This window comes from Bufo bufo, chromosome 5, assembly GCF_905171765.1.
Source record: "Bufo bufo chromosome 5, aBufBuf1.1, whole genome shotgun sequence".
NCBI lineage: Eukaryota > Metazoa > Chordata > Amphibia > Anura > Bufonidae > Bufo > Bufo bufo.
In genome coordinates, this window is record NC_053393.1 from 318397400 (window position 1) to 318469488 (window position 72089).

The 72089-nt window shown below is 40.5% G+C and overlaps 2 protein-coding genes across 2 annotated transcripts in view; both read right to left on the bottom strand.

Moving 5' to 3' along the window:
* Window positions 1-21026: 21026 nt before the first annotated feature.
* LOC121001136 (cadherin-20) lies at window positions 21027-49689 on the bottom strand. The gene is made up of 8 exons (XM_040432072.1): window positions 49527-49689; window positions 45710-45897; window positions 36574-36827; window positions 31989-32125; window positions 31326-31447; window positions 24336-24453; window positions 22932-23183; window positions 21027-21520 (listed from the first exon to the last, which is right to left on the bottom strand). The coding sequence occupies exons 1-8, from the start codon at window positions 49666-49668 to the stop codon at window positions 21027-21029; spliced, it is 1707 nt and encodes a 568-aa protein (XP_040288006.1). The 5' UTR covers window positions 49669-49689.
* A 14785-nt stretch (window positions 49690-64474) lies between these two features.
* The window catches only part of LOC121002505 (cadherin-20-like), an 87432-nt gene continuing 79817 nt past the window's right edge, over window positions 64475-72089 (bottom strand). Inside the window, 1 exon segment of the mRNA XM_040433957.1 lies at window positions 64475-64735. Coding sequence (XP_040289891.1) covers window positions 64475-64735 — 261 coding nt within the window.

The window sequence follows — 72089 nt, forward strand, 5'->3', positions numbered from 1 at the left end:
TTTTTGGCATTAGCAATACTGATGGATTATTGAGCAAATACTGACCGAGTGAAGGCGTATGCTTCACAGGCAGGATCCGTTTTTTGTGGGTTATTGTTCTGACAGATCAGAGGAAGGGCAAATTAATCAGTGACGTTAACACAAACTTACTGCTGACACCCTCTCTATTCTGTGGGGGGGCTCTACTTGTATAAGTGTTTAATAGAACAGGTTCTGTTTACATCTATGTGGAATCAGCTGGCGACGGTATAAAAGGAGTGTGCTTCTTCTTGACGCTAACATCGACCTGTAAGGCTGAGTTCATACTTGAGTTATTTTGGCAGTTTTGGCCCCGTGACTGCCCAAATAAGTGAAGTGTTCAGTGATTCTAAGAGCGACGCCTGTCATCTGCATGTCATACTCATTCACAGTATTATTTCACTACCACAGCAGACTCCCTATGCGTGTTACTGCAAGGCACAGTGTTCTACACCCCTATAAAGGCTCTCTGCAGCCCGGAAATAAAAGTTTTTTTTTAACACGATTCGCCGCAAATAAATTTGTTTCGCAGCAAATCTTTTCGGAAAATTGGGCGAACCGGCCGAATCGAATTTTTGAGAAATTTGCTCATCTCTAATCATTTCAGATAATTTTCATGTTACTTAAGTCTGGTTTTGCATTGTGTGGTTGCCCCAAATATATCAAATGGTGCACAGTTTTCATCTATTTAGTGCAACTGCATTGTGTGAATGAACCTCATGGGTGATCTGCAACCTTGTCTGCTTCTTGTCTCTTGTGAATCTCATTTGTCCCATACACCTGATGATGTAGCGGTAACGTGAAGCATGTTGGGAGAACACTAGAAGCCTAGCCTAATTTTTTAATACAGTTTTACCAGTAATGTGAAAGCTGTGTCCAGCACTGGAAACCCAAATACCAGTTTACTGGTCCAAAGATACAGCATGTATAGTGCTAGTGATATGAATTGAATATTGTTCACTGATATCCTGGCATACAGTAGGTTATAATACACTATTTTAGAAACCCATGCATACTTAATCCAGAATAGCATGAAATCCTATGCTGCTCCAACTGTGATGGTTTGGAAAAAGGATGACACCCTCCGCTTTTGAGTAGACTATCAGAAACTGTACACCTGCACACTAAGGGACGCATATACATTGTGAAGAATGAAGGATACTTTTAACAGCCCTATACAAGGCAAAGCTTTTTAACTCTCTTGATTTGGCCAGTGGAAAAAAAACTAAAAGTGGCCCCATGTTGTAGGTGGGTCCAAATTGACAGAAGGAAGGGCAACACAAGTAGGCAGGAGCCAACACATGTAGAAATAGACAACAGAAGTAGGTGAAGCTAGCAATACCGTAGTAAAGAATAAAATACTGCCCCAGAAGAACCAAATATCACAGTGTAAAACAAAATACTACTGCCCATGTCACAGTATGAAACTGTATGATCGTCCTGAGGACAGCAATACAGTTTAATTCAGGTGAGCACCTGGGGCCGCTGGCTAGGTGCATAAGTGTCTGATGCTCCTACATGAATTAATGCTTAGTGCATCAGATCTTTATGTACCTGGCTGGTGGCCATGAGGAGGGGCCACCTGGACATCGACCCATCGGGAAATTTCCCTGTTGTCACTACTGGCAGATCCTGCTTAGGGAGGACTGAAAAAAATAGCATTCAAAAGCACATGGATTTATTCAAATTTGACTGCATGCCTTTTGGGTCGATTAATGCCCCAAGCACCTTTTAGAACCTGATGGAAAAGTCTGGGGAGCCTAAGTTTTGAGTCAACTATGATGTTGATGATATTGGATAATATCCTTATTAGTGTTGAGCAAATCGAAGCATCGGAATTAGAATCCGATTTGTTGCGAAGCCGAATTTCCTCATGCTTTGTGGTAACAAATCAGATTTTTTTCCTAAAATGGCTGCTGCACATGTTACAAAGTGAAAGTAAGAAGCCTGGGAACGGAATATGACCCATAATGCTGTGCAGCTAGCCAATCAGCAGATAGCCATCCCCTGTGATGTCACAGCCCTATAAAAAGCCTCATCACATGCGGTCTCAGCCATTTCACTGTGAGCTGAGCTTAGGGAAGACGTGACAAGTGCCTATGCGCTAGGGACAGTGTAGAATATTGGTTAGGGAGAGTGCAAGGACAGTGCAGCAACAGTATAGGGAGAGTTTTTAGACATAGGGAGACTGCAGGGACAGTGAAGATTGAGTGTAATTGCTGTGTGCATCTTGTTGAACTGCTGCCACAATCTCATTTAATCTGTTAGTTTATATATAGAATAGAATTACTGCGCCTCAGTGTTAAAGGGCAGTCTAATATATCACTGTCAGCATCCTGTGGAATTTCTGGCACATTTGCAGTAAATGTCTTAGTTTATATATAGAATTACTGTGCTTCAGTATTAAAGGGTGGTCTAATATATCACCATCTACATCTTGTTGAACTGCTGGCACATGTCTGAGATGGTACAAGCCCTTTAATGTGTATTCTCTCACTACAGAATATGGACATTGGCTATGTTTGTGTCAATACGTTAACATATATTGCTTTGGTATTGTACTTTGCCTCCTTTCTAGAGTGGACTAATTGGGAGGGAGGGTACATTTTGTCAATCTATTCTTTCAATATTTGTATCATAGGTTGTGTCTGTGTCTTTAAACAAAATATGCATTATAATGCTGTTGTGGATGAGCTGGGGGTTTTTCATGAACAACACATGATGTGCAGTATCCCACCAGTACACCAGTTACCATGTTATGTGTTACACCCAGTATGGTGTGTATGGATGACAAATCCAGGGTTAATAACCCTGGTTCAGCTCTCAAAGGAGATTAGATGTTGACTGGCTCCACCCCCAACCTATAGTATTGTGAGACTTCAGAGAGGGATGAAGCAAGTCCATGTGCTCCTTCTTTTTGGGCCTCAGGCTCCAGAGACTAACTGATCTCTATGAAAGTTACTGCTTCTGCTACAGCAAGGAAAAAGAGAAAGAAAGAACTTAGAGACCTTAGCCAGGTAGAGAGGAAAGAGGGCCATATCCTTGCTGAAATCCATACATTGCTATCTGGGAGAGAAATACACTGTGTACAATTGGAACTGTGTTCTAGCTCCTATTTTGTACTGTGCCCCAAGAGAAGAAAGGGTACTTCCAACTTGCACTGGCCCTAGGGAGCAATGGTGAGAGGACAGACACTGTGTTATATCAGGAGCCACTACCACTCCCATCCTCTGCTCAGGATCCTCCAGGGCTGACTGCAGATCGAGGTTTAGTTGCCAGTAGCGCTGACTAAAAGGGATGTTTCCCACCTGAGGCGTTAGTGTGCAGAGGATAGGAGTAGTAGTGGCCCAGATGAGATGATGTATCATGGTGTACTCCTTCAGGCTGTTGCTCTCTGGGGATTGGTGCAGTGAGAAGGTGGTATGAAGTACTCCCTCAGGCCATTGCTCCCTGGGGATCAGTGCAGTGAAAAGGTAGTATAAGGAATCGGGCCAGAAGTAGAACAATAAAAGTCTATTTTTACTAATAGCAAAAAGAAGTACATCCAGCAATAGTTTGTACTCAGTGCAATTTCTCTTCTCAGGTGATGAGGTATGGTGGCTGGCAAAGTGACAGATAATGGCACCTTTGATATGCTATCTTCCTGATGTCTCTCTCCTGAACTCCGTTTTTGGCTATAGGTGTCCACTGTGTAATGCAGGAATTTTTAAATTGCCCTGGTCTAGATGTGATTTAGGAATGGGTGTCTGAGTGGTATTCCCTCACCTGCAGCAAGGTTTGTATACCTATGGTTGCTGGTCTCTCTGCTGGCTGTAAACCCTGTAGTGTGAAGATATCTGTAGTTCTGTATTCTTGCAGTCTCTCTGGTCTTACTGATGAGTTGCTTCTCTGGTCACTAAGGCCCTGGGAGCATGAGCAATACAACATTTCTTCTCACTCCTCACAGTCCTAGCTAATACTCCCCTCTCCTGACAGGAAGTACGGCCATCCCATTCCTACCAAGAGGGGAGGAATGGGTTGGTTAACCCCATCCTTATGCCAACCATACCTCACCTGCTGGTATACAGTTCAAACATTGCAAAGCATGGCAAAACATAACATTGCATTACAACCCAAACATTACACATACCCTCAGGTCAGGGATACTGCAAGTGTTTAGTACAGCTACTTTCAACTGGATATTGGTCATAGACCACAGAGTAAAGGGGCAATTTAAACCCAGGAGGAAGCACTAGAGTACTTGGACTACAGTACTGCAGCCAAAGGGATTGGCCATAGTTAGTGAAGGTGTCAAGATACACCTCTGACAACCAGACAAGGAAAAGACATTCTGGACCACTACTTCTGAGAGTGAGTAAATCTAAATCATCTCATGTAAAAAGCTTTGTCTCACTGTATGAATTGTGTCTTGCTGTGTGCACAATTCTGATAAAGACTCTTGTTACACAAGCCGAGTATTTATGAACATTGCTACTGAGACAGAAACAAGTGTCCCTCACTGGTCACCACACCACTCATCACCTATCTGCACTGCAATATGATCCACTGGGACACGCAAGTACTTTTGTTATGTCTAACAATATCCTATGCACCTGAGATCTCAAAAATGGTGTTCTAACTGGCGGTGTCTTCATTTTTTTATGTCACACAGATTAATGTGGGAGGTAAGTGCATAGGTGTAATTATGTAAGGAACTTACCTTGCCACAGTCCTTTGCTGTGCTGTAACCTGGCATTGGTCTGGTGTTATGCTCCAGGGTTTCCTGACAAAGTCTGACAAAGTTTATTTAGTATATGTGGCCCCTGGTCCACAAAGAAAGAGCCCACACAATGTGAACTCATTACCAGCACCTCTCTGGTGCCAGTTAAAATGGTTCTTGCATTTTACTGTATGCAATGTTTTGTGTTTGTTGTAATTACTTTGATCAAATTTGGATTGACCAGCCCTTGCAGTCTAGTATGAACCTTTTTACTGCATTAGACATTCCTCAGTCTGTCTGGCTCAGATTGATGTCTTTAATTCTGATATGCTATAATGACTACTTTGATGACCAGGTCACTAGTGACTAAGCCTGAGAGGGAACATTATGTCTAATGGATATTACCTGTATTTGTGCCTGCATCAATAAAAATATCACTTTCCCGTCAGTTTAGATGTGATGGCTGATTTCTTCTTTTAAACTGACGACTAGTGTGTTAAATTTAACCCATACCCCTCATATAGCCAGATTAAAGAGTTCTCCCAGAGTTAGAAAAGTGCAGCAAATGTATATATTTTTTTTAAAGTACTCACCTTTGCAACTCCTAGATTCATTGGAGATCCCTTTCTTTATAGGGTGCCAGTCATGATGTGCCGTACTGCTGCATGAGTGGCCTCAGCAGTCTTGTGCCATTCTTACTGGTATCACTGCTGAAGCAGTGGGGGATTGAAGTGGTTAATACTGTTAGGTTTTTATTTTAGTACATTTACTGCTTCTCCATTTTTTTTTTTACTCAACAGCTTAAAATACATGGTGATAATTTAAAGGGCTTCTGTCACCCCACTAAACAGATTTTTTATTTTTTTTTGTGTACTGCGATATTGCTATACCTTATGTTATTAATAATTTTCGTTCAGTAGATTTTGCAAAAAACGTACTTTTATGATATGCTAATTACCTTTCTACCAGCAAGTAGGGCGTCTACTTGCTGGTAGCAGCCGCAGAAAACCGCCCCCTCCTTCTGTTGATTGACAGGGCCAGCCGCGATCTCCTCCTCCGGCCAGCCCTGTCAGCATTTCAAAAATCGCGCGCCTGTGTTGATTCGGCGCAGGCGCTCTGAGATAAGGAGGCTCGGCTCCTCAGCACTCCTTCAGTGCGCCTGCGCCGATGACGTCACCGAAAGAGAAGTGGGGTGACAGAAGCCCTTTAAAGAGAACCTGCGACATTGAACTTGGTGTTTGGCCTGCAGGCAGCAGGTTATAGAGCAGAAGAGGCTGAGCAGATTGAGATATACAGGTGAAACTCGAAAAATTTGAATATTGTGCAAAAGTCGATTTATTTCAGTAATGCAAGGTGAAACTAACATATGAGATAGACTCATTACATGCAAAGCGAGATATTTCAAGCCTTTATTTGTAATAATTTGGATGATTATGACTTACAGCTTACGAAAACCCCAAAGTCTCAGGTACCCTTTGCTCAGGTGTTATGGATTAATTGGTGACTAATACATTTGGTCCTTCTGATCTAGATACGTCTTTTTTTTATATGTGCTGTTTCTTTTAAAACTTCACTTTTATTTATTTAGTTATTACTAAAAAATACATCTATTTTTAACACTATAGGCTCATTAAAGATCTCAGTGGTGTTCAGGTTGGTTAATTTTCTGCTCAAACAACGTCTGCTGTTTATATTTCTTTACAGCAGGATTCTAATGATTGATATGTTGTAGTGACCTCCGCCGCTCCAGCGCTCTCACTGGCAGTCCTACAGACTAATTGATTTACTACTCAGATGGCTCTGCTGTTCATGTTTCCTCACAGCAGGATTCTAAGGGTTAATGTATTATAGATCGAGCGGTTTTGATATGTGTACTAAGATGATCACCAATTAAATATCAAAATCATGTACATTTTTTTATTATATGTTATATATGTGTACCTTTTTTAAAACTGGATATATATTCAAAAATATTTAATATATTCTGGTAATTGCGTTTTCAATTTTTAATATAATATTTTTCTTTTGTGAATTTTTTTAAAATTTTTCTTCCAAAAATACATACACTCTCCCACTAGTCCTTTTTCCTACTATATTATTTATTAGGCATGTTTCAAAAACATGATTTTTACCATATGGACATGTATCCATCAGAGATGGCCTTGCTGTTCGCCCGGCGGTCGTTTCGTGGCGAACATATGGCGATATTCGCGCCTGCCATATTATTTTACATTGTGAAAAACTTTGACCCATGACACATCATAATACTGCTGCCACCTCCACACTGTCATTGTGCCACTCTGTGGCCTTCTGATGCTGCCGCCACCTCCAGACTTTGTCATTGGGCCACTGTGTGGTCTCCTCATGCTGCTTCCACCTCACCACTCTGTGATAGGGACACTCTGTGGACTTCACATGCTGTTCACACCCTCCCCACTTCATGACTGGGACACTATTTTGGCTTTCGGCCTGGCTGACATCACCATTTATTTCACCTTTCTTCTGATCTGTCAGAAGGAAGGAAAAATGAGACGCACAACAGATCCTGTCTGTGTAGCAGCTGTAAGGCCTGTATGGTCCCATCAGAATTGGCTTATGATGTGGTTGACAAAAGCAGGAGTGGGTACAAAACACAGAAGACATGCAAATATTCCGTTCACGTGTTTTAGATCTACTCTTGTTTTTATTGGCATTAGCAATACTGAGCAAATGATGACCGAGTGAAGGTTTATGCTCCAAAGACAGGACCTGTTTTTTGTGGGTTATTGTTCTGGCGGATCAGAGGAAGGACAAACTAATCAGTGACGTCAACACAAACTTACTGCTGACATCCTCTCCACTCTGTCAGGGGGGCTCTACTTGTATAAGCGTGTAATAGAACAGGTTCTGTAGACATCTATGTGGAATCAGCTGACAAGGGTGTAAAAGGAGTGCACTTCTTCTTGACACTAACATCGACCTATAAGGCAGAGTTCATAATTGAGTTATTAGGCCAGGTTTGTCAAATTTAAGTATACTTTCTTATAATTTTAATAAAGTTTTGGTTTAATAAAATAATGTTTAAATATTTAATAAATTGAAAAAAAAAAATTAAATGTTGCGTAAGACAGGAGAGAATCGGCCAGTCTTCTGTTTATTCAATGAAGTGGTGTTGCGATGGAGAAAGCATTCCAACAAAAAAATTACTCTCCACCTGGAGCCGAATCCTGTCAAGATCGATGCAAGTGCGATATTGGCTGCTCATCCAGCAAGATACTTCTGGGGGAAACTGCCTGGCATGCTTAGGCCTCTACTAGCGACAGACAATGAGAAAAAGACAAAGCTTCAAGATTGCTTGGAGCCCGGAAGAGTTGCGAATTTAATCAAGATTCAAACCAACCAGGTCCCAGTCTCTTCGTCCGGGGTTCCCAGTCATCATGGAATGGAAAGTAGGGCATCTTTATTATATTTAATAAATGTAATAATAAAATGTTTAATACATTTTATAATAAAAATTACATTTTTCCTAACACGGGAGGAGGAGGACATCCTGTGGTGCACGGAGATGGAGATGGTCTTCGGATTCCCAAAAGCAGCTCCTGGGAAGATCATCCGTCATCTATTCGCCCCACTTTATTTTGAAAGTGTGTAGAACCCGTGTGGGACCCCCACGCTGCAGATTGATCATGGAGACACTGAATTTTATAATATATATGGAATACATTTATGGAATATATATGGATTGTTTAAAAAAAATTATAATACCTTTTAATTTTTTTTATTAGGAGAGAATCGGCCAGTCTTCAGTTTATTCAATGACGTGGATGGTGCTGCGATGGAGAAAGCATTCCAAAAAAACTATTGCTCTACACCTGGAGCGGAATCCTGTCAAGACTGATGCAAGTGCGGTATTGGCTGCTCATCCAGCAAGATACTTCTGGGGAAACCTGCCTGCCAGGCTTAGGCCTCTACTAGCGAGAGACAATGAGAAGAAGACAAAGCTTGGTATTTTCTGTACATTGAATGAATAACTTTTGGGGCCTGTACTCCACTGGCCTGCAGTAAAATGTATATCTAAAGACCATCTAATATACCTCCAGCCACATAATCACTTGATGTTTTCTGTCCGGTGAATGACTAATGTTTGGGGCCTGTACTCCCATGGCCTAAAATAACATTTTTCAAGGCTCCAGCATGGCACATTTTTGAGAGTTTCAATTTAAGACGCATAAAAATGGCCCCTGATTAAAATACATCTTTTTTGTGGGAATTTTTGCCAATGACCCCCCTCTGGTATGTCACTATCCATGTTGTGGGACGATTTGTGCACTTCTTGTAATTATTTGGTGGCTGCAAATATGAGCTGATAATTTTAAAGGTTCGCCTGCCATTAAAGTGAATGGGGCCCGCTGCGAAATTGAAATTCGCGAACATTTGTTTGCGTTCGTGCGATCACATTCGCCAACCGTCCCGGCCGATGTTCGTCCATCACTAGTGTCCATGACAGAGCACCAGCAAAACTACTGTGTCACAACTACTCAACTACTGGTAAGTATACATTTTTACATTATGTTACTCTTTTTTTATATCTACTATTCTTCTTGCTTTTATTTTATTTATATAACAGCATATCTTTTATTTTTTGTTTTATACATCCTTCAAGAACCGGATATGATCAGCAAGGAACCACACATCACTTTCCCAGAAATGTAAGTTAATTTTAATGTAGGGAAATCATCATTTTATATGTTTCCCATATTTATTTCATATTTTTTATCTTTTACATGTAGGTCCCCTAATTTTCAAAAAAAATTGTCTATTTTGATTATATCTTTTATAATTTTTATCTCATTTCAAGCTTAATTTTTTTCCCCCTTTTTTTGTGTGCTGGTCAGTTTATAGGATTATAGAAATTAGGAGAATGTAAATCCCTCATTTATTCCTCCTGGTGAAAGAGACTTGAGGTGGTAGATCCACTTAGTCTCTTCTTGTTGCAGCCTCTTATCTATGTCTCCCTGTCTAGGGCCTCTCCTAACTTTTTGTATCCCCCATATCTTTAGGCCCGAGGGGTTCCCTATATGCAGATTTTTTATATGTATGGACAGTGGCATTTCTTCATTTGTGCTCAGGCTGCTCAGGTGTTTTGATATTCTTCTCCTCAATTCTTGAGTGGTCTTCCCAATGTAGAACTTGGGGCACTCACACTGAATCACATATATCACTCCTGTTGTCCTACAATTGATGTAATCCTTTATGATGTATGTTTTTCCATCCATCGGATTTGTAAATTCTTTCTTTGAAGCCATATATCTACAGAAGGTACAGCCCCCACATGGATATGATCGCTTTGTTGTTTCTGTGTATTTTTGTTGTCACTGGAAATGGCTATGTACTAGCATCTCTTTTAAATTTTTCCCTCTCCTATATCTTACTGATGGATTCCTTGGGATTACTTCTCTCAGATCTTGATCTGCCTGCAATATGTGCCAATGCTTTCTTAGGATTTTGTACACTGTTTGATGTTCTATATCATAGGTGTCTATACAGCGTATTGCTTTTTCATCATTATTTGTTCTTTTTTATGAAAGAGACTATATCTATTTATATTTTTGGCTCTGTTATAGGCTCGATGGAGTGTCTTTTTTGGATAGCCTCTTGCCAAAAATCAATTATATAGAAGGCTACTTTCTTCTTCGAAGGCTTGTTCATTCATGCTATTTTGTTTAGCTTTCCAATATTGGCCCACTGGAATGCCCGCTTTGGTGGAAAACTCTCTTATACCTCCGTCGTGACACTGCCTTTAGAAATATAAACAACAGACGTTGTTCGAGCAGAAAATTAACCAGCCTACACACCACCGAGATTTTTAATGAGTCTATAGTGTTAAAAAATATGACTAAAAAATGTAAATATCGTCTATATATCTCCCCCAAAAAGAAATGTGATCCGTGTATTGTGAATTGTGCTCAGTGAACACATATTTGTCCTCCCACCACTCTAGAAATAAATTTGTGAAACTTGGTGCACAAACTGTGCCCATAGCGGTGCCATTTATCTGCAGATAAAATTTTCTATTAAATGTGAATTTTTTTTAAAAGTGTAGTGACAAATTTATCGTGTTCGTAAAATTGCATACCCTTTGTGTACAAATAGTATTCTACTGCTTTAATGCCTATTTCGTGTTGAATGCTTGTATATAAAGCCTCAACATCCAGACAGGCTATAAAAGTATTTTCAGTAACATGTAAGTCCCTTAGTCTGATGGCAGTGTCATTCGTGTCTTTTATAAAGGAGGGAAGCGTTTGCACGAATGATGCAATGATGGCATCAACATATGTGCTGATGCCCTCACACAAATTCTCATTTACCAAAACTATTGGTCTTCCCGGGATAGGTTATCGTTTTTTGTGGACCTTTGGCAAGGCATAAAAAGTCGCAATGGTTGGATGCGGTTTATAAAGAGTCTTAAATTCTTCTTTAGTGATTAATTCTTCTTCTTTTTCTTTTAATAGTATACTTCTCAACTTTTTTGTATTTTTCTGTTGGATGATACTCTAATTTTTTATACATGGTCTTATCATTCAATAATCTCATAACCATCGTGATATAATCCTCCTTGCTCATAAGTACAACATTCCCTCCCTTATCAGATGGGTTTATCTCCAAATCATCTCTTTCTGTGAATACTTTAATAGCTATCTTTTCATCCGTAGTGAGATTTCCACCCACTTTGTCTTTTTTTGTTTTTATCTTTTGCAGGTCTTCCGTCACTAAATTTACAAACGTTTGTATATTGGCATATCCGGTAAACGGAGGGGTGAACTTAGATTTTGGATGCATATTGCTAAAGAGTGCTTGTGTCTTCAGGATTTCTCCTGCCCCTTCCCTGGACTGTTGCTCTAGAGCAGGGGTGCACAACCTGCGGCCCGCGGGCCGCATGCGGCCCCCAGAGCCATGGTTTGCGGCCCCCGCCCTGCTGGGCAGAAACACAGCTGATCCTGCAATCAGCTGTGTTTCTGCACAGAGCACCGCACAGCAGATGGATCACAGGTTTTGCTCGTGCACTGTAGCAGGAGCAGAAAGGGTCCCCGGCTATTAGTGAGAGCGGGGAAGCCGGGCAGAAGACAGAAGCGCTTTATTAGCGCTTCTGCCTTCTCCTCTATGAGTGCTCTGCAGTGTAGACCCAGCGATCACGTGATCTCTGGGTGTCTCTCGGGAACAGAGGAGCGCTGCCCTGGTACAAAGCCTCCGCAGCAGGCTGGTTTCCCTGTAACTGGGACTCCTTTGGATGCTCCAGTTACAGTGGAAATAGTACAAAAAAAAGTCACTTATTGTCTCCCAAAGGTCTTGCAGTGACCTCTTGGGGACAAATTATGTGGTAAAAATATATTTTAAAAAAATGATTTTAAAAAATTTGAAAACTAAATAAATAAAAAAATAAAATAAAATATAAAGGAAAAAGTGCTTAAAAGAGAGTGTTCACTGTCCCACCACAGTCTTTTTATGAAAAAGTGCAAAATTTAAAAAAGTGACAGTGTCCCTCAAGATCTTTTTATGACCTCTTGGGGGACATATTATGTAGCAGAAATATATTAAGTTAAAAAAATAATTAATACATAAAAGAAAAGACACCCAAACCAATCAAAACCGTCACCATTACCGCCCCATTCACGTGAAACTTTTCATATTATATAGCAAAATACACAAAATAGAGAACTAATTATAATAATTTATTTTGGTGTCAGTTTGTATATTTAAAGAATAAGGAGCAATAGTTTGAAAAAATATATACTTTTTAAAAACTTTTGTATAGTTTCCCCCAAATAAAAATTGTTTCAAAAATTATCTTGGTAGTCCAACAAATATGATAGTTACAACCATTTGAACCACCACGTGTGCTAAATCACAAAAAAGTGTCTGGTCATTAAAGCCCCACTAAACAATTTTTTTTTTTTTTGTGTACTTATAATCCCTATCCTGCCATATTGCCATACATTATGTTATTAATAATTTTCGTTCAGTAGATTTAGCAAAAAAGGTTCTTTTATGATATGCTAATTATCTTTCTACCAGCAAGTAGGGCGTCTACTTGCTGGTAGCAGCTGCAGAAAACCGCCCCCTCCTTCTGCTGATTGACAGGGCCAGCCGCGATCTCCTCCTCCGGCCAGCCCTTTCAGCATTTCAAAAATCGCGCGCCTGTGTTGATTTGGCGCAGGCGCTATGAGATAAGGAGGCTCGCCTCCTCAGCACTCCCTCAGTGCGCCTGCGCCGATGACATCACCGAAAGAGAAGACGTCATCGGCGCAGGCGCACTGAGGGAGTGTGATGAAGACGCCCTAAATTAGGGCATTTAAGATACACTCTGGTGTTCCAAATCAATGTACCCCCCCCAGAGGTTAATATCCACGCGTGGCTGAGAGACTAGACGCTGACACATAGATGGTCAATGCAATCTCTAACTTTTATTACATGGGGTAAGCGTATATACATCTTCAGAAGAGGGCAGTCCTCACTGAGGCTTAAACATTGTTTCATTGGTCAAAAAGAAAGAAGAGATAAGAGAGAGGAGATAACACCCTGGCATCTGCGCACTGGGCCCTACTTTGGAATGTGAACTAATGTAAACATCTGGTTACCGTCGCCATTTTGTAATGGCTTCTATTCTAACAATAATACTGCATACGTCATATGTGACACTTCAAAGAGGTGCTTCTCTATAGGCAGTGAATAATATATACATATCATCGAGCCATATAATTGGCTTATGCACTCCTTCACACTCTATATATGCCTCCCTTGTTGGGACATCTGTACAAGGATGAGAAATCATACACTTCTCACAGCACAGCTCTTTGCCCCCCCTCTCTTCTCCAGTCTTGAAACAAAGAGGGGGTGGGTGGGCACTTGGAGAAGAAAAAGTTAACTCATTACAATCCTAGATATACAAAAATATAGAATAAAATTCACACATCTTTAACAGTCCCCCCTTGAATTTTATTCTCTCCCTAAACCTAAATATCTGTCCCAATGCTCTGACATCCTCTTCACCAGTTTCCACGACAAGCCATACCTAGCGAACAGCCGCCCGTGACACTGGATTTGAGCACGGGGAAGTCAGATGATCTTTCCCTAACTGGCGTTGACATTATATGGGGGGACTGGAGGTCATCAGTGCTTCTGATTTTCTGGATCGATGTTTTCATACAATTTTTCCATATTCTTTTGAGTCATGATCAACAGTCACACAAGGGAAAACCAGTCTCAACACTTCCTTGAAATCAATCCAATTATCCTTTTCTTTGAGCTTCACTGTGCATGTGGTCAACAACACTCAGAATGGACCATCAAACCAGGGTTTTAGGACTTTCCTAACGTGTCTTTTTCTACCACCCAATATCCAGACACAATTGGGTGGGTTCCTGGTACTTTATCAAAACCTGGAAGTGAAGCAAAAACTCAAAAATGTACTTTAGTCAAATGCTTGTACAAAACTGATCACATAATCTGTCAGACAACCATGTTGCATCTGAAGCTGCTGTTGGAAATAAAATCCTATCCTAGGGGCTGACCCAAAAAGGACCTTATAGGGACAAAGGCCTGTCTCACGGTTAGGCGTATACCTTACTAAAAGAGAGCTACCAGCAGGCACTCTATTAGGCTTTGAATCTTTAACTTAGCGTCCCGTTCAGTTCCTTTTCCCTACTCTACTGCTGCTTTGTGGATGGTACGAAGCATGTAAGGCCTGTCCTACACCCAAAACCTTCATCATCTCCTGCATCACTTCACCTGTGAAGTGAACACCTGTGTCACTTTCAATGATCTAAAGTACCCCATACCTGCACACAACTTCGGCCATAATCTTCTTTACTTCTTTGGGTACGGTTTTGGCCATCCTGAAAACAAGTCATCACATATCAATACATACTCATACATGCCCACCTTAGGTAGTTGAAGGTAGTCTGCAAATGTTGAAACAGATGCAAAAAGCAAGACGTGTTTTTTGGGTACCTTAACCACCTTGCCCACGTTGTTCTGGGCACAAACCATTTATCCTTGAGTATGTCTGACTGTGCTGAACCCTGGGGCGTACCATATGCTACGTACTAAATCACATATAGCAGTTTTTGTCTGGTGCATCACTCCATGGGTTGCCTGTGCCATCGTGGAGTAGAGGGACCTGGGAAGGTAAAGTTTCCCTTCTTATTTGTAGTCCCCCCTTTTCCATCCACCAGTCCCTTTCCTCCTTCCCCATCTGGTTCTGTAAGGTCTTAAGAACTTTCGGGAGACAGGAGGAGTTATTTCAGGGACCTGAACTGTGGCCACTTAAGACAGGGGTCTGCTTAGGTAATTTGGCAGCCATTTTTGCCGCCTGATCTGCCGAGGCTTTCCCCTTTGCCTCCTCTGCATCTGTTTACAGTGGCCTTTCGTTGCTATCATCACCTCTCATGTTAGTGACAAGAGGGCTTCCATCAGAGACCTCACTGCTTCCCCATTTTCGATGGGTTTGCCCGAAGCGATCAAGGAGTCTCTGGCTTTCCATATGGGCCCATAGTCATGGGCTATCCCAAAAGCACACTTGGAATCAGTGTAAATGTTGGCTGTTTTTCCATCTACATATCTGCAAGCCATCCTCAGAGTCCTTTAGCTCCACTTCTTGAGCAGACATGTGTGGTAGTTCTCGTTTAATCACCACTGCCCAACCTGTGTAGTACCTGCCATCCTGGCCATACCACGATCCATCCACAAAGAGAACATGATCTAGATTACCTAATGGCTGATTTACCAAATCCCACTACCTCTTGTGACATCATCTGCAAACAGTCAGGAGCCTCTTCCTTTGAATCTGGAAGAAAAGTTTTAAGTGCGGTGCCCTAACTCTTCCCTCCCCCCTTGATCCAAAGGCAACAGGGTGGCTGGGTCCAAAGTATTACACCTTTGGAGAGCAACATTGTCAGGCAACAAAATGGAACTCTGCATTCTCAAATAACGGGCAACAAAACAATCATTTGGATTGTACGTTCATGAGGATAGATGTAATATCACCATCACTTTGTGGTTCAGAACTATCTCAGAGCTTTCATCAAGCATAGCTAGTACAACTACTACAGCTCTGATGCAGAAAGGGGCACCTCTGGCCACGGGATCAAGTCTGACTGAATAATATGCTACGGGGCATTATTGCTGGCCATGCAGTTGGGTGAGGACAGCTGAGTCATGGCCACTCACTTCATAACAACACAATCTAAATGTAATAATCTGATAGGCCCAGTGTGGGGGAACACAAAATTGCCAGTTCTAGGCATAAAAAGCATCTACCACCTCATCTGTGAGGCGGTAGGGACTAAAGGACAAATCAATCACAGTGGAGTGAGTGGCGGTAATGGGAACCTGAGCCAACAAGGTGTGTGTATTGGTCACGATGTGGGTGTTAGAAACTGTGGCTTCATTAACGGCATGTAGGTCGTGTACCATCCAATGGTGAGTGGTTTTGCTTTTCTCAGCTTCTGGGAGTACTGATACAAACATGGACTAGGGAATTTTATCACTAATGGCCAACAAACAAAGTTCCTGGTCGTTGAGGGCACCTGTAAGCTTCACAGTGCCTTCCTCCTGATAAGAGATACCAGCATGTACTTTTGCAAGCAAATCTGCACCCAGGAGGCAACAAGGGGCGTTACCACTGACCAGCAAACGGGCAAGCGCATCTTGGTTAGGAGCAAATCTAATATGGATGGTTTATGTTGAAAAGGGAGCGTACTACTTTCCCATCCACTTCTACCCAAAGACTGGTGTCCTTGGGGAGTAATTCAGGGGAGGCCATGTTTGCTGTGCACAACTGTCTTGGCTGCTCCAGTATCAATCAAAAACGGAACTACTTCTTTATCACCCAGAGTGAGGGATATCATTGGGCCAGACTGAATCTGCTAAAAATGTTTAAAAGTAGAGCCGATATTGGATTTCCTGTTTCCTAATCATGATCTAACTCCCCCTCACCTGTCTTTGTGTTTTCCTTATGACAAAAAAAACATGGGTGTCTGTGGGGACGGACAGTGATCCGGGCATGGTCAACATAGAATACAATCCTCTCGTGTGGTGTGGACGAGGAGTACCACACACAGCACAACACTCTATCTTCTGGGATCTGGGTCCCACAGACTCTGCAGGCCCATCATAGGGTGGCAGACTTACTTTTTCCTCACTTCAATGAGGCGTTTGACATCAGGGCTGAAGCAATGCCAAAGGAACACTACCTATGGTTGGCACCACTGAACCACCCAATGCCGCTTGATGTTACTCTGCATTTTGGCTTACAGAAGTATCCAACTTTTCCTATCGAGGAATTAATAGACTGGAAAACAAAACAGGACTTCTCATCTTCCATGGGAGTGTCTTATAACTAGGGGATGGTCACAAGGGCTGTCGTTGTCTGTAACGTCCACCCCTATCCTCCTCCCTCCGCTCTGAGTCATCTAAGTCCACCCCTTTCAATTGGACGCTGTGGTCCTCCTTTTGTCCGTCAGTAATGTGCCAGCTGTCCATTAGAACAGAGCTCTGATGTTTAGCACAACACTTAACATGTAACAGAAGAAAAAGTTAACTCATTACAATCCTAGATATACAAAAATATAGAATAAAATTCACACATCCTTATCTCAGAGCGCCTGCACCGACTCAACACAGGCGCGCAATTTTTGAAATGCTTGCTGACAGGGCCGGCCGGAGGAGGAGATCGCGGCTGGCCCTGTCAATCAACAGAAGGAGGGGGCGGTTTTCTGCGGCTGCTACCAGCAAGTAGACGCCCTACTTGCTGGTAGAAAGGTAATTAGCATATCATAAAAGTACGTTTTTTGCTAAATCTACTGAACGAAAATTATCAATAACATAATGTATGGCAATATGGCAGGATAGGGATTATAAGTACACAACAAAAAAAATAATAGTTTAGTGGGGTGACAGAAGCCCTTTAAGGCCTTTTCGGGCCTGGTCATTCAAGCGTTAACCAATAGGCTCCTTCCCCACTAGCAAGGTAATGTGCTTACTGGTTACTGCAGGACGCCTATAACTGGATTGGCAGGACATGGTGATAACCAGTGAGATCCGTCCTCTGCAGTGAAGGAAACCGCTGATTTATAAATAGGAGGCAGGATGGAAGGAAATGTCGCCACTTTTCTGGTAAAAATGAAGCCTGGAGCATGGCCTCTGAAATAGAAAATTCATAATTACCTGCTCCCCTCCGCTCTGGTCCTCTGCGCTGCCTCCGCTGCCTCCATCTTCCGGTTCCTGTTCTGTTTACACATGACAGTGCATAACCATGGTCACTTGTACGGCTCCAGTCAATGACTGGCTTCAGCGGTGACACGCTGCTTGTGGCCACATCACCGCCTAAGCCAGTCATTGTCTGGAGTGGTGTATGACCATATCCATGCACTGGCAGGTGTAAACAGCGGAGGCAGTTCGAAGAACCGGAGAGGCGGGGAGCAGGTAAGTATAACTCTTCGGTTTCAGGGGCTATGCTGCAGCATGATATTTGGGACAATTACTGGGAACAAGTGTTCATAGGAGCTCTTATATCTGGCCGGTATAATCGTGCAGCTGATCAGTCGATAAACAAGGAATTGCTCATTTGTCGGCTGATTTGCCTATTTTATCAGGTCGAAAGATGTCCGATTATCTGCAGCACGACTGTGGCAGTGATCACTCATCCCCAGTCACTTTGCACTGGCTTGTGTAATAGGCAGATGAGCGCCGATCAACATTTTTTTATTTGCGGCCCCTTGAAATAGAGCGATGTGACAATGCGGCCCCCAGACCAAAAAAGGTTGTTCACCCCTGCTCTAGAGTCTATTTCTCTCCTATCCATTTCTCCTCTATTATATTCCTTCGTCTTGAATTCTTTATGAAGTGCCAGTTTCCTGGCAAATAGATTTACGTCTTTCACCCATAGGAAGCAGTCAAAACCTGGAGTGGGGGTATAGGATAATCCCTTACTTCAATATATATTTTTATAAGTTAATAATCTGCATTTTTGACTCATCCCCTATATTCTCTTATTGTATCCCCACTTGTCTCGATCCCTCAGTTGTATGCCCGGCACTAAAAAGGGGGAGGGAATATTTGGTATTGTGGCTTGTGATGTAGTTACCTGAGTGCCAGATGATGTTGCTGGCACTGTAGTACAGTGTGCAAATAATGATGATTGTTGCGGAACTGTATTTATTGTTTGAACATTTTGGTTTGGTTGTTGGCCTTGTTTCCATCCTGAATTTGTAGTCGGATTGGGGGGATTTTTTATTTTTTGTTGATATCCACCTCTATACTTGACTTTTCTTTTAGTACCTGCTTTATATGTACTTCCCTCAGATTCTGATATTTCAGATTCTGATATATCCATATATTGTTTTAGATCTCTCCTATTTGGTAGTGATCTATTTGTTGATTTGATGTATATGTGCCCCGTGTCAAAATTTATCTTATCTCTAATGTACTTGCAATGTTTTCTTTCCTTAATTTCTGTTTGTAAATTTTCTATATTTTTTTGTAACTTAGTTTCTAGGTAACTGAATTCTGACTGTGATCGAAAAATTCTTTTTCCAATTGAGCTGATACTTTGTTCAGCAATTTCTTTTCATACTCTAGTATAAACGCCTGCATGCGAAATGAGTTTTCGGTTAGCAGTAATTCCCAGCCCTTAATAAATTCAGTATCTTCTTGATGTGCGTTAGGGGTAATGTTGATTCTCATGCCCCTATATACTATTGTTTGTTAGAGATAAGTCTTGAGACTTGTAATTTCCCATAGGGATCTAATATAACGTTTGGACGTTCTGTTAATCTCTCTGAAGGCTTGAGAGATATCAAGAGTATTTATGGGAAGACTTTTAGTGGAAAATACTCTATTTGCCTCTAATAGAAACGCTTGACTATGTAATTGATTAGAGAGGAATCCTGCCATAATCTTTTTTTATTTTTGTCACTATTTTTATATCTTGACCAACATCACACTGAAGAGGTCAGAATGGTTAATGGGGGAAATCACCCCAATTTTTGCACAGCAATTATACAGATTGAGTGAGACCTCACAGCACATATAAGACGTTAACTTTTATAGTGACTAATACAATTGTTCCTTCTGACCTAGATACATCTTTTTTTTATATGTGCTGTTTCTTTTAAAATTTCACTTTTATTTATTTAATTACTAAAAAATACATCCATTTTTAACGCTCCCTGACTTCAAAGCCCAGAATGAGCAGGAATTTAAATGAATGAAATACAAGTTTTACTGAATCTTTCCCTATAAAACTTTATATCAATCTGCTCAGCTCCTCCTGCTCTATACCATGCTGTCTGCAGCCCAAACACCATGTTCAACGTGACAAGTTCCCTTTCAAATACTTAATAAATCATGATGCCATTCAGGAAGTATTATAGCAAAAGCTCAAGACGTCCTTCAGATTGAACTTTTTATTAAAGAAGTGCTAAAGTACTGGACATTCAGTACATCGTATCTCATTACCAAAATTGTTGACAAATGTACAAAACTTAACTTACGTTTTTTTTTTTTGGGTGATATTTCAGTTTATCATCTATTACATGAATGTAAACAGTCCTGGTTATAAATTGACATAAATATACAGGGAAATCCTTTAAATCTTCAGTACAAGATGAATATCTTAGTTTATGACGCTCATTAATAGCATTTGGCACACGTCAGTGACATGTCCCATAAAATCACTGGTGGTTAAGCCAGTTTTCTTCTCAAGACATGCCACCCAATAGCAGGAATAAAAACGCAGTTCTTATAAAAGGGAGAATATTAGTATTAATACGCTTGATTTTTGACTATTAAAGGGATCAGAGGGATACCAGAAAGAAATATGAGACCAAACATTGGTAAATATAACATACTAAACACAGTGTTTTTTTCCTTTTCACATATCTTTTAAAGTTTTTGAAGTGAGAATTTATAAATTATGAAAAAAAGTTTCATTGCAAAGTACATTGCAATTGTGTAGATTGGAAACAAGATGTAAAGATGTCACATGGTATAAAAATATATATCGTATCATTCTTGGACTTAAAAAGTCCTTCAAATCCAAGAAATATTATGTCTTTTTTCACACCATCAATGTAAAATTTTCTTTATATAGGTTTGACCAAATAAAGCTGATCCAGAGCGTGAGTATATTCTGTTACAGCGCCATCCATTGAATTTTGCATTCTGAACCTCCGATTATGCTTCACTATTAATGAATCCTCAAAGGAAATTAATCCAGAAAGTATGGGGCTTGGAGCCCTGCATAAATTCTCCCAATTCTTTCTGTTTGCTATCACAATGATGCATTGCTATCCTTGGCACCATACATCTCAGCAAGCTTTTTAAACCGAGGTCCCCAGTCATTAAGGTAGTCATAGCTCTGCTCAGAGTCTGTACTGAATGACTGTAATGAGCTTAAAGACTGAGCAACTGATCCGTCTCCTTCAAACATATATGTTTGAAGAGAGTCAAATGGAGGTGCAGAAACATCTGTATCCGCTTCAAAGAGCTTAGCCAACATGTAGCTGTGTACATTATTGTCCATGACACACGTCTGAGGCACATAACGGGACAGGCTCTCAATCTCTGGCTGCATGTCCTGTCTACTTTTTCCAACATGTGCCTCCCTTGAACTCCATAGGGTTGCAATATCAAATGCTTCAGTGTCTTCTTCTCCCCCTCCTTCATCATCATATCTGACAATGTTCTCATGAACGTTGTCCTCCTCATCAATAGTGTATGGCTGCTTTCTTTGTCTTCTCATGGATAAAATAAGCAGGACTAATACTGAAAAAGAAAAAGAAAATACTTAGATATAGCAGATAAATGACACACGATAATAATACTTAGTACAACCATTAGATAAAGCCCTTCAACAACATATAGTGTCATAAAGCTGTATCATGGCTTTGTAGGGAACATACAGGCCTACCATAGAGGTACCATAGAGATACTCAACTGTACCTATTTTCCCCCCCGGTGCACTACTATGTGACCGTACCCTCTGGTAATACTGTTTAAATTTTATATAGGATTAGGAAATCTACCCCACTGTATGGCTGTTTTAGCTACGCCAACCTGCCTATGGCAAAAAGTTAAAAAGAGTTCACCTATGAAATTCTCTCCTGCTGAATTACCCTATTTTAACAATTTTGTCAGAGAAAAAGAATTGCTTTCAACACACAGACAAACACAAACGCTGCTAAACGGCTGTACATTAGGCGGGGGTGGGATATTGGAGGCAATTGACAGTAAAAGCCGGATTTTCAGATTTTGAGTACTTTTAGACTTTTATTGTTCATTTCTTTTTCTATATAACAGGATGTTAATAAATAAAGTACTTTTTGGTATTCTGCATCATGCTTTACACTGTCTAATTTATATAATGCAGCTGACAAGAAAAATGCTTTCTGCACACACTTTTCAATGGCAGTAATCGGCTCCTGAGCAGGGACCGAAGGTGCCAGAGGTATCTGCGTTGTGCATGGTAATTATAAACCACACAGACAGTCTTGAAATGTGGAATTAAAAAAAGTTTCATTAGCATCCAATGGATATCTGCTGAGAATATCATAGAATACAATCACCTGCTGACAACTCATTTACATGCATGGAGCAGAAGATTAGGGACCACAAACTCTACATTATAATACAGCAGCTGCCTTAGAGTGTTAATAAGACCCAGGGATGCCATGAAATTAATATGGACAGTAAAGCAATCTGACAGCTCAGTTTCCAGCCACATATAAAATGTGCGCCTTTCTGCTGCTGTAGAGAAGGATTGGCCTTAAATGTTATATAAGGGCCCATTAAAGGGGTTATCTCATGACTGCTGTAAAACTTGAAAATCAGGCATCATATAGTACATGACAGTCTCTTTCCTCGCAACTGCCACAGCTTCTAACAGACCATCGGGCTGGTAGCAGTTAAAGCTTTAAACTGAGTTTGTGCGGCCACTTCAGTGAGGTGGACAGAGAAATAAGGAAAAGAAGAAACAGCAGGTGGTGCTATACAGATGCATATTTATTGAACATGTCAAAAGATTTGCTCATTTCTCGGATAATCGGCAGCAGTGTTACATTGCCAGATCATCGCTAATGAGCGTTACTACGAATGCCCTTTAGCAAAAAATCTGCCCATCTAATACAGGCTTCAGGATAAAAGACTAAAAAGGCTTTCATAAATGAATAAAACTTACCTAATAATACAAAAATGCAGGCAAGGATAGCAATCAGTGCACCCCTGCTGAGGCTTATGGGTAAGGTGTATGGTTCTGCACTACAGGACATTATATCACCTTCTTCATTACAACTGCAGACTTGTATCGTCAGAGTACCAGTACTGCTCAGTATCGGTTGCCCATTGTCTGCTATTAAGATTGGGATGTAAAAGATGTTCTGCTCAGTTTGTTTGAAGCCAGATTTTCGGGCCAAGATCCAGGCTGTGTTATCTAGCAGAGACATAAAGAGAAGCACAATAAATATTAAATTATTTGCAGATTTTGGATTATTATTCTAGATTGGGATAATCTTTGTTAAGCCTTATTCGCACAAGCATATTGAAATATTTTTGGTCTTCATTTAACATCAGATTTACGTCTATGTTTTCTTTCGCAGATTAAAAGCAGATGCAAGCTACAGACCAATACAACATTGTACTCAGTGTCAGATTGGGGTGCCTAAGGAACTGATTCTGGAGGCCCAACCTATAGCTACCTGGAAATATTAGGGTACGTTCACATGGTACAGAAACGCTGCAGATTTGTCATATGCAAACCTGTGGCTGCAAATCCTCAGTATTTATGTCCCAGCAAATGCGATACAGTTTTAAGAAATTTCATCCACACTTTCTATAAAATTCATTGCATAAATTGGACTGCGGTGCTGATTTTAAATCAGCAGCACGATTTGGATGGGTTTTGCTGCTGTAGATTTACATGTGGACGTACCTTCACCAGTTTTTTTTTTAGGGCTTAACACACATTAAGGGTTCATTCACACGTCCGTTGTTTCTTTCCTGATCTGTTCCGTTTTTTGCGGAACAGATCTGGACCAGATCAGGACCCATTCATTTTCAATGGGTCCTGAAAAAAAATCAGACATTGAGCTGTCCGTTTTTTTTCAGGACTCATTGAAAATGAATGGGTCCAGATCTGGTCCAGATCTGTTCCACAAAAAACGGAACAGATCAGGAAAGAAACAACGGACGTGTGAATGGACCCTAAAGGGGTTGAGCTGGTCACACATATTGATGACCTATCATCAGGATATCATATCATCAATATCAGATCAGCTGTTTGAAGAGAAGATTAACATTCATTAATAGGGAGATGAAATATGCGTGTGTGAATAAAGCCTTATGCTATTACACAGTCACACTTTACCTTTTAATGCATGGGTAAAAGTGACTTACACAGTTCCCATATTTTAATATTGTATCTGCATATATTATTGTGTGTTACATAGATAGATGGATAGATAGATAGATAGATAGATGATAATTTCATATATTTTAAATATTTTATATATAGATAAAAAAGATAGATAGATACCGTAAATAGATAGATAGATACAAAAACAGACATATTGGTTACATGGCTTACCTTGATTATCCCGTAATGTGAAATTTGGATTATTAGCAGCTTCAGGAGCCAGGCTATAGTATATACGTTGACCCTCTGGAGGATCATCGTGATCTATCGCGCTCACTGTCTGAATCAGCTGAAATGCAATTATAAAGTATGAAAGGCAAAATAATCAGTAGTAAAAGCGTTTCGTGTTGAACAAGTAGTCTGATAGCATCATGTTACAGAGCAGGATTAGCTGAGCAGATTGTGGAAAAAACTCAGTATAACCTGTAGCTTATTGATTGAAATTTCTGCTCATTTTTAGGCTTAGTGATCCAATGGGTTGTCCTACTAAGTCTAGGTTCACATCTCCGTTTTGGAGTTACCATATGCAGCATAGCCAGACACTGCCGAATCTCCATTTTGTATAATAGAATCTACTAGCTTTCTAGTAGACAAATATTGCCGTTTGCTGAAACCTCCTGGATCCCATTTCAGTGTCCCATTACCGGCGGTGTCCGGCTATGCCAGCTACTGTTACTCTGGTAGTTTATTCCTCTGCCAGAAGACACTACCGGAGTCTCAAAGCGGGGATATGAACAATCCCTTAGTGAGGGACAGCCTTTCCTGTACGTATGCTCATATAGGAAAGGTTGTCACTGAATTGTACCACCTACTGGACTCTTAAGTCCAATGTGAGCAGAGAATTCAATCCATAATCTACAAGATTTACTGAATCTTTTCCCACAATTATATGTACCAATCTGCTCAACTCCTCCTGCTTCATAACATGACGCCAGTGAAGGGGACATCCTTTTCATAGTGGCCAGTTCCCCTTAATATTAAGAATGTAACTGTTTAACTATAGAACATATTAAGGGCAGCACAGTTCATGGTAAAACGATGTGCAGGACAGCATCCCCTGTGTTCCTATTTTATCAGCGAAAATATAAATTCTCAGCTCATTCAGTTAGGCTATAGCTTGATATCCATCCTCATTCTGTGAATAATAAGGGTTAAGCAGGCAGATGTCAACTTTTGCTTCAGTGGAAGAAGACCAAATCTGTTTATATTTTATTTTTGGTTTATTATAGTTTTAGCCGTAAATCCTTACTTGTCTCTGCCATATTTATAATCCTATTAGATTTATATAACTAGTCTGCATGGATTACAGGGCTACAAAACTGTGCAAAGTACCAGATTTGAAGCCCTTCCATGCTACGGACATGGGCTACAGCACATGCTAATTGGCAACTGTTTTTACTTGGAATATTCATTTACTGGCCAAATTATTTTTATGTTCTTCATTTTTTTATATTTTACTTTATGAGTCAAAAGAAACAAATATGTTTTTTTTTGTAAATGGGTTGCTTTATATATCTGGCAAAACCATAAATAGAAGAAATAGATCCTGTGTGTAAATAAAATCCAAAAATGTATTGAATTAAATCCATTAAAAACCACATCCCCTCTGGTACATCGTTGACATGTTTCATCAGACTGTAGCAGTCTTAGTTGTAGCTCCCTATTTCTTCTATTTCTGGTCCCCTGCTGTAGTTTGATTTACTGCCTCAAGTGAGTGTGCAGGATTTTTATTTATGGATATAAAACATTTAAACACCTGGGAAAGGGCAAATTTCTGTTTTTGCGTTTTAATTTTTTACTCTCTGCCTTGCCTGAGCCATAACTTTTTTATTTTTCCATTTACATTGACGTCTTACGGTTTCTTTTTTTGCGGGACAAGTTGTTCTTTCTAATGGCACCAATTAATATTGCATACAATGTTGTGGGAAGCTGTAAAAAAATCCAATTCTGCCACATTTTTTCTTTTATGGCATGGCCTATACAGTCTTCATTCTATAGGTCAGTAGGATTCAAACAATACATTATTATTGAATAAAAATAAAATGATATTTGAAAGAAATACAAACTTTGGAAAAAAATATATATTTTCATCACTACATTCTGACTGCCGTAACTTTGTTATAGTTAGGATTATGGAGCTGCTTGAGTGCTTATTTTTTTGTAGGTCAATCTGTAGTTTTTATTGCTATTAGAGGATCAGAGGCTATTATGGAGAATTAACAACTTCCCCTATCTCTGTGTGACCACAGCTTCTGAGGTGTTAAATATCTGCGATCTGCGTTATCGCCAATCCTAGACGACAGCAAAAACCCAGCAGCTATGGAGCCTGCTGCGCTAATGACCGGACACCAAATTTAAGACACAACTTCTGCCATACATGTATGGCAGATGTTTGTTGGCTTTACAGGCAGAAAGGTAAATTCAGAATTGTGCTGCACTCTCTTCACCAGAGACCATTCCATTTTTGGAAAGTTTGTAAAGGTGATTGCTACAGAACACTCTATTGGGTTGCATATCAGAGAGTACAATGGAGTTTAAGACAACCTGTCATTGCAAAATGCAGTGAAATCTGCAGGCATCATGTTACAGAGCAGGAGAAGCCGAACAGAGCATCATTGGACTGAGAGACGCAGGATGGTTGTTTTGGCTAATTGCCTGCCATCTAGGTCGTTCTGACCTATCTGATAGCAGATGTTGGGACAGAACAGTGGTTATGTGAGGGTACGTACACATGGCAAACAGGCTCTGGATGGCCCAGACAGACCAACAATATAAAGGATGATTTCATCCCCTGATAAGCACAAGCATCTTACACATTTTCATTGTCCACCATCCAGACACAGATCACACCATCATTACACATCCTTGTCTTCCCACCATTTCCATGCACTTAGCAAAGGAAATTTGTTCACATGGCACCCTTTACATGTCCTGTCATTGACAACCAGGAACCGCTTCCTCATGAACAAGAAACCTGGAATGCTACGGACTGGAACCATAGCGTCTTCAGTGAGGAATCTAGGCTATTTTTGGGATCCCATGATCACTTTGCCCCAACTGCTAGTGTGATGATCTTGGGGAGCCATCACATACCAGAGTAGGTCACACCTAGTATGAGGGACACTAACAACAGCTGTGTTGTTTCTCATGGCAGCACTTCCAACTGGCATTTTTTAGCAGGACAGTGCTCATCCTCACACAGTAAAGGTTTCTCAAGAATGTCTCTGCCAGATTGCAACACTTCCTGGGACTACCCCGTCCAGATTAATCGCCATTCGAGCATTTATGGGACCAGTTGAGACACCAGCTTTGGCAACCTATGAGTGTGTAGGATCTACAGACTCAGCTGCAACATCTGCAGGCAAATGTGCCATAGAATACCATATGAAACCTGTATATTCCCATGCCCAAACATACACTGCGTGCAGAATTATTAGGCAAATGAGTATTTTGACCACATCATCCTCTTTATGCATGTTGTCTTACTCCAAGCTGTATAGGCTCGAATGCCTACTACCAATTAAGCATATTAGGTGATGTGCATCTCTGTAATAAGAAGGGGTGTGGTCTAATGACATCAACACCCTATATTAGGTGTGCATAATTATTAGGAAACTTCCTTTCCTTTGGCAAAATGGGTCAAAAGAAGGACTTGACAGGCGCAGAAAAGTCAAAAATAGTGAGATATCTTGCAGAGGGATGCAGCACTCTTAAAATTGCAAAGCTTCTGAAGCGTGATCATCGAACAATCAAGCGTTTCATTCAAAATAGTCAACAGGGTCGCAAGAAGCGTGTGGAAAAACCAAGGCGCAAAATAACTGCCCATGAACTGAGAAAAGTCAAGCGTGCAGCTGCCAAGATGCCACTTGCCACCAGTTTGGCCATATTTCAGAGCTGCAACATCACTGGAGTGCCAAAAAGCACAAGGTGTGCAATACTCAGAGACATGGCCAAGGTAAGAAAGGCTGAAAGACGACCACCACTGAACAAGACACACAAGCTGAAACGTCAAGACTGGGCCAAGAAATATCTCAAGACTGATTTTTCTAAGGTTTTATGGACTGATGAAATGAGAGTGAGTCTTGATGGGCCAGATGGATGGGCCCGTGGCTGGATTGGTAAAGGGCAGAGAGCTCCAGTCCGACTCAGACGCCAGCAAGGTGGAGGTGGAGTACTGGTTTAGGCTGGTATCATCAAAGATGAGCTTGTGGGGCCTTTTCGGGTTGAGGATGGAGTCAAGCTCAACTCCCAGTCCTACTGCCAGTTTCTGGAAGACACCTTCTTCAAGCAGTGGTACAGGAAGAAGTCTGCATCCTTCAAGAAAAACATGATTTTCATGCAGGACAATGCTCCATCACACGCGTCCAAGTACTCCACAGCGTGGCTGGCAAGAAAGGGTATAAAAGAAGAAAATCTAATGACATGGCCTCCTTGTTCACCTTATCTGAACCCCATAGAGAACCTGTGGTCCATCATCAAATGTGAGATTTACAAGGAGGGAAAACAGTACACCTCTCTGAACAGTGTCTGGGAGGCTGTGGTTGCTGCTGCACGCAATGTTGATGGTGAACAGATCAAAACACTGACAGAATCTATGGTTGGCAGGCTTTTGAGTGTCCTTGCAAAGAAAGGTGGCTATATTGGTCACTGATTTGTTTTTGTTTTGTTTTTGAATGTCAGAAATGTATATTTGTGAATGTTGAGATGTTATATTGGTTTCACTGGTAAAAATAAATAATTGAAATGGGTATATATTTGTTTTTTGTTAAGTTGCCTAATAATTATGCACAGTAATAGTCACCTGCACACACAGATATCCCCCTAAAATAGCTAAAAGTAAAAACAAACTAAAAACTACTTCCAAAAATATTCAGCTTTGATATTAATGAGTTTTTTGGGTTCATTGAGAACATGGTTGTTGTTCAATAATAAAATTAATCCTCAAAAATACAACTTGCCTAATAATTATGCACTCCCTGTATTTCATCTTGCATCCAGGCTAGAAGCGGATGACACGTTCTCTTTAAACAGGCTTCCCTATTTGAGAGTAGACTATGTATGACAGAGGAAGAGAACCTGAGCCCTATGATACATAAGATTATATCACCTGGAGCAGGATTTCATATATACAAAGACTTACACATTTATGTTTTTATTTCTACATTTATTTTTCTGTATATTGTAATATAGTACTGACAGCGAGATGTATAGCTAATATCCTGCACAATTCTCCCAGTTAAGAAGTTAAACAGATCAAAGCCTGAACACGAAGGGGAAACTCAGTCAACACATTTCAGACAACACTAGTCCTTATTCATAACGTTCAGGTCAGTGTGTGCATGCTCTGACCTGTATATTCGTTTCTGCTGTGTGGAACATGAGTTTCTACTGGGAGAATTGTGCTAGATCTTATCTGCACTTGTTGCTTCAGGAGACTTGGAATTTTGTGCACGCTTAGGTAAGCTGACAATCTCTGTGTCTCATTAAAATTATTATTCAAATGAGTAATCTTTTTTTTACCTGATACAATATTTAGATGGTTTTTTTGATAGACATGAAAAAGATAATACAGAAAATCTCTTTCTAGGACAACTATAAGATGCTCCAAGAGAAACATGGAGTGGGTGGCACTGCCCTTGCTGAGAGGCATCCCAAAGTCCTATATAAGCATTTGGCTAAGAACATCTACACTACAATATACCGTCCTGTTGTTGAGGCCACCTATAAAAGTGCAATGCAATATGCAAAATAAAAGCCTTTCTTATGTAGCCTCATGATTCCTTTCTGCGGAAGTGCCATGGATGTGTTCACATTGTCTCCTGTAGGCCACTTAGGTTAGTAGCAACCATCGTAATCTTTACTGCATGCAGGCCCTATTGGTTGTCTAAACACCTTGTAAGTGAGCCTATCCCCATTCGCAACCTCCACCAATAAGCCAGAGTGGTGAGTAATAAAGAGGATCCATAGATTACGTGGCTTACTTGCATTTAGTTTACACAGGTCATTGTGTAACGGTCCTATGAAACTGAGCAATTTTTGTGCCTATGATAGAGAACAAGCATTCATAGGAATGTTGGTTCCCAATAATTGATTTGTATAATTGTGCCACCAATCAGCCGATAAATGATCAAATGCTTGCTTGTCATCTGATAATCATCTTCCGCTGTAACCAGGGAGGTGCTGCTGATAATCAACAGGACCCGAATAGGAAGGGAACGATTGTGGTACCAATCATCCCCTATTCACTCTGCATCGGCTTGTGTAATAAACTAATGTAAATAGCGATAAACACATTAATCAGTGGTCGTTCTGCCCAAAAATCTGGCAGGCCAATAGGGCCTTAATGCTTCATTTGTTGGAAATGGAGATTAATTAGTAACATAGTACATAAGGCCGAAAAAAGACATCTGTCCATCCAGTTCGGCCTGTCATCCTGCAAGTTGATCCAGAGGAAGGCAAAAAAAAAAACCCTGTGAGGTAGAAGCCAATTTTCCCCACTTTAGGGGAATAAAAAAATTTCTTCCCGACTCCAATCAGGCAATCAGAATAACTCCCTGGATCAATGACCCCTCTCTAGTAGCTATAGCATTTAATATTATTACAATTGGAATTGAAAATGTGGTGCTGGAATCCTTCAGCTACAGTAATTCTAAAGGCGAGTTCACATCACCGTTTAGCTTTCCGTTCTTCTGATCCATCAAAAGAGGTGAAAAAAATATATAAAATCCTGTTGCATCAGTTATGCATAGGATTGTATAGGATTAGTTTTTTTTACAGGATCCTGGAAAAAAACGGATCCTGTTGCATCAGTTGTCATCCGTTTGTGTCATTTCCATCTAAGATCCCTTTTTTTAGATGGAAAAAAAATGACTGCATGAAGGACTTTTTTATTTCCGTCTAAAAAAACTGATCTCAAACGGAAATAGCTCAAACGGATGACAATTGATACAAAGGGATCTGTTTTTTGCCAAATCTTTTTTTTTTCTCTTCTTCTGATGGATCTGAAGAAAAAATTAGGGGATTCTTTTAAAAACTGACAACCCCTTCAACGAGATCTCCTGCTTCCCTTACTGCTTTTTTTTTTTTTTTGTATAAGACGAAACATTTAATATGAATATAAAACTTAGCTGGACTTTTCATACTTTTGTTTAGTTATCGTACCTGTCCAGCCTTTGCATTTTCACACATGAATGTCTCAAAAAATTTGGTGAAGACTGGAGAATTGTCATTAACATCGAGGATTTTTATGGTGACAGGAACACTTCCAACCTGTGCGGCGTTATCTGAAGGGTTAAAGAAAGTAGCACATTTTTATATTTTTGATAATGCAGTATATACTCAGTACTAATTATTTTTATTTGTACTTTATATGCATGCTTAAAAATATTCAATGAATCTTTGAAAAAAAATATTTCCTCATTGAAGTCAAAGGCAAAAAGCTTTCACTAAGGAAATAAGGGGTATAGGCAGACCTGGAAGATGGTGGGTTTTGGGTTTTCATTAGCTGTAAGCCATAAAGATCAAAATTAAAATAAATAAATGCTTGAAATAGATCACTCTGTGTGTAATGAATCAGTATGGATTTACATTTTTGAACAGAATTACTGAAATAAATTAACTTTTCAATGATATTCTAATTTACTAAGATGCACCTGTATACAGTGCTATGAGTCTGCTCTGGAGTCTCCAATGCAAATGTGAATATATCCAAAGAGACACAGGACATAGAAAAGGCTGCAGAAGGTGCTAGGTGTGCAATGTTCTGCTTCATAAAAAAATAATAAAAAAAAGAAGATATTAACAGTATGTGAAAATGTTACTTACTCATCTCCATTGCTAAGAGTGTGAGATTATGCCAAGCGACGTCTTCCCTATCTAAAGGCCTTGCTGTCATCAGTGCTCCTGTGGTAATATCAACATAGAAATATCTTCCAGGATCACTGTTCCTGTCAATAGAATACCTGCAAGAAAAAGGCAAAAATTGCTCTAAAAATATAAAATGTCTCCTTAGCAGTCCTATTTGCCCTTAAAATGAATGACAATTCCATACAGTTGCCTGCATATCAATATTATATGCTCCAAACCACAAAACCAGGTACAACACCTTGTAGGGCTACATCATCTAAATGTATTAGTGCCTTACAGTTAGTGATCTGTTATGCAAATAATATGCAAATGAGATGCTAAGTGCACCAAGGGTGGGCCCAAACCATTCTGTGAACCCTTGCTCCTACAGCTTCCTCTGCCAGCCATTCCCTCCAATTTCTGGATTGACAGGCTCAGGCGAGATGACTATGCAGGAACCTGGTCCTGGCAATCAAGAAAGAGAGGGAGGAACTGACAGAGGAATCAGGAGGAGCAAGGGTGCACAGAGTGGCTTGGGCCCACACTGGGTTCACTTAACTGTTTATTTGTATATGGACTAAAAGTACTTTTTCTCCAGAAAAACTACTGTGAATCTAAGTGAAGGGTATCATTAGATTCAGCTGACCTAGCCCAATGTTGTGTGCCTTGTTAACAATATATTTTAATTTCCCTTTAGCATACAATATTTGACATGTTCCTATGACCTGAAGTAGGGGGCTGATTTTCAATAGAGATCAGGCATTTTATATGCTGAATTATGTTGTTCTGCCAAACGTTACCAACTGCTGTAATCATTATTTTTCTTTCTTTAATTATGATCTCAATTATATAGTGCTGACATAATCCGCAGCACTTTACAGACATTATCATTACTTGCTATCCCCAATAGAGTGCACAATCTAAGTTTCCTATCAGTATGTCTTTGTATCAGGGAGGAAACTGGAGTACCTGGAGGAAACCCACATAAGAACAGATTTCTACCCCCTCTGTGTGTCAGCATCATGATGAAGGGGATGGCTGTATGGCTCAGTATATTAGGTAAGCCAGCCTCCGTCTCCATCTTGGATGATTTAAACATAGAGAAGGGGGGCTGGCTTAGCTAATGAACTGGCCCATGCAGCCATCTTCTTCAGCATGACGACACACAGAGGGGAGGAGGAAGCCTCTATCTGTATCGGAACGTCACTGATGTCACAGCAGAAGCTGTAACCACATGACAGGGTCTGAGATTGAACCATCTTGTACAGTTTTCCAAATTAAAGTATATTGGAAAGTTTTATTCATTTATATTTGCAAACCAAAGGACATTTATGTTGAAAGGCAACCCTTTAAAATTAGAGACTCAATAAAATAGACTAGGGACAAAATGAAGCAAGTGTCATATTCATGGTCCTGCTCCTAAGTGAGGCCTCTCAGCCAGAAGGGTTGAAATGGTTTATGTTGCAGCCTTGTTTTCAGCTTCCTTAAAGAGGACCTTTCATGGGTCCAGACATTATGAAATAACTACCAGGATATGTAGGGCATAGTGCACTGATGTAATATTACTTACTATTTTTTCTGGGTGCCGCTCCGTTCGCCTGCTGTGCCCCTGCAGTTTTCTCGGCTGGTATGCTAATGAATAGCATCTGTACAGGGAGGAGGAGACGGCCATGTTTCTCAATAGGCGTCTCCTTCTCCCTGGCTGTAGCACGGTCTAGGCACAAAGGAGAGCGTCATAGCCAGGGAGAAGGTGAGCTGTTTTCTCTCCCTATTGAGAAACATGGCCGTCTCCTCCTCCCTGTACAGATGCTATTCATCAGCATACCAGCCGGGAAAACTGCAAGGGGGCACAGCGGGCGAACGGAGCGGCGCCCAGAAAAAATAGTAAGCAATATTACATCAGTGCACTATGCCATACATATCCTAATAGTTATTTCATAATGTCTGGACCCATGAAAGGTCCTCTTTAAGAGCAAGGCCATGTCATTGGGCACTTACAGACTTTTGTGGAGGCATATAGATTTTTTATTTTACTGTCATGCCATGTTTGATTTAGTGCACCATATGGAACACCAAACAGCTGAATGTGGAGCACTGCCACTTAACCTGCTGTATATGGTTCTGCATATGTTCTAAGGGTACAGATTAATATCTCAATTTTTTTCTGTGTGCATCCTACAATAGTACAGATTGCTGGTGACAAGAGCACATTACAGGAGAAATAAGCCATCCATCCTGCCACCTTGTATGTGGCAAAATCCTCCTTAATTCTCCATTAACCAGCCTCAGTTACTTCAAAACCCATCTAGAATGAATTACAGGGTTTGATTTGTTAGAAATGTCTTGCAAGTTCTTTCAACATTTTCTCATTTTCTTGACATTTGAAGGTCAGGTCAGCATTAAAGATTATGATCATTGTGCCATATTAATCACTAATGCTAAGCTTCACAGGCTATACCTTTGTTCTGAATTCTCCATTTTCTCAATTAATAACCAGACTCTGAACTTACATTATTCTTCATATGCAGACCACAGGAAAGCCTTTTATATTATCTAAAAGTTTTGTTCTAAAATTGTAATTTGCTGTTGAGTTTAATACACTTTTCTGTGCAAATTAGGTGAAACTTTTTTTCATAATTTAAAGGGTTATTTCACTTTTTTATACTTTTTTTTTAATTTCCCCCCAACAAACCTGTGGAGTCAAGGTTACCTGTTACCCACCTCTTGGTTCCGGATCCTTCAGTTCACAAAATTTTTTGCCCTTTCTCTGGTCAACAAATGTAAACTTCTGGAACAGATGGCCCCCAAATGGCAAGTGAGTGATGTGCTGCTTGGGGGACATGCCACTGCTGCAGAAGCACACTTGAACCCTTCCATGCTGAAAGTTTACATGCGGGAACCAGATCATGATGAAAAGAGCGGGGGACTAAAGGAGCCACAACCAAGCAGAAGGGAGCAGGTAAGTTTGCATGACTACAGAGATCCGGTGGGGGGAGCGGAGAATGTAAGGTAAAATGATACATGCTATAGGCACTCACATACAGTCAGGGCTGGCCTTTGCTGGATAATGCCATGCTGGTACCCTCTGTTGCCTCCTCCCAAAGAGTACTGTCATAATGTCTATGCAGTACCATACAATGCATATTTATAATTCCCATTCAGTATGGTAGCAATGTTATATGTTGGCCAAATAACACCTCTATACAGGCACTCTCACGTTGCTGGGTGTGAGGGAGCCTGGTTGCTTGCAGCAAGTTATTTAAGGCGCAGTATTTTAGCGGTATATCACTCCCATAGCAATCAGATTATAAAGGCTTGTATACTGACCTGTATACAGCCCAGGGCCAACTCCAGGTTTATGTTGGCCCCTGGGAGGTAGAGTCACAATGGCCCTCCTTATGTCTCATCTTTTTTCGCCCTCCCAGTATACTATACACAAATAGAGGCACCAGCAGCAATTCTGTCACGTTTGAGGCATTTTTGCATTTTTGTTTTTCCACAGCATGTTTTTAACGCAGTATGGCCACTACAATTACAGAGATACCTTGTATGCAAAGAATAAAAACTCAATGTATAGGGGCATTCCCGGAGCAAAGAAATGTGTTGTACCATGAAAGATATTCCACATTTTTCAAAGCAGCACCAGGATCTGAGTATTTTGTAATTGCATCTAATTAAAAATGTTGTATAGCATTCTTCAATAAAATCTACCTGTATAGTGCCACCTGCTGTTTGTTCTTCTCTGTATTTCTCTGTACACCTTGCTAAGGTGGTCGCACATGCTCAGTTCTATCCTGCAACTGCTCCCTGTCCTATATATTGTTATTAGTTGTGACAGTTACAGGGAGAGAACTGCTGCAATAAGGAAACACTGCTGAGAACAGACACACCCCTGAGATGCCAGCTTGAAATAAATCTAACAGATCAATTTGAGCAATAGTTTAGGGATTTCCGGATCCATGTGAAGTATAGGACTGGTTCTAGCTTTTACTAATGATGACCCTTACTCAGGATTGGTCATCAATATCAGATGGGCAGGGTCTGACACCCGGCACCTCCGGCGATCAATTGTATGAGGAGACAGCGCCCACAGTGTGCACGTGCTGTCTCTCTTCCTGTCTGCTGCTGCCTATGGCAAAGACCATAGACAGCCGCGGTGAGCAGGAAGAGAAGAGGGAGACGGCGCGTCCACACTGCGCTGTAATCGGCTGGGGTGCCGGACCCCACCGATCTGATATTGATGACCTATCCTGAGGATAGGTCATCAATAGTAAAAGCACGGACAACCCCTAAGCACTATGTGATGTCTAATTTTAATTTTTTATATTAATCATGGACTAATCACTTTAAACGCAGAGTGCAGCAGTAGTATGCCCTGGTATCATTCCAACAGAGCTGATGTTGACCTGATGACCCTGGTGCAGACTGGAGCTCTATTTTTACTTCCAGATTAAAAGCATTCATAAGTATCTGTAGAGGTTGCTATTGTGGATCATTGGAGGTATGTTTTACATCCCTGTTAACTTCACTATAATCTGTGGTCTTCATGTTCATAGTTACTTACCTGACTGAGTTATTAGTTGCGTCTGGATCCCTGGCAGAAACAATCTGTATTGTTGTACCAATATCTACATTTTCTGAGACTTCCACAAAATAATGACTAGATTCAAACACAGGAGGCTCATCCACATCTTCAACACTAATGTGCAGGGTTGTGGTGTCGCGAAATGGACCCAGGTTAGAAAAACGTACTTCAATGTGTGGGTTTGAACCTTCAATTTTCAGGATGTAGCTTTTTTTGCTTTCAAAGTCCAATGGCTAGGAAGAAAATATTTTCATAGAATTAAATATTCTACAGAAAAATCAACTTTACAGCAAAGCTTAAACTAAAATGGACATTCATTAATATAACCTTCTATGCTATGCATCACTTTTTGCTAAGATGTATTCCTTATTTTACACTGTGTTATCAACCTAGTTTACTTATGTTATTCGAAATGCTCATTATGAAAATAAATACATTTTCTGATAAGAAAGCATACTGCATGCCAGCTGAGAGCTACAGTGCATCAAAAGAGTCTCATCTGGCTTTCTCTATACTGATGAGGGGCAAGAACTCCGAAAAAAAGTGTCTGTAAATGGGTCTCCGGGAGGAGACTATGACATGGCTGACATTCCCTATCATGTTTTAAGATTCTTTGGTGGGTGGGATACACAGACCACTCTCTGGTGGTGTGTACAGTACCCATTTATATTAACTTAGATTTTCCAAGACTTTCACCGATGATGAGTACGAGAGTTCTGTATCCCCTGATTTAAGAAAGTGGTGGTCATGCTTGTGCACTACTGCCCCATTCAAAGTCTATGGGGCTGAGAGATAGTGAGTGCTGTCCATTGAATGAAGTGGTAGTGAGCATAAGTAACATAGTAACATAGTAACATAGTACATAAGGCCGAAAAAAGACATTTGTCCATCCAGTTCGGCCTGTCATCCTACAAGTTGATCCAGAGGAAGGCAAAAAAAAAACCCTGTGAGGTAGAAGCCAATTTTCCTCACTTTAGGGAAATAAAAAATTCCTTCCCGACTCCAATCAGGCAATCAGAATAACTCCCTGGATCAACGACCCCTCTCTAGTAGCTATAGCCTGTAATATTATTACACTCCAGAAATACATCCAGGCCCCTCTTGAATTCCTTTATTGTACTCACCATCACCACCTCCTCAGGCAGAGAGTTCCATAGTCTCACTGCTCTTACCGTAAAGAACCCTTTTCTATGTTTGTGTACAAACCTTCTTTCCTCCAAACGCAGAGGATGTCCCCTCGTCACAGTCACAGTCCTGGGGATAAATAGATGATGGGATAGATCTCTGTACTGTCCCCTGATATATTTATACATAGTAATTAGATCTCCCCTCAGTCGTCTTTTTTCTAACGTGAATAACCCTAATTTTGATAATCTTTCAGGGTACTGTAGTTGCCCCATTCCAGTTATTAAGTTAAGTGTGCATTTAAACGGGGAATATGGCATCCTTGTCCTTATAACTAGTGAGAGTCCCAGCAGTTAGATCTAGAAATGCAATGGCATCTATCAACCATGGGCTCCCATGTTAAAGAAAAACAAAAAATCTGAATGTCTCTGTATCGAATAGCAAAATGTACTACCATATTCATTTCTATTGAAAAACGGCATATCAGTTTATTCCAACCTGACAAATGCGAAAAAAGACAATCTTTAGGCGTCCATTGGGTAAGTAAGACACAATAAATAATTTGCCATAGCTTGCTAAAACTTGACCCGGCACATACACCAAATGGACCATAAACTAGGAGGACATTGTAACATCATCATCTATCTTTAAATGTGATATTTTTGATTTTTCCTGAGATATTACTGAAGAAAACTTTTGCACTAGATTCTTCACATTATGAATCCTAGTAAACAAAGGTATTTGAATTAATCAAATTATCTTTATAAGAAATCACCTAAGAGAAGTTTAAAAATTGAAAAAAGCTAACTTTCTAAGTGAGTTAGTTATAACTGGACTAGTTTTTTAACATTTTTACATAATTTTCTTTTAAATATTCTCTGTGTGAAGCCGCCTATGTGATATATTGCTCCAAGCTGTCTGTGTTTGCTACTTTCTGACTTGTTCTAGAAGAACAATATGCATGTCTGGTCTTTTACTACTGGCTAATATAGGACAATTTATTAGTATCCGTAGAGTGACGGTCTTATCACACACAATACTTTACTTACTTTTCTGCTCTATGCACAAGCAATTCTCCATCTGCCTTATCTACAACAGCTTTGTCTAAGCATAATTAGCATTTATGGATCTTCAAGCTCCAATTAAAAAAACACATGAGCTTTATTGGTTTATAAATAATCCATGCTATCTTTTATTGCTTTTTATGGTGGAATGGTGTGAAAAATGTGTGGTGTGCAAATGCAACTATTGATAGAATCAGTCAAACGGGAGACAATTTATTTACAGAATCTCTGCTTAGATACACCACGGATGAAAAGACTACTTACAGGAAATAATACGTGTACAGCATTACACATTTTCATTACTCAAGACTTTGCTTTCAGGCTTAGAGCAGACTGTTTTATAGTAAATAAAACAAAACATGAAGAAAATCTAAATTAGACAGAACTTGCATCTGCTGGAAGATGTCAAGGATAATCTCTGGTAACACATATGGAAGGCCCTGGTCTGAAATCTGAATCTATTTTCTAGGTCAGTGATAGGCATCTGGCTCCTCCACAAGTTCTCTCCCTGTGGTCCCTTGCTACCATCTTCCATCACTGTTGTGTACACTGTGTACAATACACAGTGGGCCAAGTGAAAGTGGTTCTACAGGCTACAAATATTGATGGACTATCCTATGGACAAGTCATCAATATCATATTGGTAGAGGTCCAACACCAGGCACCAATCAGCTGTTTTGGGCTGCCCTGGTGCCAGAAACTACACTACTCAGCATTAAAATTGAAACATCAAAAAGGACAAGCCGTAAGGTTTTACAAATTGAAGAAGTAGCAGGTGTTGCTAAGATCTGCGGATGATCACATTTTCAAGCACCTAGCTCCAATTTGTGGCAGAGGAGCATAAAAGCCAGATTGAAAGCAAAGTTTTTTAGCCACATAAAACCTCAAAAATCAGATCAAGTTTTGTGGGATGACTGTGTGATGCCTCCTGTTTGCTGACATGCCAGGTATCAACACTTAGAGGAACAGAATCCTTGAACTGAGAGACCTTGGCTTATCACTTCAGCAGATCACTATGTGCGTAGGCTGAGATGTCACCACGTTGTGTGTCCTGGTGGTTGGGAGAACAGTTATGAACTGGAATGACAGCAAGAGATGCACAGAGGCAAACATCTGCACAGACTGATCATCTAATTAGAAGAATGTCGTGTAGTGATCCATTCTGCACTGTAAGTGAAATTGGACATCACATCCTAAGCCTAGGGTGGCAAACAGTGTCTTCACAAACCATAAGAAAGCGTTTGCATGACATTGGTCTATGAGCCAGAGGTCCAGCTACAGGTGTTTTATTGACCTCATGCCCCCACTCTCAAAGGCTATCATGGTGCCAGGAAGATGACAATGGAGGCTAGAATGGAGGTCTGTCTTCTTCGGCGATGAGTCCTACTTTTGTCTTGGATACAATGATAGGCGGAGATTTGTATGGAGACCTCATCGCTAATGCCATAAATAGGCCTTCACAAGGAATATCAAACTGGTCCCACTCCCGAGATTATAGCATTGTGGCACAATGTGCAGTAGTAGTAGGTCCCTGTAGTGTTCATTTCAGGTACACTAACAGCTCGGCGTTACATTGATATGGTTATGGAACCAGTGGTGCAAAGTGTGTGCATTTATGGGTGTGGTGATTATATTTGATACTGAATAAATCAAGATGTTTTGAATATTTTATTTCCATATTTTTATCAATTACATATAATTAACATGTCTATTGATCTTGTGATTTCCATAATTCCATGACATTTCTTTCTTGTTGTTAAAATTTCAATGTTGAAGACTATGTACAGTATACGGAGCTGGAAGCAGATCTGCTTCCAGAGTAAAAGCCATCAATATCTGTAGCTCAGAGAACCCTTTAAAGAAAATGCATACATGCAGTACTGTATGTTTGTGTACTACAAAATGCCATCTTCAGACCCTAGGGTTCCAGCCAGTAACATCTTTAATATCTTTATTTTATTGCAAGCATGTAATCTTTACTGTAATGAGAGCCTCTGTGGCACAAGTACTGGTATGGGCACATGAGCAAGGGACAAGTGTGCCCAAGAGCATCTGTGTCTGGTACATAATGATTTGCATCCTGTTATTGCACCACTAGTACACAAATATGAACGCATCTGTGGTTGACAATAAAATAGAACCATCTGTGGTTGACCCAAAAAGGGACATGTCAAAACTTTTCCAGCTATATTCTATATTTGCCAGCTTTTTATATGCATATTAGCAGGTATGTAAAAATAAGCATACGTTAAAGGGGTTATTCAACACCTATAATAACCCCCCCCCAATGCCTGGGCACCTCATCTAGATTATATTTATCTGGCTCCCTGGCATCCGCGTTGCTCCTGATCCCCGCACGGCCGCCGATGCATCTCCACATCGCTCGGATCAAAACATCTGGTGACAGGGGAGCAGCTGATCAGAAGCGACGAAGGTGCCGGGGAGTAGGGTAAATATAATCTATATGAGGAGCCCGGTATTAAAATTACATTCAAGCTAGAAAGAGGCTAATTAAAATCATGAGAAACAGCAACATTTCTAATCACTTACATGCACAAAGAAAATAAGGTGTGGGAATTAGGGAATTAGGTGTGAGTCTTCTATTGGCATCCCATGGCAAAAGAAATCGGGCAGTATATAGGCTATAATTTATAAAATATTATTGTAAAATAAGATTTTGCTGCTGCTCACAAAGTTGCATTTCATTTAGCAGCTTTAAATAATTCACCTTTAAATAAACTATTGTGACAAGTGCCTTTCCTCCAGGGTTCTAGTTAGCATGTTAGTGTAATTTGTATTAAATTTATATTCACCATATGGAGGATGTTGTCATTCATTGAAAAGGTGCTAAAATACAAATAAAAAATTGCCACTTTCAATTAGCATCTTGCTGAATATGTAGATCAACAAACATGAGCAAAAGTGACACGTGCCAGTTAGGGACATAAATACTAATACGTTGAATGTAGAAAATAGATTGGATTTTCTAGAACCGATCCTACCGAATGCCAGGAAAAGACGCGATGATCAATCAATAAACAGACATTTTTTCCTAAGAGATTAATTTAACCGTCCATTCTTACAAGAAACTATAGTTAAATTTTACTCTATATGCCATTAGGAAGAATTATTATCGTAAGTTATAGTTAATTATTCTTTAGTTATTTACTACCTGAGGGAAGTAATTACTGGGATTGCTTCCCATAATAAAGGGACAGAGTAACCCTGAATATTCACTACACTATGTGTCAACTACAGCTACTCAAAAGTGTAAAAGCTGCCTATCTTGGCTCAATATTTATTCTATCTCTATCAACTAGCTACTAAACTATTGTGCTGCCATCTAGTGGTCAATGTAAAAACTGCACTTCATTTTTTTAAAGCTAAAAAGATGGTTTAAATATTATTATTAAATGATAAGACACAAGTCTTGGAAATAATGTGCTTGAATCTTTAGTTCAACATTATTTTATTTTGAAAAGACTTTGCACTGACATACTTTATAGATAGCTAAAGGTACGGCCACACAGTCTGGTTTCTGCATGCAGTTTTGGAAGCCAAAATCAGGAGTGGGTCATAAAAGGATTGACTGGGACAGATACAATGTCTCCTCTTTTTTTAATTCACTCCTGGTTTTGGCTTCCAAAACTGCATGCAGAAACCTGACCGTGTGGCCACACCCTAACATTATATTACTATGGCTTTGATGTGGTTGCCATACATTTTATACTGAGTGATAGTGTACTTACAGATGAATGTTTCTATGTAGATCACATTTAAATGTAAGTGCACATTGTAAATGTTGGGGTGAGGTACTGAAGTCTCAGTATTTTAGTTTTGATTGACAAACAGGAGAGGGGGTAGTAATTGGAAAGACCTCACGCCTTCCAGGTTTTACTCAACTCTACCACAGTACAATTTATTTAACCCTATATGAAGGAAGGGTAGTGATGCTCTTTCTGTTAACATGTACAGTATGGCTTACAGCTAATATTTTCATTTGTAGGGATGGCAAGGGAACAGAAGAGCAAACAAATGCTTAGCGTGCTGTAAATACAATAGTAGGAATTTACTTCAAATCAATATCAACTAAACATTTGTTAAAAGTTAAAAAGTAATCTATTTTGTATTATAAACCTTTTTTTATATTTTGCACCAGTTTCCAGTTCTTTGAATCAAGTAATTATAGAGGTTTGCCAGCTTTTGACAAATAAAGCCGAATCAATATATAAATAAAATGTTATACAACTTCCTAAAATACTTTGGGGGACATTTAGGAAGATGCGCCTGCTTTGCATTTGTCTCTTAATAAATTAGTCGCATCTCTGGCCCTCCATGCGCCAGAAACTTGAGCTACACCAGATTCTAAGCCCCTGCTAAGCCCCATCTCTTTTCTTCCCATTTCAGAAAGTGGTGAGCACCAAGAAGCTTAAAAAGTCACAAATTATGGCCCAAATATGGCATGCTCCATAATTTGCAACTTTTTAAAGGCATAATAGGGATTATACAAGCTTTCATAAATATTCCCCTTTATGTTTCAATTCCTCACTATTTTCAAGATATTTCTTATCATACATAGATTGCAAACCTTGACATAGTTAGTCCTCCTCTCAGCTGTGAAAATAGATGCAATCTAGTCCAGACAATGCTATTATGTACACAATTATATGTCCTTGGATAAAGCCATGATAATTCGACTAAAGTAATGTATTGTGAACAAAGGTGCATTTAGAAAAAAAAATCTAATGGTAAGTTCCATCCAATATGTAGTACCCCAGAGTGGCGCTACCATTCCTACACCCTGCTACTGTCTCCAATAGGCTAACCATAATGTCATCTTTTATTCCAGGTCCTTTACACTGTGCCTTCCTATTATTGCTATTTAACTGGTATTCGTTGTAGTTCATGTAATGTGCCTGGTTCACCAGCAGGTGGCAGCGGATATGGCAGAGAGATCTTTAGATAGAATGGAACTTACCATTCCATTCTCCTCCCTGTTGGGCAGAAGTGGGCAAGTTCTGCTTCCTACCAAAGGGGAGACTGCATGAAGTGTTTAGTCATTCTTAGTCTATTCTAGTGTTGGAAGCAGATAAGTAAAGATCTAGCAGAGAGGCTTCCTCTCTCCAGAGGGTAGCAGCTCATAGATCACCATCACTCCTTATAGATTAAGAGACAGAGTATTACGAGGGGTCAACAGCCAAAGGCACTCCACTCTAAAGGTACCAGACCAGTCCTAAAGTCTAGCTACCAGACTAAAGCTGAGTTTAGCACAGCAGAGAAGGAGAAAGTAGAATATTCAAGTTTGTCAGGCAGTTTTCCCAAAACCTGCTGGATCCAAGAGAAAGATCACTTCTTGTATGGATGCAAGTAGATTCAAGTAAAGCTGTCGAACTTTATAAAGTCTGGACTTGACTTATTTTCCACCTCCACCTTTACTCTCCCCTTTATTGCTTCAGAGCCTAACCCTGGGGAGCGACGGTATCAAGGTAGGAGCACCATAACACACCATAACACACAGTCTATTAAGGCCACACCACTCGGCATTCCTATAAACCTAGGACAGCGATCAGCCCTGGGGTGTGGCACATTGAAAATACTGAACTACCCTGTCCACACAGTTCTTCAGTTTCAGACCACCATCATTCGGCACATTGGGTTGGGTAAATGAAATTTTGGAGAATATACATTTGTAATGATAACGTTTCTAGATGCAGAATTGAATATTTTAAGTATCCATTAAGATGTTATTTCATGGATGATCCAGTGGACATCTTCTCTAATTATACACTGGCCCATCCAGTCACCTTCCATAGCTAAGTTAAAATATTCCATATTCTTTTAATTTCATCTATCTTTTCTCCAGTTTATCTTATGACCTCTACTTCATTAGCTTTCATTGCCAAAGAACTGTCAAGCCTTTAAGAAAGTCAGCATAAACTTGAACATGATGATGAGTTTGTTGAATGATGGATCATTATTATTAAATGAATTAGCGACTGCTTGGGATGGGTCTGTACTTACAGCTTGCTGGTGAAGTGCTTGACTAAATATGAACATTTTTCTCATTACTTATTACCTAAAGGACAGATCTTTACTAGTTTGTAGGATTGACCTTGAATAAAACATAGTTAGCACAGGTTCTAAATCTTATTATATATAAAAGTGGTAGTAAAGTGGGTATGGACCCACTCTGTTGCTGAAAGGATTTGACTTCTGAGGCTGGTAAAAGCGGCCCCCTGGTCTTCACCTTTTCAACCCTATTCAGGAATCTGGTCTCTGTTGCAGTGGAACCACCAGGCTGCTGCCTCTTGGAGTAGTCTCTGCTTAGTGGCAACTGATCCAGGCGGGCCATGAGTCACCAGTGCGTGGCACCAAGGGGACAGGCAAAGTTGTAAGTGGACACACTGAGATCAGGCAGACAAAGTTTGTTCAATCCAGTAAACTAACCAAAATGTCTGAGCAGGCAGTGCAGGGTTGGTTTTCATAAACAGGCAGGGGTCAGGCGAGGAGGAACTGGTACAATATAGTAAATAGGCAGAAGTCAGGCACAGAAGATCAGAAGGTAACCCACCTTCACAGAGGCTACTAAGCTAAGGAATACTTTTGCTTGGACTTCTTCCCATAGGGATACCAGTAGAAAGACAGTCATTGGCTAGAGACTAACGCAACTTGGCCCTTGGAGAGCCAAAGAGGGCATTCGATTATGTCCTATGGGCAGATAGGGCTGCAGCTAGGAACTGGGAGGTCAGACTGACTTAGCATGGAGCAGGCAAAGACTCTGACAGATGAGAAGCAGGATTATGCCAGTGGACATGGACCAACTATGCAGGCACCAAACTATTAGCACTCTGGTAGCTGTACCTAGCAGGAGCAGGGTGATGCCGGTTGGTGCTTTAGAAGTTCTGTTATGTAAAATTAAGGCTTACCTTTTTAACAGTGATTACTCCAACTTGGTATATTGGGTCTGTTGAAACATCAAACATCTCAGGTCCATCTCCATCTATAATGGTGTATTTCATTTCTGCATTTACTCCTTCATCTAAGTCCATTGCTAGAACTCTTCCAACAGTTGAGTTTACAGGTGATGATTCTAAAACGGTCATTTGGTAGTGTTCTGAATAAGAAAGAAGAGAGATAAAGTAGAAATTAGAGAGTTAGTGAAAAAAAAGTAGGGAGAGTGAGGAAAGAAAGAAAGAAAGAAAAAGAAAGAAAGAGAGAGAAAGAAATAGGGCAGGAGAATGAGGCAGAGAAAGACAGATAAGAAAGGAGAAAGACAGAAGAAAGAAAAAGATAATAATAGAGGGAGAGAAAGAACAAAAGAAATAAGATAGAGAGAAAGAATAAAATAAATGAACGAAACATTCTTACTTGTAGCAGACTGAACAAGGAGAAAACACTCCCATACTGATCAATCACATGCATAAGGTTGGTATTACACTACCTGAAGGATGATATTGATAACACATCCATCTGCAGTCGTTTCTACTGGCTTGATGCAAATTGAATGTGGGAGGAATGTTTGCTACTGCAGTTGTTCCTCCCTCATTCTCTTCTATTCATTAACAGCAGCACATCCCTGATTATACAGGAAGATGTGCTGCCGATAATCTGGCATCTTTCATTCTAATAAAAGATGCCCATCAGCTTTATTGGCTAATAGGCTGCTCGATTATATGGGCCAATATATTGGAAAGAAGCGTTCGTATACAGTCAGGTCCATAAATATTGGGACATTGACACAATTCTAACATTTTTGGCTCTATACACCACCACAATGGATCTGAAATGAAACAAACAATATGTGCTTTAACTGCAAACTGTCAGCTTTAATTTGAGGGAATTTACATCCAAATCAGGTGAACGGTGTAAGAATTACAACAGTTTGCATATGTGCCTCCCACTTGTTAAGGGACCAAAAGTAATGGGACTGAATAATAATCATAAATCAAACTTTCACTTTTTAATACTTGGTTACAAATCCTTTGCAGTCAATTACAGCCTGAAGTCTGGAACGCATAGACATCACCAGACGCTGGGTTTCATCCCTGGTGATGCTCTGCCAGGCCTCTACTGGAACTGTCTTCAGTTCCTGCTTGTTCTTGGGGCATTTTCTCTTCAGTTTTGTCTTCAGCAAGTGAAATGCATGCTCAATCGGATTCATGTCAGGTAATTGACTTGGCCATTGCATAACATTCCACTTCTTTCCCTTAAAAAACTCTTTGGTTGCTTTTGCAGTATGCTTTGGGTCATTGTCCATCTGCACTGTAAAGCGCCGTCCAATGAGTTCTGAAGCATTTGGCTGAATATGAGCAGATAATATTGCCTGAAACACTTCAGAATTCATCCTGCTGCTTTTGTCAGCAGTCACCTCATCAATAAATACAAGAGAACCAGTTCCATTGGCAGCCTTACATGCCCACGCCATGACACTACCACCACCATGCTTCCCTGATGAGGTGGTATGCTTAGGATCATGAGCAGTTCTTTTCCTTCTCCATACTCTTCTCTCCCCATCACTCTGTTACAAGTTGATCTTGGTCTCATCTGTCCATAGGATGTTGTTCCAGAACCGTGAAGGCTTTTTTAGATGTCGTTTGACAAACTCTAATCTGGCCTTCCTGTTTTTGAGGCTCACCAATGGTTTACATCTTGTGGTGAACCCTCTGTATTCACTCCGGTGAAGTCTTCTCTTAATTGTTGACTTTGACACACATACACCTACCTCCTGGAGAGTGTTCTTGATCTGGCCAACTGTTGTGAAGGGTGTTTTCTTCACCAGGGAAAGAATTCTTTGGTCATCCACCACAGTTGTTTTCCGTTGTCTTCCGGGTCTTTTGGTGTTGCTGAGCTCATCGGTGCGTTCCTTCTTTTTAAGAATGTTCCAAACAGTTGTTTTGGTCACGCCTAATGTTTTTGCTATCTCTCTGATGGGTTTATTTAGTTTTTTTTCAGCCTAATGATGGCTTGCTTCACTGATAGTGACAGCTCTTTGAACTCATCTTGCGAGTTGACAGCAACAGATTCCAAATACAAATAGCACACTTGAAATTAACTCTGGACCTTTTATCTGCTCATTATAATTGGGATAATGAGGGAATAACACACACCTGGCCATGGAACAGCTGAGAAGCCAATTGTCCCATTACTTTTTGGTTCCTTAACAAGTGGGAGGCACATATGCAAATTGTTGTAATTCCTACACAGTTCACCTGATTTGGATGTAAATACCCTCAAATTAAAGCTGACAGTCTGCAGTTAAAGCACACCTTGTTCGTTTTATTTCAAATCCATTGTGGTGGTGTATAGAGCCAAAAATGTTAGAATTGTGTCGATGTCCCAATATTTATGGACCTGACTGTAGATGTCATCCTGAAATCATGCGGAGTAATGGGGCCTTTATGCTGAACTTAAACTTCATTCGCTAGGACAGTACCCTGATAAGGATCACTATGTTATTTCTAGTCAGCTGCAGTAAATTACAATGTGGAATTATGAGTATATGAGCATGATTTAAAGGGGCATTCTTTTTTATTTATTTTTTAAATAAGATTATAGTTTAAACAGATTAAAAAAGGTCCTCATCTAGGAGCCAAAGTAGATAGTGGCTACCATGGTCATCTTTTATTGTGGAGGATCTAGCACATCCATGCATCTTATGGACAGAATATTCATTTTAATGGGGGCCAACGAAAAATATTCTACAGTTTTCAAACCAGCACCTGGATCTGAATAGTTTTGTAATTGCATGTAATTAAAATTTTTGTAAAGCCAGTGAGTTATTCAATAAAATGTATCTGTATAGCTCCACCTGCTGTTTGTTCTTTTTATTATTTCTTTGTTCTGCTCACTGAGATGGTCACACATGCTCAGTTTGATCTTTTAACTGCCGCCTGAGCTGTGATAGGTAGAGAGCTGCAGTGGATTAGACACGCCCCCTGAGCTGCAGTTGAAATGACACTCCCCTTGAGCTGCCAGCTTGATACATAATCTAGCAAAGCAATGAATGGGCAGATCTCTGGATCTATGTGAGGTACAGGGCTGGTTCTAGCTTTGTTAGAAAGAGCTTGTCATGTACTATATGATGTCTGACTTTTATTTTTTATACAATAACCATGTGGTAAACCCTTTAACTAAAACTGTGAAATTCCTCATTTCTCCTGCAGTGGTGCAGCACCACAGCCTTCAATGACATTACTGTCAGAAACCCTTTAAAAAAGACATTGTCTACAGTACACAAGTCATCTTTTCCATTTTGTCTACTAGACTGTATTCAAGACTGTTTCGGAGTCTTGCAAATTTTGAGATATTTGACAAAGTATTTTTACCGGCACCACAGAGATTGCAGTGTAATTTAATGGGGCCAGTCAGATGCTGATGGATTCAGCACTGTGTCATGGCTTCCATTTATAACAGAAACCAAGACACTGATGTGAACAAAGTCTTTTTATTGTTCATTTTGTACAAACTGATCTTTGACAAGAAAAGTTCAGTAAAGATGTCAGTTCAGTAACATATGAACTTGCACTCTGCAGTCTGTTAGAATAAAATATTTTAACACTTTTTTTTTTATAAATCACAGATTTGAAGGCTTGAAAGAAGAAATGAACCATATAACAGCACTTTTATGTTTCTTCTTGGTACTGAAGCCTTATGTCAGTGTGTTAACTTGGCACTTGATGTTCGTAGTTAGAAACCAGTCTGGATAGACTGAGAAACCCAAGCTGATGATGACAATGCACTTACTTTGAGGAAATCTGGGTGGATTGTCATTCACATCACTGAGAGTGATATTAACCGTGGTCGTTCCAGCTAATCCCCCCAGCTGTCCACCCATGTCTTTGGCCTGGATAATCACTTCGTAATACTCTTTTGCTTCTCGGTCCATGTTTGTTAAAGCTGTTCTAATTATGCCTGGAGGAGAAAAATAACAGAAAAATTTGCTTACGAGATATATTAGGTGGAAACGTTAATTTAACTTTTAAATTAAAGAGTTCGTCTTTAAAATGGGCGAAATTGTAGAAATGTCCTGCAGAAGCGCTATTGATATCCTTCCATATGGCAGTAACTATATCATTGAGAACGCCAGAGGTAATTGTCCAGATGCTAAAACTACCCAATCAATGTAATTTCGGTGCTATGTCCAATTAAGCAACTCAAAGTGATGTATGCTTAAGTACTGCAATATAGTCATAAGGACATTTCACGTCATTTCGAAAAATAATTATCAGTTCTGTAATGACAGGCTGCACACAGATTAGTTTCATGTCCACAAACAGTTTACACTTTATCGTTGCAGTAGTCTGTAAGTAACAGGTAATCTTTTACTGCAATTTAGACCTGCCATACCAAATGGCGCCAATAGGTGGCAGCAACGCTTCTTGAAAGAACGGTGGATGAATGTTGGCCGTAAAATTAGTGCTTGACTGAGTTAGTTGATTTGCACTACAGCTGCTGAGATACGTTTGCTCTTCCTGAAAAGACTATCATGAGCCTGACCTCTTCATAGAAAATTTCCCCAAAGATGAAAATTTTCTTGAAACTAGTTTTTGTGTTGACATCCTGGGCTGTGGAGAATTTCAATTAGATTGCTCCACCGTACAAGAAGTGCAGAATGTCTGAGTGCTGAAATGCATTTGTCTGAAAAATATTGATGGGACAAGCACAAATGCCATTGTATAATTAAAAACGGCAGAAAATAAAATAGTGCATTCACCCTTTTAATTATTTGCATGGCAAAATGTGAATACATTAGAAAAAGTTATTATAGTGGCTCTGTAGTTTTGGATTTGTTTTTTTCCTATGTAAAAATAAAATATCAGAGCAGACCTAGTACATGCTTCTGCAAATTACTGACCTCCAAAAATGTGGGAATTAATTATAAGAGCACATCTATATAGATGGTCTCTAAAGACTGAATATCAGAGACCTGTCTGTTTAGATCTATGTACAGGGTGGGCCATTTATATGGATACACCTTAATAAAATGGGAATGGTTGGTGATATTAACTTTCTGTTTGTGGCACATTAGTATATGTGAGGGGGGAAACTTTTCAAGATGGGTGGTGACCATGGCGGCCATTTTGAAGTCGGCAATTTTGAATCCAACTTTTGTTTTTTCAATAGGAAGAGGGTCATGTGATACATCAAACTTATTGGGAATTTCACAAGAAAAACAATGGTGTGCTTGGTTTTAACGTAACTTTATTCTTTCATGAGTTATTTACAAGTTTCTGACCACTTATAAAATGTGTTCAATGTGCTGCCCATTGTGTTGGATTGTCAATGCAACCCTTTTCTCCCACTCTTCACACACTGATAGCAACACCGCAGGAGAAATGCTAGCACAGGCTTCCAGTATCCATAGTTTCAGGTGCTGCACATCTCGTATCATCTGAAGGCAATCGTCTATGCTGTGAAGATACGAGATGTGCAGCACCTGAAACTACGGATACTGGAAGCCTGTGCTAGCATTTCTCCTGCGGTGTTGCTATCAGAGTGTGAAGAGTGGGAGAAGAGGGTTGCATTGACAATCCAACACAATGGGCAGCACATTAAACACATTTTATAAGTGGTCAGAAACTTGTAAATAATAAAGTTACGTTAAAACCAAGCACACCATTGTTTTTCTTGTGAAATCCTCAATAGGTTTGATGTGTCACATGACCCTCTTCCTATTGAAAAAACAAAAGTTGGATTCAAAATGCCCGACTTCAAAATGGCCGCCATGGTCACCACCCATCTTGAAAAGTTTCCCCCCTCACATATACTAATGTGCCACAAACAGGAAGTTAATATCACCAACCATTCCTATTTTATTAAGGTGTATTCATATAAATGGCCCACCCTGTACATTCTACTTCCAGGGGTATAACTATACGGGGTGCATAGTTTGCGTTTGTAACCTGGCCCTGGAGCCTAAGAGTGCTGAAAAAGTCCTTCTGCCACATAATAGGAGACCAGTATGATAAATGATGCTTGATAGTTGGGTGGCTTTTGTTACAGGTTGTGGGGCATAACTATAGCTGGATCATGATATATAACTATATCATGATCCAGCCTCCATTTTGATATACAGTACAGACTAAAAGTTTGGACACACCTTTTCATTCAAAGAGTTTTCTTTATTTTCATGACTATGAAGGCATCAAAACTATGAATTAACACATTTGGAATTATATACATAACAAACAAGTGTGAAACAACTGAAAATATGTAATATTCTAGGTTCTTCAAAGTAGCCACCTTTTGCTTTGATTACTGCTTTGCATACTCTTGGCATTCTCTTGATGAGCTTCAAGAGGTAGTCCCCTGAAAAGGTTTTCACTTCACAGGTGTGCCCTGTCAGGTTTAATAAGTGGGATTTCTTGCCTTATAAATGGGGTTGGGACCATCAGTTGCGTTGAGAAGTCAGGTGGATACACAGCTGATAGTCCTACTGAATAGACTGTTAGAATTTGTATTATGGCAAGAAAAAAGCAGCTAAGTAAAGAAAAACGAATGAAGGTCAGTCAGTCAGCCGAAAAATTGGGAAAACTTTGAAAGTAAGGGCTATTTTTACCATGAAGGAGAGTGATGGGGTGCTGCGCCAGATGACCTGGCCTCCACAGTCACCGGACCTGAACCCAATCGAGATGGTTTGGGGTGAGCTGGACCGCAGAGTGAAGGCAAAAGGGCCAACAAGTGCTAAGCATCTCTGGGAACTCCTTCAAGACTGTTGGAAGACCATTTCAGGGGACTAGCTCTTGAAGCTCATCAAGAGAATGCCAAGAGTGTGCAAAGCAGTAATCAAAGCAAAAGGTGGCTACTTTGAAGAACCTAGAATATGACATATTTTCAGTTGTTTCACACTTGTTTGTTATGTATATAATTCCACATGTGTTAATTCATAGTTTTGATGCCTTCATAGTCATGAAAATAAAGAAAACTCTTTGAATGAGAAGGTGTGTCCAAACTTTTGGTCTGTACTGTAGTTCAGACCACAGAACTAAAAGTCGCTGAAGAAAACCGTCCGTCTGGACCGAAATGTTGGGTTATACAATATGACAAGGATGAGGAGAAAGCAAAGCTATTAAATATTTTTTCTCCACTGTATTGACTGAAGAAAATAAACTGTCAGATGAAATGCAGAATGTAAAAGTAAATTTCCCATTAAAAGTGCTCTGTCTGACCCAGGAAGAAGTACAGCGGCGCCTTAAAAAGATTAAAATAGACAAATCACCAGGACCAGATGGCATACACCCTCGTATCCTAAGAGAATTACAGTGAGGAACAGAAGTATTTGAACACCCTGCGATTTTGCAAGCTCTCCCACTTAGAAATCATGGTGGGGTCTGAAATTCACATTGTAGGTGCATTCCCACTCTGAGAGACAGAATAAAAAAATCTGGAAATCACATTGTATGATTTTTAAAGAATGTACAGTATTTGTCTTATTTCTGATATTTAAGGACTCTATACTGACAGGGAGTGTTCCACAGGATTGGAGCATAGCAAATGTGGTGCCAATATTCAAAAAGGTCCAATAATTCAAATCTGCCGGCACTTGACCACGGCGTTCGCGCTGCAGCGGGAAGGAGTATAACTCCACGTGTAAATCAAAAGAGATCCCAGCAGCCGGCAGTTTCTATTCAAAGTATTCTTTTATTTTTGTCATAATATTGTCTCTTATGACGCATTTCGGCTTAATAGCCTTTATCAACAAAGTTACATACAAGTGTTTAGTGCCTTTCTTATATAACAAAAATGCAAGTGATACACCGCTGACGTCGGACGCCCGTTTACAGTAGTAAATGAGTCAGCACCAATCAGCGACTTGGTTTCACTACGTGCATACAAAACCTGTGTTTTGTATGCATGTAGTGAAACCAAGTCACTGATTGGTGCTGACTCATTCACTTACGTAACCGGGCGTCCGACGTCACCAGTGTATCACATGCATTTTTGTTACATAAGAAAGACACTAAACACTTGTATGTAACTTTGTTGATAAAGGGAAGTGTTTTTCCACGATAAAGGCTATTGAGCCGAAACGCGTCATAAGAGACAATATTATGACAAAAATAAAAGAATACTTTGAATAGCAACTGACGGCTGCCGGGATCTCTTTTAATATTCAAAAAGGGTCCAAAAATAGAGCCCGGAAACTATAGGTTGGTAAGTTTAACATCCGTCGTGGGTAAACAGTTTGAAGGTTTTCTGAGAGATGATATCTTGGAGCGCCTCAATGAAAATAATCAAATAATGCCACACGAGCATGGCTTCACGAGGGATCGGTCATGTCAAACAAATTTAATCAGTTTCTATGAGAAGGTAAGTTCTAGACTTGACAGCGGAGAATCAATGGATGTCATATATCTGGACTTCTCCAAAGCATTTGACACTGTACCACATAAAAGGTTAGTATATAAAATGAGAATGCTCGGACTGGGAGAAAACATCTGTATGTGGGTAAGTAACTGGCTCAGTGATAGAAAACAGAGGGTGGTTATTAATGGTACAAACTCAGATTGGGTCACAGTCACTAGTGGAGTACCTCAGGGGTCAGTACTGGGCCCTATCCTCATCAATATATTTATTAATGATCTCGTAGAAGGCTTGCATAGTAAAATATCAATTTTTGCAGCTGACACTAAACTGTGTAAAGTAATTAACATGGAAGAGGACAGTATACTACTACAGAGGGATCTGGATAGATTAGAGGCTTGGGCAGAGAAGTGGCAGATGAGGTTTAACACTGACAAATGTAAGGTTATGCACATGGGAAGGAATAATGCAAGTCACCAGTACATACTAAATACGAACCTAGAACTTGCTGCGATTTTCACGCAGCGCACAAATGATGCGTGAAAATCACCGCTCATGTGTACGGCCCCATTGAAGTAAATGGGTCCGGATTCAGTGGGGGTGCAATGCGTTCATCTCACGCATTGCACCCGGGCGGAATTCTCGCCTATGTGAAAGGAGCCTAAATGTAAGACAGCTGGGAAGCTGTCTTACATTTAGAACTGGCACTGGATGCGCCGAAGTTATGGAGAGGCCTGCGCTTCTTCATAACTGAAGCGGATCCACCTCCAGCTTTGGGCCTTAATAAATGTGCCCCATAATGTTTTATTAGTGGGAAACTTAATCTCCACTTTTCATGATCGTTTCTTGGTTCATAATTGCGTACTAATGAAGTTTTGAATGTATGTTTTTGTGCTTAAAAGTAGTGTTGAACGAATCAAACTCCACGAAAATTTGATTCGCCATGAAACCAAGTTTCCTTGTGCTTTGTGGCTCACGCTGGCCGACGTGATGATGTCATCACAGGCCACTAGAGATTTCCCACTAGATCTTCAATCAAGATGGTGGCAGACAGTTCTTTGCGATCAAATGGATGAGTATTTTACACTGTATTGTTGCTGTCAGATCCCGCAATCAGCTACGAACGCAGCATCTGATGGGTACAATGATGGGAGGTGCAATCGCTGCTCCCTGTCACTGCACCCACTACTTACAAAGAAATGCGCTCCGTGATGAAGTAATTAGTCATGAAGCAGATTTATTTTTTTAATTCGGCCAAGTAGCCAAATAGAATTTTTGAATACTTCGCTCATCACTAACTAAAAGCTCCAAATGGCCTGTATAGAATCAGGTGTAAAAGATAACATGTTGACTGCCAGTAGCTACCTCTAAGAGGAGCATATATCACTGCACACATGACAGTATGCTGTAAGCTCATAAACTCCTTCTAGTGGCAGCTGCAAGTAACCAGCCTGTTATGTTTTTTTTTTTTTTTTTTATATCTATGTCTATGTCGGGTATTTAGAGCTTTAGATAAAAAAAAAAAAGTTAAATAGTATGTAGAGGTGGACATTCATTTTTTGACTGATTGCAGCACTTGTGTGCATATGTGTACAAAAATTGTACTTTACAAAGCAGATGACACAGTGGCACAATATTACATATATAGCAGCATCATTGTATAGAGGTGAAGAGACAATATATTGGCCAAAGCCATTTGCAGCCTGTCCTCTTTCCATTGATGCATTAATTTATGCACTATATATTGTCCCTGCTTCACCACAAACAGTACCTCACACTGTGCACCACAACTACCACTCCAACACACTATACAGTGGATTATTCTCGGACATACAGGCACAGGCCACTTTGACCACCAAACACGGCTGACTGTCTCTTCTTCTTCCCCCCTTTCCGGAATACTATACATTTTTCCTGGACTACTATAAGACTATCTCTATCCGGAATTCTGTACTATTTTGCAATGTTTTTGTTCTATTTTGTACTATTTTTATACGATTTTTATACAATATTATTTTATTTTTCAATTGTACACCCACCCTTATCGCTACCCCTGGCATTTTACCCCTAAATGCCATTTTAGGTTAATAAATTTGTTTTTGATACACTGATTCTCTCCGCCTCTCCTTCTTCCTTCACTGGATCCCAGATATTGAGTGTGCCGATCCGTCCCTCAAACTATCACTCTGTAACTCTGTCACTGGCTGGGTGAGCCAGTTAGACCTAGAGCACCTTGCATGATATTAAGATTGGTGAGCACCCACACAACCTCTCCTCTTTCCATTGATGTATCCTCTGAATACCAAGACAACTTCACAAAGTAGAATATATAAACATTCTAAACAGCTTTTTTTTTACCTATTAAAACACTATTGTTTTTTCTAGTCCTACTGTCACCACTGAGCCCTTGGAGCCCAGCTCCCCTTTATATTCCTGGTGCTTAATAAGTAACCGGTGTCCGGTGCCACATCAGGAAGATAGAGGGAGCTGGGCTGCCAGCAATCAGCTTGGGTGGCAAGTCAAATAGGCAGGGATATTTAGTAAAATATTTAGTAAAATGTCTTCTATACCTATCAGGAGGCCATGTCTGGGGTAGGGTAAGAAGCCTTCCTCTGCATCTTACAGGTAGCCATTTTTTTTGCATCCTGTAACGTTTAATTGGAGTTTAACTCTACATAAACTTCCTGTTCTCATCCTGGCACAAGGGGAGCAGGTCACCACTACAGTCAGCGATTGTCTGCAGCGGCGTCAAATAGTAAGTTTACATCCACGGAGCCCAGTGGAAAAGTTGAGGCCAGGAAGTGAACTAGCCTGGAGCCAACTACACCCCCACCCCTAAAGAATGCACAGTCATAACAATATTTTTTTCACATATTCTATTCTTTTTCTTTTGTTCAACCTATTGTTTCTGGTGGTTGACAATCACATTGGACATTTTTCCTGTTTAGTAGTCTCCATAGGTGTTTGGCTGTTCTTCCCATTCCGTTCCTACCTGCAAAAAGATTAATACGCAAATTTGGTCAGGCATGCTAATGTAGGGCTTGACGGTGTTAATTGCGAGCCAAAGATCTTTTAGCCGGCAATTATCCTATGTGCATGGCAGAAAAATAAATAAGGCTTTACTGTAGGGTCAGTAAGCACTCAATGAAGTACCTCCACAATGTTCATGTCATGTTCCAAAAATGATTGAAATTGTGTAAGCCTGATTGGTTGGGCAGTTTAATTAAGAAGGCTTTTAGTTCCATCACAATAATGTTCTAAAGAGGAAGCATTGTTTCCATGGTACCTGAGAACAGATGTTCTTCATGCTCTGTTGGTGTACAAACCATCAGTGCTACATAATGATACAGGAAAGAGGTCTCCACTCATGAGAGGTTTTCAGTGCACAAATATGGGCACCGCTTTGTATACCACACGTCTTCTCCCTCACCACATGTTCTACGTATCATAGTAATAACACTGGGAAGCTGCAACCAGAAGGTGCTGCTCCAAAAGCTATTGTCAAGTGCTTTACTGCAGAGTGACATCCTCTGAGATATGTGAAAGCTCAAGTGAAAATCAAACAATTTATGTGCATGAAATATGAATGCCTCAATGCTGACTAAATGGCAGAACTAAAGTTTCATTTATAGTGGGTTGATCTTGAAGATGTGCTTGTCAAAGAAGGTGTCATATCAATGCAAAGTGATCATCTTTAGTTTAGAACTGAGAAGGGTTCTTATCTCTGTAACCAATAGGAGTTTAGGCAACAATAAAATTTTATGAAAGACAAGTATTATGTAGCAGTATATGGAAGATTCTACAGAAAACTCCTGGTGTATTCATTAAAAGGAAAGGTCACATATGTTTCATACATATTTCTTCTTGAGAAGCAGCCCTCCTTAAAAATATTTCAGCAAGTCACCAGAAGTTGTAACTTACATATAACATGTTGTCTACCTATGCGCTGGACTAAAAGTTCTGAACTGCATGAATAACGAACGTTTTGCTATGCTTTTGAGAATATGCCTTTAGAGGCATTCCGTTATTCATTCCATCATAATAGAAGTCTATGAGCTGCAAAACTGATCCGTCCCATTTCCGTTATGCAGGGGAGTCCTCTCCTGCATAACGGGATGGATCCATTATGCAGGCCATAGACTTCTATTATGACGTTATGCATTCCATCATAGGATTGCGTTATGGTCTGTGGTAATGGAATCCATAACGCAATTCTGCTTTTACCATCAAAAGAAGCGTGAACGAATTTCATAATATGAAATTCGCTCATCTCTAATATCAAGCTCAATGTAAGAGACTGTTGGCCATTGAGAAAAATAATTCACTGTTCATATCCTCATAAGAAAAAGTTCCCTTAGCCCTTTAGAGAACCGGGCTATTTTCCATTTTTGTTTTTTACTCCCTGCCTTCCCGGAGACATAACTTTTTTATTTTTTCATTCACATACCTATGTGAGGGCTTGTTTTTTGTCGGGACAAGTTGCACTTTCTAATGTCGTCATTTAATATTGCATATGATGTAGCTGGAAATAAATTCCAAATTAGGTGAAATTGAAAAAAAAACACAAGTGAGTTATAGTTTTATGGCTTTAGTTTTTACAGTGTTTCCTATAGAATAAAACTGACCTGTTACCTGTTTCATTCTCTGGGTCAGTGAGATTACCGTGATATAAATTTAGATGGTAATTGTAGTGTTTTAATGCTGAAAAAAAAAACTTTGGTAAAATTATTATTTTTCTTTGCATCACCATATTCTGACCCCCATAAATTTTGGGATTTCCATCTACAGAGCTGTGTGAGGGCTGATTTTTTGCTGGGCTATCTGTAGTTATAATTGATTCATTTTGGAGTGTGTCTGACTTTTTGATCACTTTTTGTTCAAATTTTTTGGGGAGCTGATGCGATACAAAAACTGAAAATGACTATTTTGATGATTTTTTCTTTACGACTTAAAATACAGGATAAATAGATTTCAGACATTTTGCAATGCAGCGATGCCTATGATTTGTACTTTTTATTGTTGATTTAAATTTTTATTATGAGTAAAGGGGAGTGATTTGAATTTTTTATGTTTTTAATTTTTTTTTTCTATTATTAAAACCTTTTTTTTATTATCCTTTTTTAAGTTTTTTTTTAGCTGCCCCACCCATGGGCTTGAATATGTAATCTTCACATCTCTTTTGCCTTACATTGCAATGAATTTCCTTTGCAATGAATTTCAGGGAAACCGTTTAGGCCCCAGGAGTGTAGTGCCATGGTTAATATTGAATTAGCATCTGTCTAAAAAGTGGTGCAAATTGGCATTATTGTAGTCTCTCTGATGCTTTGAGTTGTTCAAAAAAGGGGGCAAGACTTACTGAGAAGGGTCCATGGGAATTTGGGCATGGCCTAAGATGCATGTCACAATTCAGGCATAAAATTTTCTCTCAAAGTAAGCCAACCAATACAGTCATGGCCAAAAGTTTTGAGAATGACCAAAATATTAGTTTTCACAAAGTTTGCTGCTAAACTGCTTTTAGATCTTTGTTTCAGTTGTTTCTGTGATGTAGTGAAATATAATTACACGCACTTCATACGTTTCAAAGGCTTTTATCGACAATTACATGACATTTATGCAAAGTCAGTATTTGCAGTGTTGGCCCTTCTTTTTCAGGACCTCTGCAATTCAACTGGGCATGCTCTCAATCAACTTCTGGGCCAATTCCTGACTGACAGCAACCCATTCTTTCATAATCACTTCTTAGAGTTTGTCAGAATTAGTGGGTTTTTGTTTGTCCACCCGCCTCTTGAGGATTGACCACAAGTTCTCAATGGGATTAAGATCTGGGGAGTTTCCAGGCCATGGACCCAAAATGTCAACGTTTGGTCCCCGAGCCACTTAGTTATCACTTTTGCCTTATGGCACGGTGCTCCATCGTGCTGGAAAATGCATTGTTCTTCACCAAACTGTTGTTGGATTGTTGGAAGAAGTTGCCGTTGGAGGGTATTTTGGTACCATTCTTTATTCATGGCTGTGTTTTTGGGCAAAATTGTGAGTGAGCCCATTCCCTTGGATGAGAAGCAACCCCACACATGAATGGTCTCAGGATGCTTTACTGTTAGCATGACACAGGACTGATGGTAGCGCTCACCTTTTCTTCTCCGGACAAGCCTTTTTCCAGATGCCCCAAACAATCGGAAAGAGGCTTCATCGGAGAATATGACTTTGGCCCCAGTCCTCAGCAGTCCATTCACCATACTTTCTGCAGAAGATCAATCTGTCCCTGGTGTTTTTTTTGGAGAGAAGTGGCTTCTTTGCTGGCCTTCTTGACACCAGGCCATCTTCCAAAGTCTTCGCCTCACTGTGCGTGCAGATGCGCTCACACCTGCCTGTTGCCATTCCTGAGCAAGCTCTGCACTGGTGGCACTCCGATCCCGCAGCTGAATCCTCTTTAGGAGACGATCCTGGCGCTTGCTGGACTTTCTTGGACGCCCTGAAGCCTTCTTAATAAGAATTGAACCTCTTTCCTTGAAGTTCTTGATGATCCTATAAATTGTTGATTGAGGTGCAATCTTAGTAGCCACAATATCCTTGCCTGTGAAGCCATTTTTATGTAACGCAATGATGGTTGCACGCGTTTTCTTTGCAGGTCACCATGGTTAACAATGGAAGAACAATGATTTCAAGCATCACCCTCCTTTTAACATGTCAAGTCTGCCATTTTAACCCAATCAGCCTGACATAATGATCTCCAGCCTTGTGCTTGTCAACATTCTCACCTGAGTTAACAAGACGATTACTGAAATGATCTCAGCAGGTCCTTTATTGACAGCAATGAAATGCAGTGGAAAGTTTTTTTTGGGATTAAGTTTAATTTTCATGGCAAAGAAGGACTATGCAATTCATCTGAACTTAAGCAGCAACTTTTCCAATTTCCAATATTTATGTAATTCTCAAAACTTTTGGCCACGACTGTAGTTGGTGTAGAGGCGGACAAAAGAGTCTATTAGAGATGGGTGAATCGAAGCTGACGAAGTGGAATTCGTTACGAATTTCAGGAAAAATTTGATTCGCACCGAATGCAAATTTCCTTGTGCTTTGTAGTAACGAATCTCATTTTTCCTAAAATAACGGCTGCACATGTGAGGACATGGAGAAAGGAAGTCTGGGAAGGCAGGATCACCCATACTGACATGCATGCAGCCAATAAGCAGCCAGCAATATATATATAAATACGGCAGCCATCTTAGATTCTGCCATTCACCAGCGTACTTAGTGCAGGGAGAGACCTCTGCGGATGCTAGGGACAGTGATAGAAAAATGGTAATTGTGCTAAAAAAAAAAAAAAGATTTACAAGTGCAGGGAAAGATTATTCAAGGTGTAGCGAAAGGATAGAGAGGAATCATTCCACAGCATTTCTGTTGAACAGGGTTCAGTAGGGGAGGCGACAGCCTGGGTAATAGGAACAATCCTATTACACCTTGCAGCACTGACTGGTGATACAAATTGCCATTATACAGCTCTGTAATTCCAGCTAACGTTCTTATTAGGGTGCAAGTGCTGATTGATACAGGCATTAACAATATTTCTGCGTTTTATTTGCCCTAGTGCGATGCAGTTATATGTTTTAAAGCATTTTTGGGCTTTTATTAGTGGGGAAAAAAGGGATTATTAGCCATTGTGTGGTGAAGTGCAAAAAATGACAGCCCTTTTTGTCGTGTATTAGTGGAAAAAGGAAAAATATATTTGCTGCTCAGTGGTGCAGTTATCTGTTTTAAAGCCCTTTTTTGCGTGCATTAGTGGAAAAAATGAAAAATATCTTTGCCGTCTAGCGGTGCAGTTATCTTTTTTAAAGCCGACCTTTCATGTGATTTTATTAAGGGAGATATATACATGTACTTGCGGGGTACCCCCCGCTTATGCTGCCACCCTGCTAAAATTTTTTAAATATGCCTCCTATGCCCTGCTATGCCCCTCCGGATTTCTCCCGCTCAGTATGCTAATACTGAGCATCCAATCGCAGCGCAGAGTGTCACAGCCAGGGAGGTTTTTTCTCCCTGGTTGTGACGCTCTGCGCTGCGATTGGACAGCGCTACAGCCAGGGAGAAGGAGACGCCCATTGAGAACCCCTGGCGTCTCCTCCTTCTGTTTTGATGCTCAGTATTAGCATACTGAGCGGGAGAAATTCGGCGGGGCACAGCGGGGCGTAGGAGGCATATTTTAAAAATCAAGCAGGGTGGCAGCATCATCCCGCAAGTACAAGTATGTATTTCCGCTTAAAATCGCATGAAAGGTCCTCTTTAAAGCCCTTTTTGTCATGTACTAGTGGTGTCATGCCTTCAGCAAGTTTATTGTTATTTATGCATAACTTTCATACATAGTTAATATGTTTTCTGTATAATTCTCTGTTGATTGTGTAACAGTACCATCTAGTGGCCGTTTTACATACATCTGCAGCTATTTCACACTACAAGTTTGGTCTACTTCAGCTTCCATATCTTAGTGACATCATCATCCCTGCACATAGCAGCTATTTTCTTCACAGTCATCACTGCCTGAGGATAGCACATGGCTTAGAAGCCTCTTGAGACATCCTCTACATCTAAGCTCACGGTAGCATCGCTGGTATGTCACATAGCCACATTACAGCCTGTTTTGCATCTGTTTTCATATATATTTTGCACATCCTTTACCCTCTCCTTAATAGCAGCTTGTAGTTAGCAGCTAGGGACCATGCTTGTTATGCAGATAGGAATCATGCTCTGGTTTAGGTATGCATCTGTGTTTGTATGTGCATTTCTATGCACAGAAATGTATTATATGCATTACTATATGTCAGACCCCATTAGCAAGCACATTGTTTTTTCTGTTCCCCAGTTTTACCACGCACACACTGATTTACATCCTTGCAATAAAGATAAAGTTGGACGTTACTCCATTGTCAATTCAGTGCCGGGATAAGGTTTAGCTGTCTGTCAAGCTATGTACCTTCACACATAAGGAGGACAGAACAAGTGGAAAAAGGAAAAATATTTTTGCGGTGCAGTGAGATATTTTACAGCCCAGTTTGCCTTCTATTACTGGCGAAATACAATATATTCGCCTTTCATTGTTGCACTTATCTGTTGAAAAGCCTTTTGTGTAAAAACAGAAAAAAATTAGGGCCTATTTGCCGTTCAGTGGTGCAGTGAGATATTTTACAGCCCAGTTTGCCGTGTATTACTTTCAAAATACAAATATATTTGCAGTTCATGGTTGTACTTATCTGTTGAAAAGCCCTTTGTGTAAAAATAGAAAAAAACTTGGGTCTAATTGCCTTTTCAGTGGTGCAGTGAGATATTGTGCAGCCCAGTTTGCCGTGCATTACTGGCGAAATACAAATATATTCGCCTTTCATTGTTGCACTTATCTGTTGAAAGCCTTTTTTGTAAAAATAGAACAAAGACTGGGCGTAATTGCCGTTCAGTGGTGCGGTGATATATTTTACAGCCCAGTTTGACGTGTATTACTGGCGAAATACAAATATATTTGCCGTTCATGGTTGAACTTATCTGTTGAAAAGCCTTTTGTGTAAAAACAGAAAAAAAATTAGGGCCTATTTGCCGTTCAGTGGTGCAGTGAGATATTTTACAGCCCAGTTGGGTGAATGTACACCTCCTTTTGCGGTATGGAACGACGTACTTAGTGGTGAAATTCTTTCTGTGACAGTGGCTCTTTTTAGGAAAATATATGGGTGAATGTATACCTCCTTTTGCGGTATGGAACGACGTACTTAGTGGTGAAATTCTTTCTGTGACACTGGCTCTTTTTTGGAAAATGTATAGGTGAATGTACACCTCCTTTTGTGGTATGGACTGAAGTACTTAGTGGTGAAATTCTTTCTGTGACACTGGCTCTTTTTAGGAAAATGTATGGAAGAATGTACACCTCCTTTTGCGGTATGGACTGAAGTACCTAGTCATGAAATTCTTTTTGTGACACTGGCTTTTTTTTTGAAAATGTATGGGTGAATGTAGACTTTCTTCTATATAAACCGAATTCCATTATCCTTTCATTGGTGACATTTTTTATTTCAACCATGTTTTCTTCTGCAAAATTGATGGGTGTTTGTAGACCTTCTTTTGCGGTATGGACCGAATTACATTGTTGTGGGTCCAGCAGTAAACATAATGAAGATGCTGATGACAACACACCATCAGACTTTGCCTTTACCATCTATACACAATTAAATCAAGCAGCTTCAGTAAGTTGAAAACATTAATGTGTTTTTATCTGCTCCATCTGCATTCGATCTCCAAAGCACACAAGACAGTCCAGTTTCTTAAGATCAGGAGTTCCATCCGAATTGTGTGTAACATTCTTGCTCCCTGTGCGAAGCCATAACAAAAGGACACCATAGGCATACACATCAGAGAAGCTGAAGCCACATGTTGCTTACGGTGGTACATGTTTCTCGCTCTGAAGGAAGCTGGGAAGTATCTGCCCGACCTTTCGGCTGGGAGACAGGGCCATAGCAAAGACCTTCTGGGATCTCACATAGGCCACAGGCAGGGAGGTCGGTGGTTTGGTGTTCCTCCCATCTCTCAGGTGGAGTAGGCAACTCTGGGATGAGCGGCTCCGGCTCTGGCTGAGGTGGTCCTCGGAAGCGGAGGCACACCGTCTGCCGACTCTTGTACACAGCACACTTTTCTTATTGCAGCTGGGTCATAGGCCATACCTCCGGTGCTGACAACGGGACCAGAGGTTTCTCAAAGCAGATTAACGCTATAGCAAATGGACCCTGAAGGGACTCTAGGGGGGTGTATTCTACGGTGTCCCCCTTATATAGGCTGTGGCGGGCCTGAGAAAGGTAACGGCGCTTCACAGAACGCCTGTTAACATACAGCTCCTGCCCAGTCTTGTCATCTTGGATGAAGCCAGAGCCCCTCTCAACCAAGAACCACACCACGCTCCTGGTCCTCCTCTCAAAAATCGGATCCCTGGACTGGGGTCGATCCCATACTCTGACTGCGCAGTCCTTAATAGCTTTTTGATATTGCCACATATTTCTCCCATGGGCCATAATCTCTCTGGGGACCATGGGATTTAGTCCTTCAATAGAGCCATGCTTCCTGGGCGGCGGGAGTGTGACTCCGGCTGCCTCTGCGCGTCAGCCGGCACGGGGATTGCCACCTCTTTACCTTTCAGGGGCCCCTGTACTTGAGAGACACGTATCTCTTAGGGTGCTGCCTGCATCTCGGGCTCTTTGTCCACACTCTAGCACTCAGGTACTGGATATAATACATTCTTACTTGTCATTAGCAATCCACAGGGCGGTCTCCCTAACGGCAGGCAAAATCCTCTGCTCCATTATTTGTAAGGATGCCTTCAATTACTCTGATCCACAATGTCCATAGAGGCATGTGGTAAAGGATAATTTTGCGCATTAGTCATCCGGCTGTGTGCAGGTACTTTTAGGTTGCTCCTGGTCACTGGTGCTTGTGAAGTCCATTGACTAATTTAGCTCTAACCTCCACTAGACTTTCTCTATATCCAGACATATACTCACTGGTCTGTGCTGTGCTGCTGTAATAGTGTTCTCTATACTCCCTTAGCCTCGCCAGAGCCAAGCAGCTAAAATAGCAGCTACATTGCTCTGATTCAGCTCCTCCATTAACTTCCTCCACACAAACTGACTTGACCCCCCCCCCCAGCTATATATATAAGTGGTGACAGCACCACCTAGGGGCGAATAAAGGTAAATGACACTGCCAGCCTGCTAAAGGGAATTACAGCATGATACCACAATACATTTGATATGACATGTTTAAAGTGCTCACATATAGCAAATAGTGGGACACTGCATCAAGATGAATCAGGCGTGGATCAGCCAGGATTTCCACACACCAATACCTGATGTATCAGACTAGATCATCCATGGTGCCACACCAACACTTTGAAAAAAAGAGACCGGTTTCTTCTGGCAACCTGCCTCAGCTACTATTCTGATGCTGTCACCCGCCTGATGCCACACATCTGATGCCAAGTGCTACTTCTTTCACCCACCATCTTCAGCTGGTGCTGGTATTGCCACCCACATCCACAGTATGTCACCTTGCCACTCTGTGGCCTCCTGATGCTGCCGCCACCTCCAGACTCTGTCATTGTGCCACTCTGTGGTCTCGTCATGCTGCTGCCACCTCCACACTCTGTCAGTTTGCCACTGTGTGGCCTCCTAATGCTGCCGTCACCTCCAGACTCTGTCATTGTGCCACTCTGTGGTCTCATCATGTTGCCTGCCACCTCCACACTCTGTCATTCTGCCACTGTGGTCATCCTCATGCTGCTGCCACCAACACACTGTGATTGTGCCACTCTGTGGTCTCCTGTTGCTACTGCCACTTCCAGACTCTGTCATTGAGCCACTCTGTGGTCTCCTCATGCTGTTGCCACCTCCACACTATGTCACCCTTGCCACTCTGTGGTACTCCTCATGCTGCTGCTACCCCCCACACTATGTCACCTGACACTCTGTGGCCTTCTCATGCTGCCTCCACCTCCACACTGTCATTGTGCCACTCAGTGGCATCCTCTTGATGCTGCTGCCCGCCACCTCCAAACTCTGTCGTTGTGCCACTCTGTGGCCTCTCCTGATGCTGCTGCTGCCACCTCCACACTGTCATTGTGCCACTCTGTGGCCTCTCATACCCTGCTTCCACCTCAACACTATGTATAGGGACACTCTGTGGACTTCTCATGCTGTTTCCCACTCTCCCCACTTCATGACTGGCCACTATTTAGCTTTTGGCGGGCTGACATCATCATTTATTTGACTCTTCTTCTGATGTGTAAGAAGGAAGGAAAAATGAGACGCACAACTGATCCTGTCTGTGTAGCGGCTGTAAGGCCTGTATGGTCCCATCAGAATTGGCTTATGATTTGCTAGCCAAAGCAGGAGTGGGTACGAAAACACAGAAGACATGCAAATATTCCATTCACCGTGTCATCTCTGTTTTGGATCCACTTCCTGTTTTTTTTTGGCATTAGCAATGCTTATGGATTACCCAATGCTGACCGAGTAAAGGCAGATGCTCCACAGACAGGATCCATTTTTTTGGGGGTTATTGTTCTGACGGATCAGAGGAAGGGCAAAATAATCAGTGACGTCAACACCTTAACTCAACTTACTGCTGACAACCCTCTCCCCTCTGTCAGGGGGCTCTACTTGTATAAGCGTTTAATAGAACAGGTTCTGTAGACATCTATGTGGAATCAGGTGATGACGGTGTAAAAGGGGTGCACTTCTTCTTGGCACTAACATAAACAGCAAGGCTGAGTTCATACATGACTTTTTTGGTAAATATTTGGCCCCCGTGACTGCCCAAATCAGTGAAGTGTGCAGTGATTCTAAGTGCGAAGCCTGTCATCTGCATGACATACAGACTCACAGTATTATTTCACTACCAAAGCAGTCTCCATATGCGTGTTACTGCAAGGCACAGTGTTTCTACACCACTTTTAAAGGCTCTCCGCAGTCAGGAAATAGACGTTTTTTAATGTAATTTTCGCCACAAATTTTTTCGGATCAAACCCAATTTTTTCCAAACAATTTTCGAACCGGCAAATTGAATTTATGAAAAATTTGCTCATCTCTAGAGTCTATCCCTGCGTCATATGCATCATCCACACTGAGCTCCTGTGATACATTTGGTGCATTCATACATCTACAAGCTTAGTAGATATGCTCCTATGTGTTTTTGAGCTGCTTTAGAAATACAGTTCTTTTGAACATCTAATATCTAATAGCTCCTATAGATAGACACTTATTTGTATGTTAAATTAAAGAATTAAAAAACCACTCCTACAAAAAAATGCTATTCTCTGACCTGTTAGAAAGGTACATTATATAAACTATAGTGAAGGTAATGTTTTAACCAGTGACTGTATTTTTGAATTATAACTAGTGATGAGCCGCAGGGGCAATATTCAAATTTGCGATATTTCACGAATATTCATCAGAAATTGGCGAATTCGAGAATTCGCCATTATTTCTTGATTGCGAAAAATCGGCAATGTAATATGCGTGTATTGCGCGCACAATACAGGCGTGGGTCCCTTTTGCTACATTTTTCAAGCTGCTTGAAGTTTCCTGAGACTGGAGAAAATGGTTGGCACGGCAGAACACTACAACAGCTTTATATGCAGATTGAGTGCTCAAATATATTCGCGATTGCGCAAATTGGCAATTAATGATGCGCATATTTTGGCGCAATACATGCAGCTTCACATAGTAGGTCTGACATCATATTCCTGATTGGTGCACTATGTATTGTTGTGAACTTGTGACATTACAGTACTATGTCTGTAGCATGTATGTATGGACAGCAGAACACTACCTAACACACTGCACTGGAATCAGCTACACTATATCAGGATATAACCTACACCTAACTATCTCCCACTAACCTATCTGTATTATATATATATAAGCTATCTAACTAACTATCTATCTAATGTAATGAGTGGAAAGCACAGAGCACTGTAATGACACTGCTGTTTCTCTCAGAACTGAAAAAAAAAAAGCAGAAAATGGCTGCTGGGGAGGTTCTTATATAGTTAGGGGTAGGCAAATTTCCTATTGGTTGCTAGGGATGTTGCTAAGCTCAGACAAAGACATTCTCATTGACCACAAGCAAGAAGCAGGGAGCGATCATGGGTTCAGAGGAAAAAAAATCTAAAATATTTGCGAATCCGAATATATTCTAAATCTTTGCAAATTCTCAAAGTAGCGATATTCACGATTAAAATTCGCGATTCGAATATTCGCGCCCAACACTAATTATAACCTTCCTTCTGATCCTCAGCTGATCCTCACTTAATATGGTGGATCTGGTGATCTCTATAATGGGGACACCCCTTTGCTTGGTTTTTCCTTCCTTTGAGGAATATCTGGCTTTCACTGTGTTGAAGACCCATATCTGGGGCTCCCACGGTTATTTTGCATATTACTGTTTCTAGGGAGCTTTGCACTTTGGATTGCTTGTAAGTGAGGCTCTAAAGTGTTTTATTGTTGCTGGTCTCCCTAAGATCAGCTATTGTTTTGTTTCAGCTGTGTCATGTGACCAAACTCTCTGATCTCCAGCTGACACAGGACAGGAAGTCAGTTACTTCACTCTTCATTCCTATGAGACTGACATTGAGGGCCCCCATAGGAATGCATAGAAAAACTGGCTTCCTGTCCACACATAAGATGCTGTGTTATTTGGAAATTCAGAGTGTCGGTCTACTTATGTGACAGGGGACCTTTATATAGGGTTGTCACTATATAGTACAATATGCTATAGCTCCCTCTAGACGTTAACATATTTGCTTGAAAACATAAATGACGTCTAATGACATAGGCAAGGAAGTTCATTTTACTATGTCTGTATGTAGGATGAGATACATTATATAATTACCCCTTATCCTTATTACTAGAGTTGAGAGAACACCTGGATGTTCGGGTTCGAGAAGTTCGGCCGAACTTCCCAGAAATGTTCGGGATCCGAACCCGAACCGAACTTCGTCCCGAACCCGAACCCCATTGAAGTCAATGGGGACCCGAACTTTTCGGCACTAAAAAGGCTGTAAAACAGCCCAGGAAAGAGCTAGAGGGCTGCAAAAGGCAGCAACATGTAGGTAAATCCCCTGCAAACAAATGTGGATAGAGAAATGAATTAAAATAAAAATAAAAAAAATAAAAATGACCCAATATCAATTGGACAGAGGTCCCATAGCAGAGTGACGTGCAGCGCTACGTGACCCAAGCTTATATAGAGGCTGGGTCACATGCTGCACTGGCCAATCACAGCCATGCCAATAGTAGGCAAGGCTGTGATGCCCTCTTGGGGCAAGTAGTATGACGCTTGTTGATTGGCTGCTTTGCAGCCTTTCAAAAAGCGCCAAGAAAGCGCCGAACACCGAACCCGAACCCAGACTCGAAAATGTTACGAATCGGGTCCGTGTCACGGACACCCCAAAATTCGGTACGAACCCGAACTATACAGTTCGGGTTCGCTCATCCCTACTTATTACATATTCTGGTCAAGCTTTTTTGAAAGGGATATTATCAGGTAAAATTTGAACCTCACTAGAAAAAAGCAAAGTGTTTTTTGAACATTTTCATGTTATGCCATAGTACAGCAGGTTACTCATGTTAACTCTTTACAAGCCTCCACAAGGCTCCGCAGCTGAGGCTTTTCAGAGCAGTGTACTCCAAAATTTGATGCACTTATGTCATCTTTAAGCTAATGACTATGAGACAGATTATTTATAGGATCAAAACAGAGACTTGGAAATGGATTGCAAGAGGGAAGTGGGGCTTAGTTAATTACAGAGACAAGACTGCCAATAGGATATATTGCCAGGAAAGTAATTAGAGTAGAGAAGGAGGGAAAAACAATGGTGAAGAACAGAGCAAATGATATGGAAGTCTTTGATGATAATAGGAGAAGAGGTATTATGTACGAAGTGGGCTGTGTATTATATTGTCGTGTTTTGTGTAGTGAACAGGAACATACATCGGAAAAGATGAAGATCATAATAGGTTAGAATTTTTTATCAGAATCTAAAGAACACCACGCTTAAAAAAAAAAAAAAGCGGCAGAATAAAAGTGGACTGTAGAGATATAAGGAAGACGTGAACAAACCCACAATAAACATGATAAAATATCAAAGACTATGGGTAGGATGCTCTCATGAAATGCGTAGGTGGATAACACCATTCATGAAGCTACAAAATGTTAAGGCCTTACCACAAATGGGGCTATTCATCTCATGTCATGATTTTTATACTGGGAATTATTTGTTCTTCTACCTGTCAGAGTGGAGAGGTGTTAACAGAAAGGACTAGGTCGCCCTAACTGCCGCAATGAGTATTTAAATGTGCTCATTCAGCTTGTCCTCCTCTCCTGCTGAGGGAACCAAGGGCTCCTTGTTGTCAGCAATAGTGTTGGGCCCAGAGGATGAACACCACCTAGTTTTATGACAGAGGCTGAAAGAAAATGTAGGCCTCCTCCTGCATACCAAAAGAGGTTCTCCGGACAATAAACATCTATAAAGTCAGCAAGTTTTGGGGCAAGTTTTATGATCTGTGTGACATGGATTCAAAATACGTGGATACAAAATACCCTTTATGTGAGGCCTAATAATGTAATAGGTGCATAAAATGAAATTGCACTGAATATAATGTATGTAACACAGTGCTTTCCTCCATGATTCTCCTCTCTTTTTATGAGGTACACTGTAAACACGGGTGCACCTAGCCTTTCTGTTTCAGTGTTTCTTTATTGGTATTTTGTCAAAACTGAAATACAACATTCTGCTTATTAGTGCAGGTAAAGAAAAAAAATAACGAAAAAATAAAGCACCTATCCTTTCTGCTGCCTGAGGCGAAAAAACAAAAACGGTACCCCCCCCATGCCAATTTCTTAACCTAACCCCTTTCCCACAATGAAAACACTCATTGCCCATGGTCCTTCCGCTGCCCCCCTCTTACCTCTACCTGGTGCTGCCTGAGGTGATCGCCTCACCTGGCCTCATTGGTGGTGTGCCCCGGACTGTAAGGCTGGGTTCACACGAGCGTGTCCGGATTAGTTCCGGATGCGTCCCGGTGTGTTGCGGCAAACCCGCGCGAGTAGGAATGCAATTGCAGTCAGTTTTGACTGCGATTGCGTTCCGATGTTCAGTTTTTATCGCGCGGGTGCAATGTGTTTTGCACGCGCGTGATAAAAAACCGACTGTGGTACCCAGACCCGAACTTCTTCACAGAAGTTCAGGCTTGGGTTCGGTGTTGTGTAGATGTTATTATTTTCCCTTATAACATGGTTATAAGAGAAAATAATAGCATTCTGAAAACAGAATGCTTAGTAGGTGATCAATTGAGGGTTAAAAAAAATAAAAAAAATTAACTCACCTTCTCCTCTTCGCGTAGTTCTCCCGGTCTTTAGTTCTTTAAAAGATGAACTATGGGCTAAAGGACCTTTGGTGACGTCAGATCACATGCT

Bases quoted from the DNA above. Each gene is read 5' to 3' on its own strand.
- LOC121001136 (XM_040432072.1), bottom strand. From the start codon at position 49,668: ATGGACCGAGAAGCAAAAGAGTATTACGAAGTGATTATCCAGGCCAAA. The intron at 24,454-31,325 runs GTACGATAACTA...ATTGCATTTCAG, and splicing joins AAAATGCAAAGGCTGGACAG to CTGATTCAGACAGTGAGCGC. The intron at 23,184-24,335 runs GTAAGCCATGTA...TGTCTCTGCTAG, and splicing joins CACATTACGGGATAATCAAG to ATAACACAGCCTGGATCTTG.